Source organism: Spinacia oleracea, chromosome 2 (genome assembly GCF_020520425.1).
Source record: "Spinacia oleracea cultivar Varoflay chromosome 2, BTI_SOV_V1, whole genome shotgun sequence".
In the NCBI taxonomy this organism is placed as follows: Eukaryota; Viridiplantae; Streptophyta; class Magnoliopsida; order Caryophyllales; family Amaranthaceae; genus Spinacia; species Spinacia oleracea.
The window spans coordinates 7,175,749-7,247,837 of record NC_079488.1 but is presented as its reverse complement, the minus strand read 5'-3'; the positions used below and the strand labels follow the sequence as shown (position 1 = coordinate 7,247,837).

Below are 72,089 nucleotides of genomic sequence, written 5' to 3'. Positions count from 1 at the left end.
TTGCAAAAGTCATCATCCTTCGCCCATATCACCGAGTCTAACTCTCGGGGCACAATTGTAAGCATCTAAGGCTCCCGAAAGTCGACGCTAGTTGTCCCGAACTTCCTCGGGCTCGTGTAGTGGCCTAAATCACCATGAAACGGGTCTAAAAAGACCAATTTCTCACCAATTAATCCTGAAACTCAAGGCACACTCAATAACACAGATTAGTACTAAAAACGGCTCCTAAGAGCTCATTTGATGCATAGAAGTACTAAGGGACGTGGGTAAAACTCTATATAAAACACACATATCCGACTGCAAACCATAAATATGGGCGGTTCTCTCATACACATTATCTAAAGATGTAAAGGTTTCTCCATCTAATCTCAACTGTATCTCATCGGTCAACCCTGGCTCAAACCTCTGAGTCTTTATCTCCTCTCTGGCTACAACTTCGGGTGCAAACCTCGACAGCGCTATAAATTTGCTATAATATTCAGCGATGGTCATACACTCCATCCCAAGGTTTATGAATTCTTGCGCTTTTCGTTTTGTTAAAAGGAGGATAAAACTTTTCCCTCAATGCAACAACAAATGAGTCCCAATTAAATCCACCATAGATCGGCCTCATCTTTTAGGTAAAGGACAGTTTGGCCTACTTTCATGTTTTCAGGACAGTTTACCGCCCTAAATAGTTTTTCGAACTCCCTAATCCAATTTTCTAAGAAGGTCGGATCTGCTTGCCCCTTGAAGTATGGGGGCTTAACTTTCGCAAGCCTTTCAAACATGTCCCCTGCAGAATCGGGACGCTCAGTTCTTTCCTGGGTTAACCTTTCCGCCAAGAGGCTAATAACATCAGGTAGGTCATTATTGTTGGACATCCTAGAGCGCTGCCTGAAATTAATATACTCTAATTCAGGTTCAAAACTTTACTTAATAGTATCCTAGCAACGTAATATCACACCAACATCCAAAATTCACATAAAATAAACAATCATTTACGAATGTGCAACAGTTATTTACGAAGGCGATCCCCTCGATCATTTATGAATGACATTCACATCACGGACATTCAATTGAGGAACAAGGAACAAAGTTCAATCATCATAAATAATAAGGTAGAATAAAAGAAGAAAACATTCCCCTTGCGTCCCAAAATAAACTCTTGATCCTTTGGATAATCAATAATATAACTTTTATTCCTCAAAAGAGTGTTAATAATGAAGGAAATAATGCCCTTGGTCCAAGTATGCATATAATATTAAGTCTAATAAATGCGGTTCAGTATTAATTAACAAGTTAATAATTCAGTGAGATCAAGTGAGCTGAATGCCTAGCTAGAGGCCGCTTCAGTTCAAGTGGAATTAATTATATTAATCCACATCTTACTCTTGACTGAACCCGTAGGGTCACACAAATAGTACGTAAACGGATCAAGTATTTAATGGCATTAAATACTCCATCTATGGATATTCGGAATCGACGGATCTTGGTTCCAGTGGGAGCTGAGATCGTCAAAGGCAAGAAATGAATACTCCGGAAACGATGATATTGCCGGAAACGGAAATATGGATCGTATCGGAAATATAAATATTATCCAAGTCGTAGATGTTGCCGGAAACGGAAACATGGTACGTATCGGAAAATATTATCGGAAAATGGAAATATTGCCGGAATCGGAAATATTGCCGGAAACGGAATATTGTCAGAATCAGAAATATTATCGGAATCGGAAAATAATTCCGGAAACGGAAATATTAAATATTTGTTCGAGACGGAAATTAATTCCGGAATCGGAAATATTAAATATTATTCGTATCGGAAATAAATTTCGGAATCGGGAATTTAATCGGAAGTGCATCGTACGAATTAGCATCGGACGAGCTTGCTAGACGAAGGCCCAGCACGAAGCCAAGCCCGCGTCCAGCAAGCCAGCGCGCCACACGAACAGCCAAGGCCACGCCAGGCCCAGCGCAAGGCCAAGCCCAGCAGGCCGTGGCAGCGCGCGCAGCTGCGAGCAGTGCTGCTGCGCTCGCGTGGGCTTGTAGCTCACGTGGGCCGAGCGGCCGTGTGGGCTGTGCGCGGGCATGGACTGCATGCTTGTTGGTCATGCTCGTGTAGAGTTTGTGTTCACATACGAAACCTAAAGTGTATAGGATTTGTTTAATGATTAAATTCCTAATCCTAAAAGATAAATTAATTAAATAAGAGTTCTACTAGGATTCTAATTTAATTAATTCGTATCCTAGTAGGATTCGATTACTTATTCCATTGCCTATAAATATGAGTTAAGGGCTCATAATTTATACAGATAATTTCAAGTATTCAAACAATAAAAAGCTAAGATTTTTAAGTAGAAAAATCAGCCATATTCTTGCCCTATTAGCCGAAAATATATAGTACCTTAAGGGCGATTCTAGTTGGTCAATCTTAAGGCGGATCCGGACGTGTTGTGGACTATCTACGGAGGGACGACACTTGGAGTCCTAAAGACTTGTTCTTGTTCGGTTCGGGCGCAGCTAGGGAGGGCACGCTACAAAGTGTATGCATCTGAATTATGCTAAATGATTATGTGTAAATAATATGTTTCTTGGCCTTATGGTTTTTCCGCATGATTTATGTTTATTCATATGTATCATAACCTAACAGTGGTATCACGAGCCTCTTATTATTTTCATAATCTAAATTGCATAAACATGGTTAAATTTTACAAATTTGCAAAGAATTAAATGGGTGATTAATTTTCGTAATTAATTGCAAATTGCGTTTATTTAATTATATGTACGCAGTTTTTCGGCAGTTTCTTCGTTACTCATCCAAATCGAGTGATTTTTATGTCAATTCCGCATGTAAAAGGCATTCTAAAATTTTGACAAAAACAGTATTTTTCGGCCGAACCCAGAATTCCCAAATTCGAAGCCTAACTATGACTTTTGGAGGTTTTAGTTTTTCGAACGCAAAAGTTTGTAAATTTAAAATGTTAAATTAAGTATTTGCGATTCTTGTTGATAAATCTTGAGTTTTTTATTGACCTACTGTATATGTTTAATAATTATGAATGCCTAGACTTGTTAATTATACAACCTAATTTGTAATTATGATTAATTTGTTGAAATTCGAATAATTTAGAATTGATTTGTTTTTTATAATTAATTAATAATTTAATTAGGTATCCATGATTAAAATCCACCATAAAAATTATTAATTTATGTTAAATTTTTAATTTTTATGACCTAGATTTGAATCCATGTTAATCGGAAATTAATTGATTAATAAATTTTCGATTTTTCGCCCTAAAATTATGAAATTAATATGTTTTATTAATTTGTCATTAATTTTAAATTAAAATTTTTAAATTTTTATGAAAACGCCCATAAATGTTGCACGCACAAAGCAATGGAAGCTACGTGTTACCCTTAAGGGGTGTTGTATAGTGCGGGCACGAGACGACGAGCAAGGGAGCTCGTCGCCCGTGCGGTACGAATGCAGCGAGCAACGAGCGTGGCATGCGCAAGGCTGTGCGCCTAAGGGGCGTGTGCTACGCGTGTGGGCGATGGGGCAACGGGCGAGCAAGTGCAGCGAGAAAAGCAAGCACGCGTGGGCAGCGATGGATGCTGCGCCACACATGCGATGCCTCGCTCAGCAGCACGCCAAGGCAGTAGCCAAGGCAGCGACAAGCACAGCACAACGTGCACGCGGGCAGCGTTGGCTGGCCTTTCCAGCAAGCGTTGCCCAGCAGCGCGCCAAGGCGATGGGCGAGTGGGCTGCGCGCAAGCGTGGCTCGCTGGGCCTGACGCATTGGTGCGTTGTTGCTTGGGCTTTCCGGTACGATCAATCGAGTGACAAGGGGTTTGTTGCTTGTTGGGCTTGACGAGGTATGGGCGCAAGCCCATGGCCTTGTCTTGACCCGATCGGTTCGTTTTAATTTTAATTTGAATTTTTCAGTTCGGAAATAATTTTAATTAACGTTAAAATTAATAATTTAAATTGTTTTCTCGGGATTTAATTTTGATTATTATAATTATTATTAATTTTAATTTATACTAATTATTTTACTAAAATTAAACCTTGAATTAATTTAAATTAGTTTAATTCAACTGAAATAAATCAAATTAATGGATTCGATTATAATTTTATATGAGCTTTATATTTTAATTAAACTTGTATGTTTCCGGTTAGACTAGAAATACAATTTTATGTTTAAAATTAGTAAAGCATATAAAGTTATTGGTTTAAGTGGGAGAAATTTTAGTCATAAACTCTTGATTAGGTCTACAAATCCTTTAAGGTTAAACAACTTGATTAGAATTAATAAGGACTGAATAATTGGTAGATTATTGGTTCCCTTAATTAATTGCTGCAAATATTTATGTGATGCATACAATGTGTTTTAACTAACCAATTATGTGGGCCATTCATGATAATGAATGGATGAATGGTATATATTGTATATGTACTGTTTTGCAAGTTATGAAGTGACTAGTATGGCCCAAATAGGATAGAAAATATGGTCTGCGTACCATTAATTTGAATGTAATTGGTCTAAAGCACCAAATTTATTTTTCAATTCAAATATGGTCTGCGTACCATCAAATAGTTGTAATTAGTTTAATTATAGCTTATCCTATTTGAAGAAAATGGCGCCTCCCACGGTGAAATTCAAGACGGAGTTTCCAATCCATTTTCAAGACGGACTTTGAAGTTGAAGCTTCAAGATGAAGTCGGGCCATACTAGATCACATTTATCTTATGCATGCTTTAAGTTATTTATTGCTTTTAAATATGTCTTAAATATGCATGAGATCAAAGCTTGATTATGTTGCATGATTAAGGATTTTAGTTCACTTAAAATCTAACCAACATAGTAAGAGCCTTAAGTTCCAAACTTAAAAATTGAGTTAAAAGGTGCCATGCCAAAATAACACACACTTGGATATTCTTTACATCGATCTTAGTAATAGTTTTCCGCCATAGCGAGGTGTTACTTATCGATACTAAAGGGGTAAGGTACACAAATAATTGTGAGTACATGTTAGTTTTGGTGAAACTCAACGATATAAGTAAGGAGTCCTTTTATGTCGTGGAAAAATCGATAGGTTTACCTAATAAGTTCTTAGACGTACCTATCAACCAAGAGTAGTTTCTAGACTATTAGCAAAAGGCTTTTGCTTACCTAAAATGTTTTAGAATTGAGTCAAAATACATAATGTGCTTAATTCTTCAATGGTTTTAGGGTATTGGAATCATTTTATTCACACCTGCCGGAACAATAAATTCGAATAAAATGCTAATAACTTGTTTAAATTGCATGATTGCTTTAACTTTAAAGTTATTACTCATGATAAATGTTTAGACTTTGCATGCTTCAATGTATGTTTTAATTATTGTTTATAATTAAATATCTTGCACTGCAATAAATCCTTTTAGAAAGGTAACAGTAAATTTCCTCGATTGGTAGTGAATCCAAGAATGATTCACGGAAATGAGAGATGTGAGCTATTTAAAATGTACGTTTCTTTTAGCGACTTTTATGGTTGTTTTCGAGTATCAAAGTCGAATGGCAAACCGATTGGTGCTTGTTAATTCAAAATACAATGTAGTTTTGAGATCATAAAAGCATTGAGTCTAAACGCTCAGCCTTACCAATGGTTAACAACCTAATATCTTTGTCCATTTAATTCTCGAATGAGTCTAGTCCCTAGACATTCGAATAGATCGATGCTTAGAGAACTTTAGAAGCTTCTGGTAAGATCATCTAGTTGAAACAAAATATTCAACATAAATTAAATGGTAAGAACCTTGTTGGAGTGACATTGGACATGTCTAACAAAGTATAAAAGTCAACACTAAAGAATTCAATTCTTAAGACTATAAGAAAGGGTACAAGAAATAGGAAAACAAGGAACAAATGAAAGGAATTTACGATTCCGTTTCTACCTATAAGTTTATGTTTAAAGAGAAGTGACCTAGCAATCAAACTTCCTTGGTATCATATAACGCTTGAGGTTCTTACTTCGGTAATAACTCAAACAATGGAAGCTAGGCTACACTAATGGCCTACAAGTGGGAAATGAAGCATGGCAATGCTACATTAGTTGTAGGGTCATCTAGTTTGTTTTAAGTCCTTTCAAAGGCTGGAACTTAATGGCTATTTTGTTCCATAATCATCATACCTAAATTTTTGCTTCAAACACAGAAAGACTCACATTCAGAAGAACAAAAACAATGCTTGTTTGTTTGTTTGAATGAAATGGTCATTTACGGGTTGAGTCGATATGCTTGATTAAAAACAAACAACTCTTTAACAATAAAAACTTTACTAGGTTCAAATCAACCCCTTGATTTGAGTTCCACTAATCTTTGGCATTGTTTCTTAGACCATATCAACAAGTTAACATTCAAAAGCTCTATTTTGATGTATTTTTGAAAGTTCATTGATTTCTAGATCAATTTAAGACAACTAGTCTTACTTGTTGAAAGTAACAAAAGATATGAACTATTGTTAGAACACCTAGACAATAGAGTTCAAAGCTAAAGAAAGGTTTTATGACTTTATTATTTCACACAGATTTGAGTGAATATAGGTTTATTTACTCAATGTGATATAAGTTTGAATCTGTTTGGCTAGTTCAAAGATTCAGAAGCATAAATCCCACTTGGCAAGAAATCATAAAGATCTAGGTTAGATCATGTTGATGATTACTTAAGTCAAGAATGATCATCAATGATTGTGTGTAGTAAAATTCACAATCTAGCTCCACAAGATATGGCATATCTAAGTTGGAACGATCGAAGTCAATTAGTACTTGATTCGATCAATGATGGATCATAAAGACTTTTCCTATAATTTCTAAAACAAAATGCTCAACTACCACCAAATTCGTCAAAGCTATTGAAAAGTAATTTCAGATTATCTTTTCATAATATATCTGCAAAGTTCCTAAACTCAGTGGGAGCTTAGTGTTTGTTATTCAACAAACTAAGGCCCAAGTATAGATATATGTTTCATTGTGATTTATTCAAATGAGACACACGGGTATTGTTTCTACCACGAATGTTTAGAACACAATGTTTGTTTGCTCGAAATAATGTCCTTTTGGAGATTCGTTTCCAAAATGACAAGTGGGAGAAAATAGACCTCGAAAGGTCTTCGAGACGAACAATTCAACAAACATAAACGGACATTCCGGAGGCTTTTCGAAGTTCTTTAGAAAATTCGAACACGTATTCTTTAAGGACTTTAGAAGTGGCTTTAAAGAATAGACATCTCTTAGAAACTTTACAAATGCTTCAAGGAGAACAGAATATTCAAAGGACTTTCAAGTGGATGTTGATATTCTATTGTTTGATCGATGTTCTATACCCAAGTAGGCATAGAGTTAAGTCACTGAAACTATGAGATTCTTCTATTAGATAGTGAAGAAACATGGAGTTCAGGTCACTGAAGCTATGCGATTCTTCTATTAGATAGTGAAGAAACCTACAACTTGCAGTCAAACTATTATCATATAGATTAATGAGTTTGTGACCTGTAAGAAAGCTATGACGAAACCTAGATTCCTTAAAATGGTTAGAGGCCATATATAGACTCAAATGTTTTAAATCGTTAGAGGCCATAAAACATACTCAATGTTTTGATGACAAAATTGAAATTTTGTTGATTTGCCAGAATAGTTTCACACCTATTGATTGCAAGTTGGTTTTAAGGATAAAAACCATCAAACATGAAATTGTGTTCACACACAAAGCTAGATTAGTTTCTAAAGGTTACGAGCAAATTCACGGCGTGGATTGTGTTGAAACCTCATGCATAATCGTAATGCTCAAGTCTATAATTCAAGCAATGATTGCATATTGGTACATATGGCAATTGGATGACAAAACATCTTCCTCAATCAAATGTTGGAAGAAAACTATGTACATGGCATGTCATAGGATTTGTGGATCCAAATAATGCTTGAAATAAATGCTAGCTTATGAAATCTAAGTACAGATTTAAGCAAGCAATTGGGAATTGGAATTGTATTTTAGTGAAGCTAATAAGTATTTTAGTTTCATAAAATGTACATGATTCTTATAGATATATAAGAAGTTTAGTGGGAGTACGTAAAATTAATTGGTCCTATGTGTATCACACACATATCTCTCTATTGTGAAATAACATTCAAATGCTAATGACTTAGATTTGAAATTATTCATCAATGATGGACCAAGGCGAAACTTAGTACATACTGGGTATTAAGATCTATTTACAAAGATCTTATAATATTATTTTGGATTAAGTAATGGCATTTACTAAATCAAACACGAAAGACTCCATTGGAGACATTCGACCCATATGAATAAATCTAAGTAAAGAATGTTTGAGCTATGTATAAGCATTTACTAAGTTAAACATCAAAGGATCTAAGTGAGATTCTTAACCTATATTATATGTCAAAGAATTTAGCTGGGTTTAGTATCTACTGAAACTAGAATGAGCTAAAGTTACATGAATAGAATTCAATTGGGAATTATTCTGCAAAAGAATTTATCATGTATGATATGATATGAGGATCGCCAAAAACGTATCGTATGGCTTTAGGCATGACGAACATATACCAGTCTCTATTGATCTAAGTGAAGATCAACTAGATTGAGATCAAGAAAAACTTATGGTACTTGAAAAGGTACATAGGAATAGTTCTTGATTCAAGGAAATAAAGATATGCTAAATATTGATGCTACACGCATAAACACTGGCAAAGGATCAAGCAAGATTCCCTTGGAGTTAACCATTGGCAAGGACGAGCTATAGAGCATCGTGTTTTGAAAATGGCAACATGGGTTGGAGACCATGAGTTGTTGCGTGGGAAATTAAAATATTTATTTCTATGTTCCAAAGATACAGCTGGAAAGTCTTCCACATATCTGTGAACTGCTTGGATAAGTAAATCCAAACAAAGCATCACTAGCAACCTAAACAGTTGAAGTAAAAGTAATTATTGCCTAAGAAGCAATAAAACAGAGTTGTTTATATTAATGAGTTCTTCATTGAACTTGGGTGGATCACATGTCTGCTAACTTGATGGTTCTTCATTGCAAAATGCGTAGAAACCAATATTGAAGTAAGAGAGACTGGATCACATAATAAACATACTCAAAAGATCTTATCATCTATCTCGAAGAACATTCGATGAAAAGGATATTAAGATTGGCAAAGCATGATAACTAAACCTATGCAACAACTGAGAAGCAAACACTCACATTGTAGCACTGGAAATCAAGCATAGCTTTGAATTCCATGAACTGTTTTAAAGATGGGTTTGAGGCCCATGGTTGTAGAACATTGAGGTTGAACATTTATCATATATGAAATGTATTTTCATATTCCATTTAATCTTGGTTTAGTATTAAATGATGAGTCCCTTCAATTTGACAATATATTCAAGATAGACTGTCAGGACCAGTCCTGTGACTAAGAAATGTCTATCAAGTGAACTTGAATGTCAAAAGTTGAAAATGGTCCCTGGTCGGAGTTTTCTATAAAGATGGACGCATAGAAAACGTTAGACGACTAGAATGCAAGATGACTAGTAGTTCTGTTTCTTGAACTATGTGGACATGGCAATGTCATAATCATTTGCATAGATACTTACTTTGGGAAGACTAGTATCGGACAGACCTATGAAACTTTACTGTAAGAGATGAAAATCTATCATAAGTAAATTTCATTAAAATTATTAGACACTAAATCCTCAATACCTGGGTGATTTGAGATTACTTGTTTGAGAACTGGTTACTTTGACGTTGACCAACCGTCGCACCGTAAAAGGAGGCTATAAAGGCAACGCTCAGGTAATCACCTATCAAACGAAGTCTAATCTCAAAATCGCAAGATTGGGATTGTCCTCCCATAAATCGGGATGAGATGCTTAAAAGTTGTACAAGGCCACTCGGAGAGCTAGAAACTGTAAAATGCATGGCCGTGCTCGGATGAATCATAGGCTATGATTATCTGTTTATTTGATCAATTGAACTCTGAAACCGAGAAACACCTCTGGACATAATAAGGATGACAACTCTTACCTTATGTTCAAGAGCAAGCATCGAGCGACAAAGGAATTAGGAAGTGCACACTTGTCCCTAAGGACAAGTGGGAGACTGAAGGAAATAATGCCCTTGGTCCAAGTATGCATATAATATTAAGTCAAATAAATGCGGTTCAGTATTAATTAACAAGTTAATAATTCAGTGAGATCAAGTGAGCTGAATGCCTAGCTAGAGGCCGCTTCAGTTCAAGTGGAATTAATTATATTAATCCACAGCTTACTCTTGACTGAACCCGTAGGGTCACACAAATATTACGTAAACGGATCAAGTATTTAATGGCATTAAATACTCCATCTATGGATATTCGGAATCGACGGATCTTGGTTCCAGTGGGAGCTGAGATCGTCAAAGGCAAGAAATGAATACTCCAGAAACGATGATATTGCCGGAAACGGAAATATGGATCGTATCGGAAATATAAATATTATCCAAGTCGTAGATGTTGCCAGAAACGGAAACATGGTACGTATCGGAAAATATTATCGGAAATGGAAATATTGCCGGAATCGGAAATATTGCCGGAAACGGAAATATTGTCAGAATCGGAGATATTATCGGAATCGGAAAATAATTCCGGAAACGGAAATATTAAATATTTGTTCGAGACGGAAATTAATTCCGGAATCGGAAATATTAAATATTGTTCGTATCGGAAATAAATTCCGGAATCGGGAATTTAATCGGAAGCGCATCGTACGAATTAGCATCGGACGAGCTTGCTAGACGAAGGCCCAGCACGAAGCCAGGCCCGCGTCCAGCAAGCCAGCGCGCCACACGAACAGCCAAGGCCACGCCAGGCCCAGCGCAAGGCCAAGCCCAGCAGGCCGTGGCAGCGCGCGCAGCTGCGAGCAGTGCTGCTGCGCTCGCGTGGGCTTGTAGCTCACGTGGGCCGAGCGGCCGTGTGGGCTGAGCGCGGGCATGGACTGCACGCTTGTTGGTCATGCTCGTGTAGAGTTTGTGTTCACATACGAAACCTAAAGTGTATAGGACTTGTTTAATGATTAAATTCCTAATCCTAAAAGATAAATTAATTAAATAAGAGTTCTACTAGGATTCTAATTTAATTAATTCGTATCCTAGTAGGATTCGATTACTTATTCCATTGCCTATAAATATGAGTTAAGGGCTCATAATTTATACAGATAATTTCAGGTATTCAAACAATAAAAAGCTAAGATTTTTAAGTAGAAAAATCAGTCATATTCTTGCCCTATTAGCCGAAAATATATAGTACCTTAAGGGCGATTCTAGTTGGTCAATCTTAAGGCGGATCCAGACGTGCTGTGGACTATCTACGGAGGGACGACACTTGGAGTCCTAAAGACTTGTTCTTGTTCGGTTCGGGCGCAGCTAGGGAGGGAACGCTACAAAGTGTATGCATCTGAATTATGCTAAATGATTATGTGTAAATAATATGTTTCCTGGCCTTATGGTTTTTCCGCATGATTTATGTTTATTCATATGTATCATAACCTAACAAATAACAATAATAACGCACTTGTCCTCAAAATAACATAAAGGTTCTATGATATAAACATAAACTATTGTTGGCGAATTATGGAATTCTCAAACTGGAAACGAATACTTTAACTTTTATTGCTAACTCTATAAAGGTTTAGTACATCCTTAAAAAGAATAAATAATAATTAAACTTCTATTGCTTTAACTTTAAACTGGTGTAGCTTTGCTACTTATTCTTTAAAATATAAAAGAACTAACTAACTATTACAACTTCAAATATTTAAGGCATCTTGCCTATCGTTCTTTCCTTGGAAACTTGTTTTCAGTATTCATCGAACTCTTCTTCCGGGTCTGAGTCTTCTTCCATGCCTTCATCTTGATGAGGCTCACTTGACATATCACCATCAGCTTCAGGCTCCACATCTGAATCACTAGAGATCTCAATGGTAGGCTCATGGACCTCTGGTTAGGGTTTTCTGCCTCAATCCCTACATTCCCATTCTCAACGGCTACATCACTTCCTTCTAGATCGTTGTTTACACCAACTCCCATAGGCTCCTCAATAAATGCGTCCCAAGCATGACTCCCTGTGTCTTTACCCTCCTTGAAACTACTTTCTACTGCTTCAATAATGGTGGTCATAATCTCTGATTCGTATCTTCACCTACCATTCCTATTCCCATACTTGGCCAAATTTGGTGTTCCATCCTCAAAATGCATGTCTTTAAACCTATCTTTGAGCTCTAGGTATGGCGTTTTGTTAGGTAAGCAATGAACGATAGTGGATGCTATGGTGTCTTCCCTCATTAAGATAGGTTGGTTTTGTATCCTAGCAAAATATTCACATCCAAACACGACTTTCTTTACAAATAGACGAGGTGTTTCTTCGTCAATATTCTCAAGGGATCCTATGTTTGTGTACTTGGAAAGAAACATTTTATTCCTGAAAGTGACAACTTAAGGTCTTACTAACGATTTCCCAACCAAAGCATAATCAGAATTCAATAAAACCATAAGTTTGGTGAAATCAAACAATTTCTATGCACATTTAAATGCAACACTTAAACACTTAACGCATGCACATAGAAATTAACTTCTTATGCTAGCAATTAACTACTAATGCACATATAATTCTATCCTATATGCCCTTTCCTATATTACCCATCTCTCGTAATAAATCAAAATAAGTAAAACATTGAAACACTTAGAATAAAACAAGAACGATTAATAAGAAAGAAATTTTTATTAAACGAATAAATAGAATAAGAATTTTTATTTTATTTTTATATATTTTGAATATATTTAATTTAAATTCGAAAAGAAAAAGAACGTACTTAATTCACATAAACGAAAAGTTTCGAATAGTAAGAAATATTCGAACTTAAATAAGAAATATTAATACACTTTCAAACAAAATAATGAATTTGGTCCCCCAAAAAAAAGTATGCATTTTTTAACGATATAATGAGTAAGAGCTCAATTCTCGGAAATTCGTTTTAGGAAACTAGCTACTTAGCTAGTTTAGGCGCCCAAAAATTATTGAAGTAAAACCATAAGCTTCTAGATACCACTTTGTAACACACTGACAATTCTCTCTTTTCTAAAATAACCTTTAAATATAAAACGTAGAGAATTATCAAGGCATTATCGCCCGTGTGAAAATGTATCGGCTTATTCAGAATTTTGCAGCGGAAAACTTAAAAATAACTTTAGGTTTATAAATAATCAATTACAGATTTAATCCCAAAAACCAATCAACGAAAATAAGGAAATGTAAATAGTACGACAAGTTTAAAGTCCAAATTAACAAACCCAAGTCACTTAGCAAAACAAAATAAATACAAGCTCTCTAATCCCGATCCCAATGATGCATCATCTTCAAACCTGTAGATGGACAACGCTTATTGATTCTTAGAGACTGCTCACCAAAATGGGTCATCACAGGATCAATAAGGCATAGCCATGATCAACACATAGAAACAAAGCACGTAATCCGCAAAGCTGAGTACTACATACTAAAACAATAGTAATCCTAACATGATGCTATTAAACGAACAACCCTAACATGATACTAATAAAACATAAGTATGGATAAACAAAACATATTGACTTGAAGACTATATTTGACTGAACTAAACCCTTGTATCATTAACATTATCTTAATTGAAATAGTCAATGGACCGAGTTGCTACTAGAAGTCTTCATTAAGGAAGACGAGGTACGGGCGCGACTGCGTAACCCCAATGACCTGCGATATCGAGGACCTTTTGAATAAAAAAGAACCGGTGATCAATCCGACCCCAGAAAAAGCCATAGGCGACCCATGACCCCAACTCCTGATTGTCCGTCACTTCAGACATGCACAGTCTAAAGCTATTGCTACTCAGTTTCACTTTACATGATTTACAGATTAATACTATGTTATGACTCAACAATCACATAAGTCATACAATCAACAATTAATCACAAATGTTTTTATCTTGGAATTAAGTAAGTGATCACAAAGGTATATTATAATTAATTCAACCTTTCCTTTAATAATGATCAACCCCTCTATATGCGTATAAGGTTTCAACTTACTAAAAAGGTCCTCGGCCCTCATAAAGTAGTGAAAAACTAAAAGGGAACAACGATCAATCGATCTGAATCAATGTATATAAAATAATGTAGTGTTCCCAACCAACATGTTTGCATCAATCATCCATACTAACATGTTATAATTCTCATAACGAAATATATGTTCAACATGTTCATTCCACAATATTAAACATGTAAATTTCAACATAATCAAGTTCATCGACAAATTCAACATGACTTCAATAATAACACACAACTCCAAGCACACAGGTATGTACGTACCTTGTGTAAAAAAATTGATAGGCTACTATAACAACCTCAAAGGTCGCCTACAAAGAATTCTCCACCTAAAAACAACCAATATAGATTCATATCAACTCACATTGAATTTTCAGCAACATTAGGGTGCTTCAAACCCTTCCTAAACATAATTAGAACATTCCCTAGTGACAACACTTAGCTACTAAACCTCCTAGCATAGTGATTACTACACTAATGATCACCAATTATCATAAACTTCAATAAAGCATCCTTTTTTAAAAATTCCAGCAATATAAAATAGTTTAAAACTTCACCAAACCATAATAAATATGCTTAAAATCATAAAAACAATAACTTTAATAATTCATAAACATCATACTATGATTTTCTAACTATTAAAGCATTAAAATTCATTCTTTAAATAATTCAAATCCTCATTTGACAAAATTATATAATCTGAAAATTAATAACTTTATTATGTAGTACATATAATTTGAAATCTATATTTAAACCATAAAATATATAAATATACTTCTAGACAACATAAATTAAATTGACAAAACATAATTAAAACCCTAACTTAAACATGATTACCACATGTGAAATAAACTAATTTATAATATCATCATATAATATGAATTCTAAATATACATCATCAAAACTAATAATACTAATCATGAAAATATTAATTAATTTATTAAAACATAAATAACAATTTAAATAAATTGAAGGTTGAGAAATAACCAAAAAGAAAAAGAAGGAGGTGGGGCCGACGGCAGTGGCGGTGCGGCAGCAGGCGGGTGGTAGTCGGCTGGGCGACGGGGCTGGAGGCGCAGGTGGCTGCGCTGGGTGGTGGTTGTATGCGCGGTGGTGGTGGCGAGATAGGAAGAAGAGATGAAGGTGATGCGAGCGTGGAGGAGAAAGGGAATGGCTAGTTGCGGATGGGCGGTGAGGCGCGACAAGGGGTGGCGCAGCAAGGGTTGTGGTACGGTTGGGCTGACGTGCACTGGTGGTGGTCGTTGGTGATGTCGACGTGCAAGGGAAGTAAAGCAAAGAGGAAGCAGAGATGTACCGTGAAAGAGAAAGGAGAAGAAAAGAAAATAACGTATGTGAGTTGTGGGTTTGAGGGGAGGGAGAATTAGTTGTGTGGGTAAACTTTTGGGTTTAGGGATTTATTTGGGATTGGGTATTTTAGTTGGGCTAGGATTAGGATTGAGCTTTAATGTTTGAATCCAAAACCAAATAGGATTGTTTTCCAATTTCGAACGTGTTTTCGTAATTCAAATTCTTTTCAACATCAAGTTCTAAAATTATTTTAATTTCATAAATCGTTGAAATCTTTAAAACGTATAAAAAATAAATATTTGTTAATTACATATTTATTTCTAAAATTCGTAAATTCTATTTAAATATAATTAACTATTCGTTAAAATATATTATGGTTGTGGGTCGGGCGGCCGGAAGCTTGACCCTGCACGAAAAAGTCTGGCCCAACCCGAGCACGAAAAAAGCCCGGCCCGGCACGGGCACGAAGTCGTGGGTCGGTCCTCGGCCTTAATTTTTTGGAAAATCTCGACAAGGCATGACACGACTCCACCCCACACGACAAAGCACGTAAAATTTTGTAAAATTAGCCTGAGGCACGACGGGTCGGGCCGGACCGACACGAAAGCCCGTGGGCTTGTGACGGGCCTGGGCCTTGTTTTGAACTTTTCGGCCCAACCCGACTCGGCCCGTCACGATACAACGCGGGCCTTGATTGGGCCCGATCCAGTTAGGACCACGACCCGTGGGCTCGGCATGAAGCCCACCATCTTTAGGTGGGAGGTGGGGTGGGTTTATGAAATCTATACCTCTATACCTAGCTAATATTTAAAAACTATAACCACAACGCCACAATTGACACATAACCACAACGTACTCCACAAGTGACACATGTCTTACTCAAATACTATCCCCTTTAATTATTAAAAAAAACATGAAAACTTAGCAGACTTTCATCTCCCCCGTTTTCCCTAATACCGCTTCATCTTCTCATTACTGATTCATACTCCATAATTTCTTTAATTCCTCCAATTTCATAAAGTTAAATTCAACGTTCCAACTTCCAAGCACGTATTAAATTGCCACATTAAACGTTGCATTCAACTTCTATTAGTTTGCAAATTAAATTCCTCATAAAAAGTTTAATACCTTCTTTAATAATTTCAGCAGTTACTCATTCTTCCATCAACCAATTATCAGGGTTTCTTCTTTATATTATCAATCGTCGATTCTCGATTTCTTACAAAAGTAATTTCTGCAATTTTGAGATTTTTATATTGGTTGAAGTTTAAGCAATTTTGGCGACTTCTGCAATAATAATTGGTTGAAGAATGGGAATTCCTACTACCACTTACTGTATTTTATAAGGTGAATAAATTCAAATGCATGTCTAATTGTGATATTATTTCGGCAACTTTGCTAATACATTGTGTCTTCATCTTTTCTTTTATGAATCTTATAGTGAATTCCTTTTTCCTTTTTTTCCTGGATAATTTACTCTCTGTGTTTTTTTACTTTTACTTTTTAAAAGTATTTAATTTGGGATATAGGTCCTTGGATGTGTTGGATTTGTGAAGTTCCCAGGAAAATATGACCTCATTTCTCTTCTTTGTTTATTGAGTTTGTAGAAATTGTATACTCTTGCTATTACATCTAATCAAGAAGGAAAATTTAAAAGTGTATATTGGTGCGATATCGGGAATGGTTGTCCCGTTAGCGACATTTTAAAAGACTTGAACTTAAAATAAAATATGAGGTGTATTGGTACCTATGCTCTAGAGTTTATGAGGTGCAAGATATAGAGATCTGGACACGAGTTAATTTCACCACAAGACCTCGCAAAGGAAGGCTTGGAATAATATTAAAGGGTTGTTTGATGGTGATGGCGATTGGCAAACAGGGGAGGATAATTTAGAGGATATTGTAACAAAATTTTATATGCAATTATTTACCTCTATTGTTCCATGATGATTTGCAGGAAGTGCTAAAGCATGTCACAAAAGTTATTTCCCCTGAAGTTAATGTTGAGCTTCAACGTACATTTTCAAAGGTGAGATATATTCGGCCCTATAAGTCTACAACTAAATGCACCTTTGCAATTTGTAAAGCACCCGATCCAAACGGTATGCACGCAATATTTTATCAACGTTTTGGCATATAGTAGAGCTGTTGGGGATGATGTTACGACTTATGTAGCAAATCCATTTACTGAGATACTTGCTGACATATTGTTGTTTTAAATCTGCATTCCTTTTGCCATTGAGCATTTCAAACTCAGAACAACTATTAAGTCTCTTCGGTATTGGTTTACTGCTGTTGGTTGGGCACTTGACTTGACATATTTTTTTACTTCCCAAACCTGATTATATAGTTGTTCAGGACAATAGTAATGACAACAAAAAATATAGGAGTGCGTAAATAATTTAGATTTTTTTTAAAAAATAATTAGGCATAAAAGTACCGAACCGTCACGTAATTACAAAGAAGCTTGATCAAGAAACTAAGTAAAAGAGGCTTATTATTTAGGTTCCTTTTATGGGATTGACCCTCCTTCACCACAAATTTTTTTAATAATTTAAGCTCCAAAGAAAAGATTTTTCCTCTATCTTCTGTAGTACAAATGTCAAATTGAGTGTAATGTTTCTTTTTTTTCTTATTCAAATAGGGATAAGGATACGAACGCCAATTGATACACAAAAATATCACGTATTTTGTTGTCATCAAAGAGAAAATGAACAAAATAAACCACAATGTGACTAGCCCGGCCCGTTCTATGACCGGGCTCAAAAGCTAGTTATTTGTGTTAATAGAATGGTGGTCATAGAGTAAATTAGATGTATTATTTAATTAGATGGTGGGGTTGATAAGTTACTAAAAATGACAAGTGTATCTCTTAAATAAATACGGCCAGAAAAGACAAGTATATCCCTTAAATAAATACGGAGGAAGTAGTATATAGTTGACTTCTTATCCTTAATTTTAACACAATTATATGAATAATATCATTAATATATTGTTTCTTAATACTTTATTATATTTACTATAAATATATATTTTTAAAATTTTAATATAAACGAGCTTGAACGAGCTTTTAAACGAAAAACGAACACGAACGAGCTTGGAAACGAACATGAACGAGTTGCTCGGGAGCCTAAGCGAGCCGAACACCAGGTTGTTCGAGCTGGTATCATTATTAAAACGAGCTTAAATTTTTTGTTCAAGCTCGTTTATTTACTAATGAACGAGTTTTGACCGAGCTTTGACCGAGCTTGTTCACGAGGGTATCGACTCATTGACATCCCTAATCTAATATACATATATAAAGGAGGCATATTTGCTGAATTATTAGAGCGCCACCTAGGATTACTAATGGTTTCGGCCAATGAAAAATAAGATTTCTAATTTATTTTTGAATTAAAAAAATCGAGTGCCACGTAGATAATTAATTAGGTGCCACGTAGATATTTAAATTAATTAATTAATTACTAATATATACAATTCCATCCAAAATCAAACGCCCTAATAATTAAAAAATAAATCTAAAATAAAATTCATCCAAAATCAAACACTAATCTAAAATAAAATTCAATCTAAAATCAAACATTAATCCAATATTAGAGCGCCACGTGGGAAATCTAATGGTTTCGGCCAATGAAAAATAAGACTTCAAAATTATTTTTGAATTAAAAAGTCGAATGCCACGTAAATATTTTTATTAAATAATTATTAATATTTCTTATATACAATTTCATCCAAAATCAAACACTATAATAATTAAAAAATAAATCTAAAATGAAATTCAATCCAAAATAAAAAAAAAAATCAATTTAATCTAATATATAAAATATAGCAGTTGATATATATATATAGGAGTTTTATTTTAACTTAAAAATTTAATAGAAACCGTGCATCGCACGGGCTAAAATCTAGTTTTATTTAAAAGATAGTCAAATAATACTTTTTGAATAATCGTGCATGCACGGGACATAATCTAATTACTAATTAAATCAGACCAGAAAAAATCAGATCAAATTAGACCAGAAAAAACTAAAAACACTCATAAAAAGTAATCGATCATACCAAATCAAAAATTAGATAAATTACACCAGATCAGGTGAATAGAACAACATCTCAATATATCCAAAGCTAACCCCACCCCTTCCTAATTCCTCCCTCCACCAAAACTTTCACGAATCATAACCCTAACCCAAACCGGCTACTTTTGTGTAAGACCGTCTTACCGAAAAGATTACTTTAACAGCTTAACTAATTGGTTCCATTGTTTAACTAATTGGTTCCATTGCATAACTAATTAGTTCCAATGCATAACTAATTATATTCCGTGGTTAACCGTATGACACTAAAGTGTTCTTTTGTGTAATAAAATCTTATGTAAACACTTAGCGAGTTAAGTAAGTAATACAACTATTATTACTTAACCATTTTTCTCTCTCACTCTTTGATTGATTGATTGATTGATTGTTCATCACATACTACTACTATGCTCATTTTCCATTCTATCATCATCAATTTTAGGGTTTGTCATCTCCCCAATTTCAATTCCCATTTTCGTTGAATTCAATTTCTTCCCCTTTTATATTCTCCTCCGTTTAATATTCTTCAACTTCCGTCCATATTCCCCCAATTTGAATTAGGGTTTGTTCGTTGAATTTTAATGGAGCCTCGTGTTGGTAACAAGTATCGTCTTGGTCGTAAGATCGGGAGCGGTTCTTTTGGAGAGATCTATCTTGGTTTGCTTTTTCTCAAACGAACTTTTTTTATAATTTTAATTATTCTAATTCGATTCTTATTTTTTGATAATCTTTTTTTGGTTGTTTTTAGGTACTAATATTCAGACTAATGAAGAAGTGGCAATTAAGCTTGTAAGTTTCTGATTATCTAGCTCGTTTTAAATAAATAAATTATATTTGTTTAATTGTTTTATCGCGTTTATCAAATTGTCACTGTTAAATTATTCTTCATTTGCAATTTGGATGGTTTGATTTATTAGCATATTTAATTGGAATTAAGATTCTGGGATTTGCGGGAAAAATGTTTTTAGTATGAATTGGGAATAGAAGCTTGTTTTTCAAAGATTGCGTTAGTTTCGGGGTGATGATTGATTTTGGAGTTAGAGTAGGTTACTTGTTTGCGATACTCGTGTTTGTAGTGGTGTTAATGGTAACTGTAGTGATGCTATTTTGAAAGTTGAAATTGAATTTATTTTGGGTTATGGGAGAAGGAATTATTTGATTTGTAGTCTTCTGGTAAATATCAGTAGCTTCTTTTTGGTATGAAGGAATTATTATTATGGTAATGATTTTTCGGGTGTGTCCTACTTCAATGCTTGAGGATAACTGGCATTTCTTTGCTTAGAAACATGACGATTTCAACCTTGTGGAACTACTTCCATGTTCTGGTGGCGAATGTTTGGTATTACCCTCTTTGTTTATCCAAGAGTTAGTTTGGATATGTTTTGTCCCCGTTGGATTCGTACGGGACTTCTCTTTTTGTTTTTGAGCTTTTGATTGTGACTTGATTTGTTTTGCTTATAGAGCTATATGTCATAGCACTTTTTTTTCCTAGTCTTTAACAGTGTATAGACCATAGTGTGAATTCCACTGTGAAATGAAGTGTAGGATACAAGGATTTTAGCCTTTCTTTTATTCTTTTTCGATATAAAGAGCAAGACATCTAATCAACAAACATCAATATTTGAAACTTTGGCCTCAGGGCTTTGGTTCATGAGCAAGTATATATGGAGGCGAGTTAAGGAAGAAGAAATATGTGAATGAACAGTATAAACAACCAAAAGGGATTACAAGTAGAAGTTTTCTTTAGTTTCTTTGGTTTATGTTTGGCAATCATCAAATTGGGTTTCAAAGAAGTGCTGACACATCTCATATGGCACACATATTATTGCCAGTTTAGAAATAGGATCCAATCTCAAAGCACCACAATATTAAATATAATAAGTAAATAAACAACTAAAGTGTCAAGAGCTTGTCTAGTAGTTTTTTTTTTTAACATACAAATACCATAGGCAAGCTGCCAAAAAGGAGTAGATGCGGTCTGTATGGAGGAAGAGTGAAAAGGGTCAACAAGATGATTTGGATAGAAATTAGGAGTATGATCCATGCTCAGTTATTTTTATAATGAGCTTATTCTTGTAGCTTTAGTGCCTTACTGTGCAGCATGTGAAAGAACAGAATCATTTAGTTGGAGATTTATTAAAAAGATAGAGAACAGGAAAAGCATTGATTAGAAAATAACATCTTTGTCTCCTTAATATTCGTATGAATACCATCACCACTCATGGACTAGTCTCTACACTTCCCAGTCGTTATCTTTGATCCCTTCCTGTGCATATTTCTCGCCACAATGACCCACCCATCAATAGGCATCAATTATGTTACTTTGAGGATCACATCCCATTGATTCATTGACAACGACCCTTTTGGTTTCATTCTCTTTCTTCAAGAACTGATGTCTCATATTTTTTAGGCTAAGAAAGATTCATTAAAAGTAAATGCAAATATACATCCTTAAGAGGAGCAGGAAATGGAAGATAAATGATTTTTTTCTTTAAAATTGTGATACATAGGATTCAGAAGAGTAATGCAAAGCTTCAGGAATATGTGATACCAAGGTCCTTTAGCGAGGGACTCCGTTGGCCAGAGCTCTTGTCAGGTAGCCATCTGTGATTGAAGTGAGAGGTGAGGGGGGGGGGGGGGGATTAAGATAAGTCATCCAATCTTGACCCGCTTTTTTGGAGATTTCTGGGCTCAAAACATATTTTTTAGGCTAAGAAAGATTCATTGAAAGTAAATGCAAATATACATCCTTAAGAGGAGCAGGAAATGGAAGATAAATGATTTTTTCTTTAAAATTGTGATACATAGAATTCAGAAGAGTAATGCAAAGCTTCAGGAATATGTGCTGCCAAGGTCCTTTAGCGAGGGACTCCGTTGGCCAGAGCTCTTGTGAGGTAGCCATCTGTAATTGAAGTGAGAGGTGAGGGGGGGGGGGGATTAAGATAAGTCATCCAATCTTGACCCGCTTTTTTGGAGATTTCTGGGCTCAAAACATACAATGGTATCTCATGCAAATTGAGAAACATTTTGTCAGATAGTGTTTCAGAGTTTTAAAGAGCCTGGATTCCTGGAATGTTTCAAAAGCCACCCAATGAGTTGTGGTGATTCATGTCCGTTCTTTGGCGCTTCAGCGTCTAATATGTTCTGGAACTGCCAAAACTCCTGCTGCTACGATCCTCCATGCATCATAGACACCTGATGTTGAGCTACTTGGATCACAAAGCATTTATGCATATGCAGGGAACAACTTCCTTACAAGTTTAGTTTGGTTATGAAATTATTTATGTGAAGAGAACAATTTGTTGGGTATTGTGGACATGGTTCGACACTTCAACATTTGCGTTGATGTAGATGGCCGTGTAATTATGTGAAGGTCCATGTGTGGGGAATGATGCTTCTTGTAAAGAGCGTCCTAAAGAAGATTCCCAACACGTCCAGGTGGTCATGCCACATCCCTACATCGAGAAGATGTCGAGATTTGGAGTGTGATACACGGCCGTGTGGTAAAGGGTAAATGGTTGTGTGGTCCTGCTTTCTCCCAAAATGCGGTTTTGCTGATTTGAATTAGGAAGTTAATTGTACCTTAATATAAATAGCATTTTGAGCCATCCAAGAACATAGTTCCAAGGTCAGTGAGGTTAGAGAACGGAGAATGCTAAGAGAGACTTTGTGTGTTTGAGTGGTAAACACGGTTTAGGCTTAGACTGAAAGATCTTATGAGCCTTGTAATCATCGTGTGTTCATTTGTTGGTTCTTTACTTCTTTGTTATAAGACTTATGGTACCTATCTGTTATTTCCGCTTTATTGTTTTGTTCATTGCACATTTTGTGAGCCCCTAATCTTAGAATAGTTTGCCAAGAGTTTAAGCTTGTAAAAAGGGTATTATTTGGTTGGATGCTTCTACACTATTGATTCTCTGCTCACCAGCAGATTTAGTAGTAGTTTGACTTGTTAGTTGATTGTTGGATGTAATGAACTAGGTTTGTTGAAGGTCACAATAGGTAGTGCAAGTAATATTGATGTTAGTATCCTTAGGAAGAAGACAAATTAGCCAATTATGTAGTTGGAGTAGAGATGCTATAAGTAAGGGCACACTAGGTTTGGAGGAGGCTTGTTGAGAATTTGGTAAGCTTAGGCTTTGGAGAAAGGTGACCTGAAGTCACTAAACCTTGGAGATTGGTGGCCTCAAGTCACAACTTTTTGTATCTCATTTTGTGTCATCCATCTATCAAGCAAATTATTACATTTTCTGTCATTAATTTTCTGTTTCTTTACATTGGCTGGTATGAGTAGATACATTTTCTTGAAATTGGATAGGCTATTTAATCATTTAAATGCTTTTCACATATGCCATAAGCATATAACTGATACAAGTGGCTACATTTTTTTGTAATATGATTAAATTGCTTAGAATATGTTCATAAATATTAGGCACGGGGTTCAGAGAGGGGTTGTATATGCTAGTCGTTATCTAAGTTGTGTTATGCTTTGGTACAAGGAATGAGTATGGGAACATATTTCGCTAACTAGTAGCATTAAAAGTGTACCATGTACCAAATCACAGTGGTTTGTTGATGGATTAGAAAATTAGGTAACACTGCTCTGTAGTATATGGTATTACGGTGTAACTGAAGTAAGTCGTTTTATGTTCCTCGATGTTTATATTCAGGACACTATGTGCATATGTTATAACAAGTATATTCCATCGTCTGTAGTTGGAATCTAGTGCTATGCTATGCCTCCTTCCTCGCTTGTAGGGTCTGGCTCACTAATATGACAATATGTTGGCCTTTTGGTTGAGGTTCCTATTTCGGAAATTGGTCAAATACTCAAATTTGTAAGCTTAAGGTGTAGATCCAGTCCTCTTAATTAGTTGAATTGTTGTAGGAGTGGACAGGGGGAAAGAAGCCAATTGTTGGTGAAAATAGAACTGGTATTGGTAGGATATAGGCTGTAGCGGTTAAAGAAGAAATGGAGATATTGGCCGGAGAGTGCGCCAGAGATAGTAGTGGCGGCCAGCAAAAGTTGTTGGGATGAATGAAGCATAGGTTGCTGTAGGATTTTAGGATGGAGCATTTGAACCTTATTCATTTGAAACAAGATAAAAATGGTAGCCAATGGGCTTAGGTAAGATTTGTTTTCCCCCTCTGTACCAAACAAAGTGAGTTAGCTTATTATCTATTTCCACGTGAACATGTCCCATCATTTATCCTGCCTTTTTTCTTTCCTTTTTGCTGTGTGGCTTGGTTGTGTTGTGTGTGAAGTCACTGAAGTGACGTGTGTGAAGTCACTGAAGTGATCTATTTGTGTTGTAAAGGTCCATGATCCTTCTTATTTTCACATCTAATTGGTGTTTTGTTGTTTCTAGGAAAATGTTAAGACAAAACATCCTCAATTGCTCTATGAGTCAAAGCTATACAGGATTCTGCAGGGGGGAAGTAATGGATTTACGACATTTTATTTGTGATATGATGAAATTTATATACGAAGTAGTTCCTTTTTACCTTAGTGTACTCTACTTTTATGATGTTTATTCCCTGTTTCTACCTTTTGCAGCTGGAGTTATGAATGTGAGATGGTTTGGTGTAGAGGGGGATTACAATGTTCTTGTTATGGATTTACTTGGGCCTAGTCTTGAAGATCTATTTAACTTCTGCAGCAGGAAATTTTCATTGAAGACCGTTCTCATGCTTGCAGATCAAATGGTATCTTTATCTGTCTAGAATTTGACTTGATTTGCAATCATTATATTCTATTGTTTTCATATTAATGTTGGTTCCATCATTCAGATTAATCGGATTGAGTTTGTTCACTCAAAATCCTTCTTGCATCGTGATATAAAGCCAGACAACTTCCTCATGGGCTTGGGCAGGCGAGCAAATCAGGTACCTGCTCCAAATTCTGCTTGTCTTTATTTGGAGATTTACTTGGCAAATTGATTTCAGCTTGCTTTTATTTTTGTCTTTCAATAAACTTCTCTCTTATGTGGATTCTTTTGGTTACCTTTTTAACTTTGATGCACATGTGAAAATTTATTAGGGTGGTGTAGGGGACTAGAGGGTTAGAAAAGCTGCATTATTTTGATATTTTTAAATATTAAATTGATACAGCACAGTGAAGTTTGTTTCAAGACATCCATAAAAGGTAAGCGTGAAATTATTTTTAGGATGGGGGAGCACTGGAGTATCTTATTTGGACAGGTGAAAACTGATTGTATGCACTTCCTAGATAAGCTATACTTCAAAAAGAAAATAACCCATACTTTATTTGAAAGGCTTTTGTGGAAAAGATAAATCTTTTTGGAAACACTCCTATTAATGAAATTTCTGTAAATGTGTTTCCAGGTCTACGTTATTGACTTCGGCTTAGCAAAGAAGTACAGAGATACAAGTACTCATCAGCATATTCCTTACAGGTCAGATGATATTTTTGGAGTTGAATGATGCTTCTGTTTAGTGTTTACTGATTCAATCGCTAGGAACCCCCAGAATCATTTTTGTAAAAGCAGCATTAGGCCATTGTTATATCTACTGCAACGCCCATCTTGTTGAGAACTTGAGATTGATGCTTTTAATTTATTACTATTAATTATGTTATCCTTATTAAGAGGTGCCTTGTTTCACCCTTCACTTCTCTGGTTTCTGAATCGACATCAATTATCAAATTAAGTGACGGGTCTTGAGTTTTGCCACTTTGGTCCATATTCCCAAAGAACTTACTCTTGTTCAATGAATCCCGAGATCTGCTTTTTTTTTATGCCGAGTTTTATCCCAATATGGGTGTTTCTCTTTTGTTGGAGGTTAGCTGATCTTTGTATCTGCTTTCATGTCCAGATGAGCATTGATTTTTTCCTTCCTCTTTTGATTGCTTTCTTTGTAATTCAATGGAATTACTAGAATGTTACTTACGTTCACTTGTCTGTCTTCTGATGTCATGTCACCGCTTCCTTGTACGCTGATCTTTTTAGTTGTTGACTCGGTGGATTATAACCTTCACATGGCGTCTCTTAATACTCTCCAGCAAAGGGAGGAAGTGGCCAAGATAAAGAGAGGGAGAGGGGGAGAGAGAAGATAGAAAGAAAGCGCAAAGAGAGAAAGTAAAGACTAGTAACTCTTACTCTCAATAAAAGCTCAATGAAATGAAACCATTAACCCTGTGCATGAGTCCCACCTGTTGTGGCCTTTGGCAGTTTGAGTTTTGACTATACAAAACTTATCATTGCACTTGCAGATGCTATTTTGGTCAGTCTTTGGATTAGAACTTTAGAAGTCTGTCTATTCTACCTGATGTTATATACACCCTCTTTCCCACTTTAAAGACAGCACCCCAGGACCAAAAATCAGTAGTGACAATACAACATACAATGAAATGCTATGGAATCTGAAATTGACTTCAAGTACCAGTTTGACAGATCATTTGGCAAGACTGCTACTCAGAAATTATAATGAGTAATTGAAAAAGGGGATCTTTTTGCTCATGTCATTTTTTTGGAAATTGCAGAGACAACAAAAACTTGACGGGAACTGCAAGATATGCGAGCATGAACACTCATCTAGGAATAGGTATTAAGTTATGGGCTGCTTTTGGGTGCATTGTGATTTTGTGTCTCTCCGGAATATATCACAAAATGTAACTTGATTTGGTGTTGTCTAGAACAAAGCAGGAGGGATGATTTAGAGTCTCTTGGATATGTGCTGATGTACTTCCTAAGAGGCAGGTAATTGTCGTTACCCGTTACTGCTGTTTATGTCAGATTCATCCAAAAACTCATGTTTCTGAGGACCGTCGTTCAGTCTTCCTTGGCAGGGACTAAAGGCTGGGACTAAGAAACAAAAGTATGAGAAAATTAGTGAGAAAAAGGTCTCCACATCGATTGAGGTATGATCATTCAGTTTCTGTGGATAGAAACATTATTTGTTATGTCCTAGTTTCTCATATTATTACTGGAACTATTACTTATTGCCAGGCCCTATGTCGTGGTTATCCGACCGAGTTCGCGTCATACTTCCATTACTGCCGCTCATTACGATTTGATGATAAACCAGACTATGCGTACCTGAAAAGAATATTTCGAGACCTTTTCATTCGTGAAGGTGTGTCACATTCTATATTTTATATGTTTTCAGAACCTCGTGTTAGTTTCTCTTGCCTACTCGTGTTCATCCTTCTACCAGAATTAATTTTCTATTGCGTCGTTGTCAATTCATCCTATTTTCTGTTTTTAAGAAGTGTGATTTCAATGTAGGTTTTCAATTTGATTACGTGTTTGACTGGACTATTCTAAAATATCAGCAATCACAGTTAGCAACTCCTCCTGCTCGTATTGCGGTAAGTGTTTGTCTGTACATAGCTATTTTCATTGTTGACTACTAGTCTGCTACTCTATTTGTTTATCTACGTGTTTCCTCATTTTTTAATATGCGTGCTAGGGTGCTGGTACTGGTGCTGGACCTAGTGCAGGAGTACCTGCTCCTCCAATTGCTAGTGCTGAAAGAAATTTAGGTCTGTAATTTTTTTTTTCTTGTTGCTTTGCTCTCGACGAATATTTTCCCAATTAGTTATGGGTTAGATAAATAAGAAAGAGGGACTTTGGGCTATATAAGTAGAGACATGGAATAGCTGAATATGGCCAGTATCCCATATTTTTATGATTTATTATATTGATAAATTATAAGAAAAATTAATTCAACTTTTTCAGGTGAAGAAGAAGGCCGGGCAGGTGGTTTATCAACTGGAGATAGTTCTCGACGGAGAATAATGTCGGGACCACTTATGAATTCTGGAAGTCTATTGAAGCAAAAGAGTCCACTTGCAACTGATCCAACAGTTAGTAGCAAAGATCCTATGGTATGTTCCGTGTGTTCTGGTTTGGATAGAATGTTCAATATATATTTAACACTATTGGGATGTATCTGATAAAAATACAGTGCAGTCAGTCTTGGTAAGCTGGCGTAAAGTTTAGGCAATAGACAACATGGGTGAATAACTGAAACAACAAATTGCTGGGGAAGGTGGGAGCAAATATTTGCTTTGAGTTTACAGTTAGCTATAATTCACACTGTCTTTTCTTTTGGTGTTTTAAAGCTGCTCCTGCATGCCTTTATCTTAAAATCCTCCGGGGCGTGGAAATTTGTGTGGGGGGGGGGGGGGGGGGGGGGGGTCAAAATAATCTCAGACCTAGTTGAAATCTTATCTCGCCACAGTATCAATCATCTTTTATCGTATCCTCTTCTTTTTCTAAAGTGACAGATGATTAATGCGTACGAAAATTGGCTCGAATATGAGACCATCAAGATGTAAGACAGAAGTCTTACCCATCTTAGCCAACTAGTTGATATTATCTTTACTCCACGTAAATGTATAACTTGGAAACATGAATGTGTACTACGAAGTACTATGATTTTTACTTTCAGTAGATACTGATGGCAAGACATTTTAATCTGATACCAAATATTTTTGAAGGAGAGAAAATAGTTCAAAATAACCATTGTTCATGCCAAAATCAAATATAGTATTGAAAGTAGAAACCCGTGGCTACACGCTTTGTTACCATTTAAATTATGCTCAAACCATTGTCATTGATTGCCTCAATCTTATGACTGACCTTCTACTCAACTCTCTGCGACTGAATTTTGATTTTGTAATTTAATTGTTTCCTTGTGGTATACTAGCATTCAAATTTTGATATCCTCTTGATTATTTTTTTTGTTGGCTTGTATTTTTAGTTGTCAAGCTCAAATCTGACGGGGCGGTCCAGTGGTTTGTTAAAGCGAGGTGCTATTCCCAGTAGCCGCGAAGCAGTTACAGGTGGGAATGACTCTGATCCTTCCCGTTCTCGTACAGCAGAGGCAAGCCCAGGAACAGTGCAGAGGTTTTCAAGTGGCCAAAGAAGTTCACCAGTTGAACCCTCAGATGCAAAGCAGCAGCAATCCTCTGGTAGGATTACCAGCATTAAAAACTATGAGTCCACACTCAAAGGCATAGAGAGTCTGCATTTTGATGATGAAAGAGTTCATTAAATAATATTAACTCTCACCTCACACCACATTTATGTAATGATGATAATAAAATTGATATAATTGTGTGATTACACTAGTGATGGATCCCTGTAGTTTTTGGAGTTTTAAGTGACTGAGCATTGCTGAAGGAAGTATTGCAGACTCGGAGTTGGAACCATTCACATCCAGAGTGGAAGCGAAGAGCAGTTAGCACTCTTATGCTGTGAAAGCGAGGTAACGTTTCTTATATACAGGCTCTTCTCTATTTGTGTGTACATCTGTGCCTATTTGCTGACAGATTCACTCGTACCCTTTCTGGGATTTGCCGGTGGTACATGATTGTAAAACTGTTACACTTTATTAATGTTTCATATTGCAGATTACATAATGGGGTTTACATATCATGTGTCTGGACATTTGTTCGGTTTTACTATTTGTCTTCTTTTTTTGACTGCTCTCTTCCATTTTCCACTCTTGGGGTTAGAATCTGCTCTCTTCTTTTTTGTTTGTTGGGGGGAGGTAGGTTGTGGATTTTGCAAGGGGCTGGAGCAATGTAGGCCTGGCTTTGGGGCGGTCCAACCGGGACCTACAGCGCTGGGGCCACAAATTTTTGGGGCCCAAAAGAAATTTTGCTAGTTGAACCTCGATAATGTTATATGTGATATATTTTCAGTTGCTTTATTAAAACAATAAATGCACTTGTCCTAGTTGGTAGGGAGGTATGTATTGGGATGTGACACCCGAGTTGGATTCCAGCCCCATGTAATTTTTCCTTTTTTTTTTTGGTACGATGAACAGAATCACTCATTTTTATCTCTATCAAACCTTTCAATTCATTTTCTTAAAACCAACCCACATAAAACATTACATCATAACATTAATTTGGCTCTATATTTTTTAATACACAAAACAATATTAATACTATAGTAATTATGCATTATACCTTAAATAATTGTCCTCTAAAATTTTATAGGGCCTAATATCGAATTTAGCACAGGGCCTTCAAATTGCCAGAGACGGCCCTGGAGCAATGATCTTGTGTTATCTTGTGGTTGGGTTTCTTAAAATCGGTGTTACATTTCTTACGGTCAGAACTGTAGAAGTTTGACTACTTTGGTTCATCACATGACTATTGTAGCTAAACATTCACATTATTGTGGTGTGCCCTGCCTCTGTTAAATGCAAGTATGCTCAAACATGTGAACTTTTTAATTGGGGTATGCCGCACCTCACTCGTTAGTCGTTAGAGCAAGATCAAGGGATATTGTCTTAAGACTTTCTTCAAGTGTCATGTCAGCATTCTATTAATATTAACACTCATTAGTCGTTACAAAGGGTATTGACTATTGACTATTGACTATTGAGTGATTTAAAGAGTCAAGGTTTTGATGTGTGTCTTGGTCAAAGGACTAATGGGATTTGGGAATGTGATAATTAGCAAAATGGGGGAGAGTTATAATGTTGGTTCCTTACAAGAAGGGACTCAGAGCAATGCGTAAATACTATGTGCTCTTGTAAATAATCCACTTTTAAGTGTTTTCTTGATTGCCAAATTTTAGTTACACAAATTCTTATTTACAAAGGGTGTACAATAAATATTGTACACTGAAGTAAAAGTTAACTCAAAATGTTTAAAAGTTAAACTTATATATGTAAAAGTTATCTATTTTTTTAGTGATAAATTTTTCATTTCAGTAAAATCATATTTCTCCAAAACCACTAATAATGTATAAAATTAATCATTTAATCATTTCTATCAATTGTTTGTTACTAATATAAAAGTTAATCAAAACTGGGTTAAAGTTACGAAAAAATGGGTAAAAGTTATCTTGGTGTACAATAAATTTATTGTACACCTTGTGCGCGCAAAACCTTTTGCCCAAATTCTTATTTATAATGGGTGTACAATAAATATTGTACACCGGAGTAAAAGTTGACTCAAAATGCTCAAAAGTTACATTTATATATGTAGAAGTTACTTATTTTTTAATGATAAATTTTTCATTTGAATAAAAATTATTTCTTAAAAATCACTAATAATGTATAAATTAATCATTTAACCCTTTAAAATGTTTATCTATCAACTTTTTAATTTTATAATATAAAAGTTATAGAAAAATAGGTTAAAGTTACAAAAAATTGCATAAAAGTTATCTTGGTGTACAATAAATTTATTGTACACCTTGTGCGCGCAAGACCTTTTGTTACAACTTTATACTTCAATGAGTTTTGTGCTGAGGATTGCTAAACGTCAAGTGGTTTGTGACCAATTGGACACAAGTCACCTTATTACAACCACTTTTAGTATCAACACAAAATATATCAGTACGATAAGGCAAATGACTCCTATTGTACTTTGTAGCAGTGTATTTGTATATCTAACACCGCACTAGTTTCAGTCTCAATACCAAATTGATGGGTATCAATAAGAGTCACTTGCGTCCATTTTGGACACAAGTCGCTTGAGAAGTTCCTCGTTTTGAGAATAGCCTTTGTCTGATTTTTGTTACATTTTTGAATTATTTACAATATATTTGAACGGTATTACAATTTAACATGAATTTGAAACTGCTAGTCTCCTATCATATGTCCGACGCTTACATTTAACTGTAACACATCTAAGACGTACTCAGGTGTGCACTTTAATATTGTCCCCTTACATGTGCAGATCATGTGAGGAGGACCACCAATGAACAAAAGAAATACATTCGAGTTACAGTGCACCTAATATTTTTTATCTAATTGAGTGAAGTGATATAGTTTAACAGCTGTCCAAAAAAAAAAATACTCCCTCCGTCCCGGAATACTCGACCCGTTTTGATCGGCACAAAGTTTAAGGGACTTGAATTGACTTATTTAATTTAATAGGTAGTAGTTGATAGTGGGGTATTATTTTAATGTAGTTAGTGGGAGGTGGGTTAAGAGGTGGGGTTGGGGGAGAGTAGGGGTTGAATTTTTAATTATTTTTTGTATGGAGTAGGGGTAGGTGGGTTAATAGGGGTGGAGTGAGAAATAATATAATATTGTTAGAGTATTTCCATTTTTAGAAACAGGTCAAGTATTAAGGGACGGTCCGATAAGGAAAACAGGTCAAGTATTCCGGAACGGAGGGAGTATAGTTTAACAGAGTGATGAGACATATAGTTTAACAGTCGTACGGTCGTTTACCAAAATTTTTAATAAGAACATTTAAGCTACTTTACAACATTGACAAATGAGTGATCTATATTGCATCACCCTTGTACGGGGTATGTAAGGAAGGTGTTCCTTGGCTTATATTTACTCCGATTTTTAATACTCGCAACGTTTGTGATTTCTACACTATTTACATATTATAATTTGACTATTGTTGGTGATTTATACATAAGATAAAATATAGTCATGTGGGATCTCGCTAGATTCGTCTAATGTGTAATTTCAAAATATTAACTTTTTATAATGTTTTCTTAAAGAGAATTAGAGATATTAATGATCAAAATTGTGCATTGACATACGTGAAAGTGACAAACATTGCGAGTAAAAATAAACGGAGGAAGTATGATGTTTACTCTATTTTACTAATTGCATCATTTTTCTTTTTTGAAAATTGCATATTAGTTGCACCTTATCCGAACACAATTTGTCCGAACTTGTTTTAATTAAATTACTCCTAAGTTTTTGTGAATGGAACTTATATTTTCTAAAATAAGTGAAAATATAATTTACTTAACCGCATCCGGCAATAAAGTTTAATTACTAACATAAAGTATACTATGTATGGACTATGGAGTAATGGAATTGAAAATAGTAGTGTTCCTACTTACCATAATTTTCATCGAGGTTAATCCAAACTAGATGGAAGTTCATAAAATGTCATAAAGAAATAATGTATGTTATGGTAAGTAACTACTAAAAGTAATTGCATCGAATAAGCATGTTCAGTTAAGGTGTGATTTATTTATCTGATTTTTTTTAATCTAAAATTTAATAACGTGTTTCACCTTATTAGCACTTATTTAGTCTTACACTTATCAACCCTCCTCTAAACTTTGTAGTTCTGAACAAATGGAAATAAGTTGAATAAAATTGACTAATTTTGAAAACAATTTATTAGTTTATTTTTTAAAAAAAAAATACATAAAGTAGCATTTTAGTGTTGAGGTGATAATGCTATATTGTTTGCATTTGCAATCTTTCTCTGTAGGAGGGGACATCCATGTTTGGAAGATTTTTTTAAGCAGTCTGCAAAAGTGGCAATGCATTATTTTGATCCAAATCTTATCAGTTACAACTCACTGGCAAATAATCATTTATACCAGATTGTAATCAATTTCTTGCTTTTGTTTTATTTATGCCTGTCCATACTCCACGCCGTTACGCATGCTAAACACCAAGCAACGCTTGACCTAGTGATAAAAACTTGGTTATGGTTATTCGATCAAATCTCCATTAGAGTTCTTTAAAGTTGAGGATTTTTCTTATAATTTTTCCTCACTTTCAATGAGTCTAACTTATAAAACTGACTGAATATATCTGTATAAGTTGAACTTCTACTGTAAAGAAGTATATGCAACCCGAACACGATAAGAGTCATGAGTTTGCAACAGGGGCGGAGTCAATATAGAAAGAATGGGGTTAATTGACCCCACTTAAATTGTGAAAAAGATTTTCTTCAAATTTTGTTATAAAATTAATTATTTGAGCTCACTAAAATCTGTAATTTCTATTTTGCACCCATTAAATATTTTTTTCTAGATCCGCCACTGGTTTGCAAGATGCATTGAACTTGGTAGTTTGAAATGCGATACTTGTTACGAAAATAGGTATAGTAATATAGTATGCTCAAATAGATTACTCATTATCGCAGTCTTTGGAGAATACTGAAATTAACATTGTACTTTCAATGGACTCCATATTAAACTATTTTGTCAACGTCGCCATATTGGTGTTCCAACAGTGAAACAATTTGTCAATGCCGCCAAATTAGGTCTATTGAGTGTTGAATGAGCATAGAATTCCCTTACAAATTGCGAAATTCAAAACTTTATTTTGTTCATCTTATTCTTATTGTTTATTAGAATTATTTTTATAAAAAAGGAAAATTAATTCATTAATAAAGAATCATACGATATCTACATGAGAAATATAAATCTAACAAGTACATGACAATTGAACCAATTAAAAAGAGGTTTCCTTCATTAAAACTACGGTCGATGAATGAATCTTGTATTGTAGAATACTAGAACGTCTCCCGTATATAAGGCTGGAATATGCAGCCTTTTCAGAGAGAGAGAGTCTAACGATTTGTTGTAGCCGCGAGGATGACTTCCACTTGATTCATCTGAATGTACTCGAAAAATTGATATCGGATGCGATTCCGCATAAAACTTTACCAACGAACCAATTCTACATAAATTCACTGAATGACAACCCAAATATACTAATACTACTAACTCCACGGTAGGGAGACTAACGAACAAGGACGAACTCCGCCCATATATATGGTGAAAATTTATTGAATTTAGGAGATAATAACTGAATTAAATAAAGGAAAAAGGGTCAGAAATAGTCTAATCTCTGAAGAAATTAGACTATTTTCGGCCTATGGCGGCCAAGAAAATAAACCCTAAAAAATAAGAGAGGGAGAGAGGATGGGAGAGCGGCGGTTAATCACCTATCCAGTTACATTTATTGCTTATTAGATTAGCATACTAGAATTCAGACCAGATCAGACCTAATCAGACATACTAGAAAAATCAAACCAAATCATACCTATTCAGACATATGTTACAGTCACCTTGAGTGTGACTGCTTTGATCAATATCTTTGATCAATTTCTTTCTGATCAAGTCAAGAAAGAACTAAGAAGAAGGAAAGAATAGAAGATAAGAAATAAGAAGAGAGAGAACCAGAGAGAGAGAGATAGGAATTAGGATTTTATTTTTGTTATTTGATAACTGATCACAATCAGCTAAACAGTACTTATACAATGCAATATCGAATTTATACAATACAATGCCATGTCATCAAGTTTGTTATAACAGCTAACAAACTCTTAACTAACTAACTGACTAAAGTCAACATTTTGCAACCATTGACTTAGTGTATTATCATTTGTGGCTTAACATTTCTTCCCCCTTTGAAAAATAACTTGTCCCAAGTTCAAGGTAGTTGAAAATCAGGAAACTGAAGCACAAATTCAGAAGCTATTTCCCATGTGCTTTCATGTACAGGTCGTCTATCCATTTCACCAAATATTGCAGCTGATCTTGTCCTTGCTTATTGACCACCCTACTGTCTAAAACAGCCAAAGGTTGACTTTTAGCTCGAAGATCTTGACCTTGGAACCAGTTGGGAATATGAGTTGCAATAGGCAAAGTACCATGGAAAACTTTCAATTGAGAAACATGAAAGACATTGTGAATTTTTGCATCACTTGGTAACTGAAGCTTGTAAGCCACTTTTCCCACCACTGCAATGATCTGAAATGGACCATAAAACTTGTGAGACAATTTCTGATTACCCCTGCGCTGGATTGAAGTTTGTCTGTAGGGTTGTAGCTTAAGCCACACCCAATCCCCAACTGAAAACACTCTGTCACTTCTGTGTTTGGCAGCTTGTAACTTCATCTTATCCTGTGCTCTTAAAAGATGAAACTTCAGTAGAGAAACCATAGATTCTCTCCTTTCCATGCTCCTGTCCACCTCCCAATTAGCAGAATCTCCTTGTAAATAAGGCAAGTGTAAGGGGGGTGGTTGTCCATACACAACTTCATAAGGTGTGAGTTGAGTGGCTGAGTGGAAATGGGTATTATACCACCATTCAGCCAATGGTAGCCAAGCATTCCAGTCTTTAGGACTGTCAGCACACATACATCTTAGATAGGTTTCCAAGCACCTATTGATCACCTCCGTTTGCCCATCTGTCTCTGGATGATAGGAAGATGAGAGCAAAAATGTAGTGCCATGTAAGCTAAACAAACCTTGTCAGAATTGGCTGAGGAAAATAGCATCTCTGTCACTCACAATAGTTCTTGGCCAACCATGCAATTTGAACACATGATCTAGGTAAGACTGAGCCACTTGAACTGCAGTAAAAGGGTGAGAAAGAGACATGAAATGGCTGTACTTGCTTAACCTGTCCACTACAACAAAGATAACTTCTTTGCCTCCTGATTTAGGCAATCCAGTGATAAAATCCATGGAAATGTCAACCCACACTGCCTCTGGAATAGGTAAAGGTTGAAGCAACCCTGGATATGCAGCAGTGTCATACTTTGCTGCTTGACAAACTTTACAAGATTTTACAAATTGCCTCACATCTTTTGTCAACCCTTTCCAGTAGAACAAGTTCTTAACCCTTCTCACTGTGAGATCTCTGCCAGAGTGTCCACTCTCAGGTTCTGAGTGCAACCAAATAATGATTCTAGATCTTAAGTTAGCATCAGGCCCAACTACCAGTTTGTGTTTTCTTCTTAATAACCCATCCACCAAGGTAAAATTATCCACTGCAAGTGCACCAGGTTGCTGCAGTTGTGTGAGTGTAGTTAGCAGGCTGGCATCCAATGAATAACTGGCCTTTATTAGTTCAGTTAAGTCAGAAGAAACCACTGAAATTGCCATACACAGAATAGAAGAACCTTGGACCCTAGATAATGCATCTGCAGCTACATTCTCTTTTCTACTTTTGTACTGAATTTCATAATCAAACCCCATTAACTTTGAAAGCCAGAACTGTTGGAAAGGAGTTGATACTTTCTGTTGTAAAATCCATTTCAAACTTTTTTGGTCTGTTTTAATTATGAAATGTGTGCTCATCAAGTATTGCTCCCACTTCTGAACTGCAAAAACAATTGCCAGCAGTTCCTTCTCATACACAGAGAGCTTTTGCCATTTGGAGCCCAATGTTCTGCTGATATAAGCCAAAGGGTGATATTCTTGCATCAAAACAACCCCAATACCCTTACATGAAGCATCTTTTTCCACAACAAAGACTTTAGAGAAGTTAGGGACTGCCAAAACTGGAGAAGAAATAAGAGCTTTTTTGAGAAGAACAAAAGCTTGTTGTGCTTGATCACTCCGCTGAAATGCCCCCTTTTTAAGCAACTCAGTCAAAGGCTTACATATAAGAGAATAATTCTGCACAAATTTTCTGTAATAACCTGTTAAGCCCAAAAAACTTCTTAACTCCTTAACATTTGATGGAACAGGCCAACTTTCCACTGCAGAAATTTTCTGTGGATCAGTTTCAACTCCCTTAGATGAAATATAATGTCCTAAATATTCCACCCTTTCCATGGCAAAACTGCATTTACTAGCTTTAGCAAACATCATATTGTGTCTCATGAGTTCAAACACCTGACCTAGGTGTTGCCAATGATCCTCTATAGTTTTGTTGTACACCAATATATCATCAAAGAACACCAATACACTCTTTCTCAAGAGTGGTTTAAACACACTGTACATCCATCCTTGAAAAGATGCTGGGGCATTTGTAAGGCCAAATGGCATAACCAGAAACTCAAAGTGACCAGCATGAGTTTTAAAAGCTGTTTTGTGTACATCATCATCATGCACCCTGAGTTGATGATAACCAGCTCTTAAGTCAAGCTTGCTAAACACAGTAGCACCTGCTAGTTCATCAATTAACTCATCAATAATAGGAATAGGGAATTTATTCTTAATGGTCTTGCTATTCAACTCCCTGTAATCCACACAAAGCCTCCATGTACCATCTTTTTTCCCAACCAGAACCACAGGAGATGCAAAAGGGCTAGCATTGTTCTGTATTATACCTCTGTCCAGCATTTCTTGCACCAATTGCTCAATAATATCCCTTTGTTTGAGTGGATACCTATATGGTCTAATATTCACTGGCCTTGCAATTGGTTCAAGTGGAATGGTATGGTCAAATACACCCCTATGAGGTGGTAACAACTCAGGATCAGCAAAGATATCTTTGTATCTGTCTTTCAATGACTGCAGCTCACTTGACACAGGTGTTAACAAGGAATTATCTAATTTCACTTCATTGAATGATATATCCCTAACCTGTAGCAAACACAATTGGACTGCATTCTCTATAAGTTTCTCTTTAGGTGGACCCTCAAGCAACCTGACTTTCTGTGGATGTACTCCTTTTAGAGTAAACTGATCACCTTCTTGATCAAACACCATTTTCAACTCTTTAAAATCCCAACATATTGGTCCAAGTGTAGCCAACCACTGGACACCTAAGACCATATCACAACCTCCTAAATCAATCAGCATGACATCAGTCACAAACAATTTTCCTTGCATCTCCCAACTAAACCCTTTACAAACATATTGACACTTGAGATGATTGCCATCAGCTACTGTAACATGCTGAGCTGGAATGCTCTCAATGGAACACCCCATTTTTCTAGCTAAATTCAAATCCAGAAAGTTGTGAGTACTTCCTGAATCCACTAAGATATGAAACACTCTAGACCCCTTCAATCCTTTTACTCTCATGGTTTGAAAGTTTTGGTTTCCTGACAGTGTATTCAGTGACAGAACTGGTTCATTCACATCCTCATCTTCATCTGTTTCAGCTTCTAGATCACTATTGCTATCTGCTTTATCCTCACTACTGCCAGCAATCTCCACAGTAAATAGCTGTGGTTCCTTGAATTGACATTTATGATTCCTATCATAATGTTGATCACAGTAGTAACAAAGGCCTTTTGCTATTTTCTCAGCCCTCACATCAGCAGGTACATGTCTAAAATTTCTGTTTGGTCTATTGTGAAACTTAGTGATGGGAAGTGGAATAGGTTTTGTAGATGGAGTGGGTAACAAGGCTGGTTTACTGGCATTCAAAGGGACAGCTTGTATGGCTTTGTAATTTTGTGAGTATGAATGTGTTTTGGCTGGTTTTTGGTTTAAAGCTAGATTCTGTTCTTCTTGTAATCTTGCAAACTCCACAGCCTCAGCTATAGTATTGGGTTTGAAAGCTTTCACAAAGGGTTTCACTACTGGATCAAGACCCCCAATAAAGCTATCTAATATGAACTCTTCAGGCAAATTATGATGGGTTTGTAGTACACCAGATTTCAAATCTTCAAACTCATCCAGATATGTCTCAATTGAATTAGTTTATGTCAACTTGTTAAACTTTTCTACAGAATTGGTACCCCTAGTATCTTTAAATCTAGCAGTCAAGTCAAGACAAAATTCATGTCATTCCACATGTCCTCTAGCAGACAAATAACTACTAACCCAACTCTCAGCCTTATCAGTCATGTTTAAATCAGCAATTTTACACAAGCTAAAGTACTTGCTACATTTCCTAATCCAGATTCTGCAATTAGTACCATCAAATTTAGGAAATGACAACTTTGGATTATACCCTAAAGATTTCTGTAATGAATTAGTTTCATGATTACCTCCACTCCTAGAACCTGTAGGAGTTGAATCCTTCCATTGATTCTTCATTTCCATCATCACAGCTAGCATATCATCAATCTTTCTTGATTGATCCAGAATCTGTGCAGATTGTGTTTCCACCCTTACAGACTGCTCATGTAACCTTTCCTCAAGCTGCTTCAAGTGATCCTCCATCACTTTTCGAGTTGCAGGCGCCAGTTTAAGGAATTACTCAACAATCAATTTCAACCAAATTGATCAATTTCTAATTGCTAATGCGAAAATTTCTTTTTTCTAGAATTGATTTCCCAGGGTCTAATCTGAAGATCATCAAAGATTGTTTGATGTCAATAGTTGCTCTGATACCAATGTTACAGTCACCTTGAGTGTGACTTCTTTGATCAATATCTTTGATCAATTTCTTTCTGATCAAGTCAAGAAAGAACTAAGAAGAAGGAAAGAATAGAAGATAAGAAAGAAGAAGAGAGAGAAGAATGAGAGTACGAGAGAATCAGAGAGAGAGAGATAGGAATTAGGATTTTATTTTTGTTATTTGATAACTGATCACAATCAGCTAAACAGTACTTATACAATGCAATATCGAATTTATACAATACAATGCCATGTCATCAAGTTTGTTATAACAGCTAACAAACTCTTAACTAACTAACTGACTAAAGTCAACATTTTGCAACCATTGACTTAGTGTATTATCATTTGTGCCTTAACAACATACTAGAAAAATCAAACAAGATCAGATCAGATCAGAAATTAGAAAAATCAACCCATATCAGGTAAATAAAACAAGGCCTAATTCTTTGATACATGTGGCCTTATCCATCAGCTTTATAGTTACAAGTTACAACTGATGTTTAACTTATTACTCCCTCCGTCCTAAAATTTTAGTCTTGTTTTCTATTTCGGACGTCTATATTTATAGTATTGTTTCCTTATTTGGACATTACTTTTCCCATGCCATACACATATTCCACTTTCCCACTTTTCCATACATATTTTCCATTTTTTACACTTTCTCATACACTATATTTTATTTTTCTTAAAACCCGAATTTTTAGTCAAACAAGACTATAATTTTAAAACAGATAGAGTAAATAATATACTCCGTAGTAAACTTTGAACCAATTGTAAGATTATTGTAAGGCAATAGAACTAGAAAAGTAGAAAGCCATGTACAGTTAGAGCTGCTTCTCTATCGCATCCCCGAATAACTAGATCCGACTTTATAACTTATCAATGTCGATTACTCGATTTTGGGTTATGGTCAATAAAGTTCAACTCAATATCCTTATCCCCAAATATGAACTCTAGAAAAAATAAACATGCATAAAATAAACATAGAATCAAACGAAAAAGTTGAAAATAAGTCACTTTCAACCTCAAAGAGCATCATATCATTAAAAAAATAAGCTTTTTAGGTCACTCGAGCACCAAAGTTGAACCAAAAAAGTATTTCTTTTAGGAAAGGATATCAATTGTTCCTAAGAATTGCAGCATCCACAAGAATAAAAAATGGGACACCTTCTGACTTTGTTAGGAGTAAAGATTTGCAAATTTCACGCTTTCCATATCTAACAAAAATCACAATTATTTTCCTTTTTAGCTTGAGAGAATAAAGTTAAATACTCCCCAGTCCTTTAATACTCGCACCGATTTGATCGGTGCGAAGTTTAAGATACTTAAATGGACTTATTTTTTTAGTGTAGAGAGAGCCACAAAGGGCAAGACGACAACTGATGTAGACGGGATCGATCCCAGGTCTTGGGTACCACCCCTTCAAGACTTTACCAACTAAGATAGTTGGCATCTACACTTAAATGGACTTATTAATTTAATGTGTGTTAGTTTATAGTGGGATAAATTTGTAATATAGTTAGTGAGAAATGTGTAAAAGGTGAGGAGTGGTGAATAAGGGGTGTGAATTTTTAAATGATCTTTTATAGAGAGTAGGGGTGTAGGTGGGTTAGTAGGTAAGTGTGAGAAATAATATAATATTGGTAAAAAAAAATCATTTATATAAGTGGTGCAAGTATTAAGGGACGATCCGAAAAGAAAAACGGTGCTAGTATTGGGAGTACTACAAAGTACTTCATATTTGCTCGTTGTTACCCTCGAATGTGGCTGCATTCTACAACATGATCCTTGTAGTGTGTTAAGTATAGCTAAGGGAGTGGCAATGCCATACGCGAAAAGGAAGAGACTCAGATCACCCTACAATATGGGGTCAAATAGCCAAGGAGGTTAGACAACGACTCTACGCTAAACCATGCTTTCAACCCATAATGAACGGCCTTCAGAGGAGGATGTTAGAATCTAATCTTCCTTGTACTTTTCTTATCTTTGATTTTCCTTATCTAAGTTTCCTAGGACTTTTCTTTCAAGTTTCTAGGCTTTAGATAAGATTATTGTGTTTCTGTCTATTCAGTGTTCACCAAAAGTTTTTAGCTAATTCAAAATAAATCTCTACGAGAGGTATTAGCAACACTCGGAACCTTCATGGCTACATTCTACAACTTTATTTTTATTTTTTTAAAACATTTTTCAAACTAAAATGTTGTCACTCAACCTGAACAAGTGAACATGTATAGCCTTAGTAACAAACAGTACAAGGTTGCATTCTACAATATGATCCTTGTCAGAGTGTCAAACTCTGCTACTTTTAACACAATTTTGATGTTTTCAACCTAAATTGAAGTGAGACCTAAAGATCGATACGAAAATTCTAGTGAATTCTGAGTACATTGCAATTTGCACAATTCAACAAGTGCAAACAATTACACAACAAAACAACATCATGACATTTTTAGAAACAAACCATACCAAGATTCAATCAAGTAACAGACACCCACAATTTGGATGCCAGTTTAGTATGTTTCAAAGACAAACATTGAATACAGAATGTGTTTAATTTTCTTATTTTCACACCTTAATTTAGCACAAACCAGGCTTAAACATGCAAAATCAACTCAAAATATCAACAAAAATCACATCTAACCCCAAAAGAACAAATACCCATCTCACTAATTCTACAATCAACGTATTTCTAAAACAATACAACAAAAATTAACCAGAATAAAATCAATTAAGTGATCATCTACACTTTAAAATATGTCAAATCTGAACTCATCTTATTCATTAAAAACATACCAATTACATTACACTCTAAATAACAACGAAGAACAATTCCATAAGATTTAAGATTAAGATAAAAGAAAAACACATTCAAAATAAGATTACAATTGTTTTTTCCAAAGAAAATTAATAAAAAAAAAACTATATTAATTAAATATAAATTAAAAAGAAATCACCAACCCTGGACCATATTAGAGTACCTACCTTTAATCCATCTAAAACTCTTGGAAAAAGACCTCTTGATTTTGCCTTCAACACTGTAAGACTTATAACTTGCAACCCTTTTCTTCCTCTGCATTTCTGGGTCACTAAAACACCAACCAGCTTTTGATGATGATGCATTATTTACACTTTTACCCTTTTTCAACTCTCTTGGAATTTCCTGTGTATTTGTTGTTGCATGTGATGCACTGTAACATCTAAATTCTTGAAACCCACCATTATTTGATGAATTTGAGGAAGTTAAATTTGTGGGTTTTTCTATAATCCCATTATTGTTATTATTACTTCCATTTTCACCATAAAAAATCTCCATTTCCATTCTGCCATCTGCATATGACTTAGATCTGTAATAATCACCCATTTTTCTACAAACCCACCAAAAATTTTCAAATTTTTTTGGAAATTTTCCCACTTTTTTTTATCGGAATTTGATTTTGGGAGAAAAGAAAAGAAGTTACTCAATTAGGGGGTTTTGATTTGTTTGTTTGTACCCTTGGATTCTTCTTGGGAAATCCAAGTGGGAAAGTGTGAGTATTTTGTTTTGTTTTATTTTATTACATGTTTTTTATTCTGTTTTTCAACAATTTGTTGCGGGGTTTCGGAGATTTATTAAAGTTCGAAGTGGGATTTATTTGATAGAAAAGTGGAATTAATTTAATGGAATGATTTTAAATTAACGGGGGAAAATAGTGATTTATTTTAATTTCAATAATGAGGGTGCGAAGATGAGTGGTAAGGAAGGGCCGAGGGGGAGAGATGAGGTCGGCGGTTAATCTAATGGTCAATATGAATGGGCAAGGGCAGCCCATGTTTGTATAATGACACGTCATTGAAAGTCAAAGGTGAAATAGATATATCCGGGTACATCCAACTCTGACTGTATCCCGCAAAAAATGACGTATTTGTATTTTTGTTCTTTCTTGTTATACGTTGTTTTTTAATTACATCATAAAATTGATCATAATTGTTGTATTGTTTGTTTTTTCTTCTGAAATTTTATGTTTTTTTTATATTGTTTGTTCTTTTTTGTTGAATTATTTGTTCTTTTTTGTTTATTTATTTTATTCATAATAATCATCTGGTTAATGTTCATAATGAAATTAAGATCTTCGTTGATCTTTTATGTTTTTAAAAGCGCATGTATTTTTTGTTCTTTCTTTTTGTATTGTTTTTTTATTTTTTATTTTTTTAAATTCATCATAAAATTGTTCATGATTGATGTATTTTTTATTCTTTCTTCTGAAATTTTATGTTCTTGTTTTATATTATTTGTCCGTTTTTGTTGAATTGTTTGTTATTTCTTGTTTATTTGTTTGTTCATGATAATCATGTGGTTAATGTTCATAATGAAATTGTTCATACTTTTTGTTTTATTTGTTCATACCTTTTGTATTCTTTGTTATTTCTTTGTTCTATTACTGAGCATCTTATAAACCTTTGTATCTTTATAACCTATTTGTTTTCTTTGCATTCTCATCACTTTCAAATTAGTAAATATTCATTTTTAATTAGTTGTGAGTATCATATCAAATTACTTATTATTTTCATTTCAATCTACAACGATGAGAAAATTGAAACCGTGAAAGTCAAATATTGTGTCCAAATTACACTTCATACACACATTAAAAAATATAAGAACTCGAGACTACATCAAAAGCAAGATGAACAACAGGAACAATAACTGACCAATATCTTGTAATTCAAGTACAAACTTACATAGGCAATGCCTAAAATATTTAATTTTTTGTAAAATATGTTATTTGACATGTTTTAATTGCTCAATATATGTAAATTATGTTCAAAGTACTAACATATTAAGGCAATAACTAAGTACATTTTAAAATTAGTAACTAAACATTTCACAATCAGTAGGTTAATATTCATTTCTAAATTGGTTGAATAAAAGGATTGCCAAATAGATAAATGTTCATATTCGAATGATAGATAAATGTTCATTTCCAAATAAATAAATAAATGTTCATTTTCAAAATAGAAAATGTTCATTTCCACAATAGTAAATGATCATTGCCAAAAATAAATAAATGTTCATTTTCGAATTTGTAAATGTTCGCTTTGGATGGGGGTACAACCAACTCTGGCTGTACCCGGGTACAATAAAAAATTTGCGAAATAGATACAAAGGCCTTTTTCTCGAAGAAAGAGAGGGCCTTTTTGGTTAGGAACTGTTAGCCATTCATTATTAGCTGATTTGACTACCTGTTAACTGTTTGTATTAGCTGGTTTGACTAGCTGCTTAAATTACTAGTTTTTTTTTTTTATAAGAATCTTGTGTTACTAGTTAGTGTAAAAATATTCGATAAATTAGTTATTAGTTGTTTAATGCGTGAGATGACCATTAAAAATACTTTATTGTTGGATATCTTGTTTCTTATTAGGATTAGACAATAGTTTATTACGTTAATGGCTTCTCTTTATTTTTAAATAAGCCTAGAATAAATAAAACAAAATTTTCCTTTTAAAAAAATAATTAAAAAAATAAAAAAATTATTCTTAATTTGAAAATTTAATTACATAATTTATTGATATGCAAATAGAGAAATATAAGTAATGATATTACAAACATGGTTGCAATAGTTTTATTTAAGTACTTCAACGTAATAATATAAATTTTATTACATCAAGTAACAAGTAGTAAATGGGGTAAAAGAAATAATGAAAAACAGTGGGGTTATAATTTGCCTTGGCCCGCAAAGCCCGTTATTTTTGGCCCAAAACAGGGGTTTAGGAAAACAAAATCTGCCCGAAGCTTCGCTCGACCCGCCTTTTGACCAGGTCTACCAAGAACTATTAAGGCCTCAACATCATATAACAGGAAAATGCTAATACAAGAGTTGGTAACCTCCAAAAAACCAAAACTTTCTACTTTAGGCTCACCCTTTTAACCTGACATGAGTGACATCTAGAGTTACGATACTCGTGTTAAATACTAGGGCTCTGTTTGGTTGGGTGTAGTGTAAAATAATTTTCATGGAAATTAAAATTTCAAAATTAATTTTCCATTGTTTGGTTCTATGTAAAAATGATCAAAAGAAAGGAAGATGAAAGAAAAAATAAGTAGGTAGTGAGAGGAGTGCATGAGAGAGAAGGAAAAAGTAAGGTAAGGAAAACAGTTTTCCCTTTCATTTTGAAGGGAAAAAAAAATTCCATCATTGTGAGAGCAATTTACTCCTAAGAAAAATGGGTTTCACTCCTTCCACAAACCAAGCAATTTAAAATTTGAAATAGAAGAAAAATATTTTACACCCTACCAAACAGAGCCTAAGTTATTGACCAGAAAATGAAACCCACATCACCTGCTCCGCTGCTTGGGTGGAGAATGGAGCAAAACGTTTTGTACTACTAACTAAGATCAGTTTAATATGTAAAAACTCAACTTACGAAAAAAGGAACTGAACACATTCCTAACTCAGGCTTAAGCCACATTAAAGACCACAATCATCACCGACAAAAATTATATTGTGAGCACCCAAGATAAACTGGAGCAATGTAAAGCATTCCAGATTCTTACATGATATCTTCAGATAAAGATGAATTAGATTGATCAATTAGCACCAAATTCTGAAACGAAACAGAAACGAAATTACATCATGTACAATTTTTCCCAGAAACCTAATTCAATAATCCATCATCTATGTTTCTGTATTAGCAAGGGTGCGTGCATGCATCTCCGTGTCAAAATTGCTCAAACAGAAAAACGAAGTCATGAAATACGACTCACTTGGCATGAGGTATTAGACGAGGAACAACATCGATCTACACAGCGGTCTTGAAATGGAACGGTAGTCAATCTCCACATTGTAGCATGAGCGGGATACGAGTCTATTCTTCTATTCGCTTTTACGTAATAAATTAGATTGCCTTTTCCTTAAAAGTTGCAAAAACTTCATGATGATTTGCCTATGCGGTTCATCAGGTCATGATAATAAAGGAGAACACACATCGGTTGACCAAATATACTGAAAATGAACCAGAAGATCATGTTTCCAACCTGATATTCATAATAAACATAAAAGGTAAGAGTTAATATGCCGTGGGGCAGAAGAAATCATCCTTTACATACGGATGAGAATACATTTATGTGAAAACACTAATAAAAGTTCATAGTGTTTAATAAATACCCAAAATTGATGAGAGTAACAAACACTTTAATTTTTTTTTTTTCTTTTTCTTTTTGCGATGCAACACTTTCATTATCACGATTGTCAAAGCATAATTTCAACCATTAACTAGTTTTTACATCCGGATGACACCCCGGGTTACTGCTAGGCCTGGTCTTGACATTTTGAAGGCCCTAGGCAAAATAAGAGACTAGGGCCCCTTCTAAAATATAATTTTTATATTTTAAAAACTATATATGTAAAAAAAAAAGTCTACTTAAAGCAATATAGTTGATAATTTAGTAAAACATTTTTTCACCAAATGAAAGAAAACTATGCATCAAAATTTTCATTTAGTCCACTATATTATCGAGATCAAATCAACATTAATATATCTCCTCCCAAAATTTCAGAAGTGAATTCCAAATTACCTCTTCAATATATTAATAAAAGAACTCAATTTTATTTTACGCTTCATTTCTCGTACTCCGTAATCCATAAGTATATGATAATTGCTTAATTTTATCTTCATTAAATGCTTGAAATTCAAAATTTTAGACTATGTATACTCATACTCATACTCTTATAATTTCAAATTTAATAAAAAAAAGACCATAGTCTCATAGTACATCAAGCAAGTATTTTTTAAACCCAAATTATGTATATACCAGATTTCAAGTTAATAACCACTTGCTAACAAGAAATAAAAAGTGTGAAAGTCTAAAGAGTTTTTTCTTTTTCTAAAGAAAGATTCTGCTAAAAAGGAGGCTAAGTCTCGAACTTGCGTTTCCGCACAAACCATGGATTTCCCATTGCCTTTTACCACTGGCCCAGTGAGACTGATAATCTATTATTGGCGCTAATTAATACTAGTACTATTGTAATACTGCAGATTAAATTTTGGACCCCCCTACACCCTGGGCCCTAGGCGGTTGCACCCCCCGCCTATGCTTAGGGCCGGGGCTGGTTACTGCATTAGTAACAACATTATTCTTATTTGAGAATGTTATTAATCAATTATCTTTTTATTACTTTATTAGTATTTTTTTACAATGATAACATGTAACACGTACGATAGCTCAATGGTAAACACTTCATTGTTTAAGCGTGAGGTCGTGGATTCAAGTCTTATACATGCTCCATTTCTAAAATTTTAAATATGTGAAGTTTACATGAAATGAAGTACTCAAACAAATAAAGTGTTATCTAAACCGTGGTACGCAAAAAGGGTACAAGAACATAATTCGCCACATTCCCACGGGTCGTAGGAGGGGTTAGCAAATTAGTTAACACTGAACAACCTATTAGACGTTGCACTAAAAAACATGCTTCATAGATCACTAACAAAATGTTACCCACTCCCTTGCAGATTGAAAACTAGGGAAGTGAGAGAGACATACCATTGAGCTCTGGAACTTCCTCTGCAGGAAATTTGTAAGTAAAACCAAAGGAACCTGGTTTAAAAACAACATGCATCCTATCAGCAAACAGCATGCAAATTTCTTCACAAAAGTAGATAAGAAGGCAAGGAGCTATATAGTAGTCCTCCAAAGAAAGGGAAAATCAGATAGGAAAGAGCAGATACACCTTTGACAGCCAATTTTACCTGAAACATAATCCCGAGAAAAGCCCAAAGTTTGAACATATGACAAGGGACAGCTATGCATAGCTGTGAAAACAAAATAGATTTCATTAACGAAGAGAAGTATAACAACATAAACCACCAAGATATAAACATGTCCTTCATACAAAAGAACTGAAAGAGCAGTAAATCAAATTATCACACTGAAACAAAATTGTAATATCAAGACAATTGATTTCTCAAGTTAGAATTATTTACGCATAACCCAGCACTCGAAGTAATGGGTATATGTTTATTCACATGCATTGAAGAAATTAAAGGATGCGGAAGATAAACCCCAATCTGTAGCATTAGAATCTAAGCTTGGATGGCACTAGTTCGTCGCAAATCGATGTTTATGGAAACGTCCATCACAAATTTTCCAACGCCACAATAATGATTCAATTTCTTATACCTTTCTCACATTTAGACAACTACCTCGATATGCAGAAAGCCAATGACATATTATTATCCTATTACTCTATTAGATAATGAGTACTAATAATATACAGAAATATCATATGATTTCCTTCCATTTACTCAGGATCCAGTACTAAAAACAAACACCAATATTCAGGAGATCCGACAAATTCGCAAGCCATGCAAAATCCAATTCGCAAGCCATGCAAAATCTGGTAACTTTTCCAACTGACATTTCAACAATTTGTTCAGAGAGTTAAATCTTGCTCTACAAAGAGAAACCTCATTAAATATAAGTTCCATAGCTATTTCTAGGATTTAGAACCCCTCATCATCATCATCAAGACAAATTTCAGAAGCTGAAGATCAAGCAGAAACTGATGTACTCATGTACAGAGTTGAGAGTTGTATTTTGTAATAAGAGCATGCCAACAATGCCAATCATTATGATGAAGAAACAATTAGTGTTACACCATATTACAAAAAGAGAAACTAATACAGCAGGACTCTAAAAAGTGAGTTTCTGAGATACCTCATGAAATATGGCAGATATGAGGAAGGCAATCAATACAGCAACTCCCTGAAAAAAGAAGATTTCAAGTTAAGAAGAAAATGATAAATAACAAAACATGTCGAAATAATTTAATTGCAACCCTAAGACGGTCTGATAAGTGATACGAAGGTATTTTTCCTTCCACCGGTGTTAGTTTAGATAAAAAGACTCAATCTTTGGATTATGATGAAAAAGATCAATATATCAATCGTGGATTACAGAATAAAGGGACACAAGGGAGCCCTCTCAAAGCCATTCAGGTTCATGGAGGGAAGACTTGCAAATTTGCAATATACCAAGGAAGTATCAGCTGGACACCAACAATAGTAAAGGGGTATGTAGTGAGCCAAAATAACATACAAAAATATTTATATAAATATAAGTGACAACACCTTTGGTATTCCGTTGCGCAAGCATGGGAAGTAAACATGGCGAACCATCCATTTATGCACAGGCTGTGGAGGAAAATAATGACAAGATTAAATTAATATGTACACAAACATCGCAGTTACAAAGTAGATCTAAGTGATCTAACACCACATGTTGTTACATCTAAATAATACTTCAGAGAATTACACAATATCCAAACTCAACAAACAAACAATTTAAGAACTTGAAAATGATAGAAGCTCCAATAAGAAGTACTGAGTATTTGCTTGGCAGTGTGTCAAAGCAGTCAAATTTCCCCATGTTTCACTTAGTATCTGTATTATTGAAGAATAAAGATACCCTAATATCATCCTTATCATTACCCCATTGCCTCAAAGAGGCTCCCGCAAGAAGCAGGGTAAGGGGGGGTAGGACGTACACAACCTTACCCCTGCAATTGCAGAGAGGTTGTTTCCAATTGACCCAAATGCGATAACGGGACGACCCCGGGATGACCACGGGACGACCATCTTCTATTTCATGGAAAGGAAGCGAAGAGGTTTTAAGAGCCATTTTGATTTAGTCCATTACATTCCCACAACCAAAAGAACAAATGAATCTTTGGCTCCATCGGAAATGGACATAAAGATACCCTAATATTACAAAAAAAAAAAAACAGTAGTCACCAAGATGAACAACAGGAACAATAACTGCCCATTCCTTCAAGTAAACAAAACGACCTTAAAAGTTGAAACCTTTACGTGGGCAGGCTCTACAGTAGAGTTACCTAATACACCAGTTAACCCCCGCAAATTTTCGTATTGGGCACATGTGTACTTGTACTGGAACACTTTTGGGCTAACTTAACATAATCGGGTAGCGAATTGCGTCCGCTTACTCGTTATGCGTATTAGGTAACATTGGTCGCTCTACCCTCAAAATCCATTGATTTCTTTTATGCAACCACCAATTGTATATTCTCCATATTCTTACTGCTTTCACGCATTTTCCTTACAACTGATGCTAACACTCTGCCAAGGTACAAGGTATGGAGATAAGTGAGGCAGTTAGGTAAGGAAAAATTGATTACTCCTTTCTCTCTCAAAGTTCCTCAGTTGGTCAGTCCTCTTCCCCTTTCTTCTCATCTCTTTTTTACTTCTATTCTTCTATTGCTCCTATATTACTCAACTCAATCTTCTTAACCAACCCAATAACAATCAAGTAATCATCAACTGAAACTGGATTGATTTTTATAAGTCATTCTTCTCAAATTTACTTACCTACCAACCCAATAATAATCAAAACGACAAGACCTAAACTAGATTCGAGGATATTGATTTAGTTAAATGTCCTATAAATGAGCATAAAATCAGGTACGAAAATCTCAAGGTAACATACCATATTCCACATCCTCCAATACTGAGGGAAGCCATCAATTTCCCGAGCACATAGAACAGAAACACGGGAGACAAAATCATCAGCAACAACTTGCGACATTAACAAGTAAAAGCTCAAAATTAATCTTATTAAAAGATGTCTACCTCTTCAAATGATCTTGCATTCCACCAATCCTTGTAAAACTCACGGTCACCGAATGTCAGAAGCTCTGCCAATATGTTTAACCTGAAATTGAAAGACAAATACAAAATTAAAAACTAAAAATCATATATAAAAATGGTAAAATGACAGTCTGTCAAGATAAATCACGGCCAAGCAAAAAATATATATACGAAGTATATATCTCTACTGTGTTTGAAGTGGCAGATGAAAATGTTGCATGTAGTTCAGTAGTTGGATCAACATCAAGTCTTAGATGTCCAAACTTATATTGAAGTACTGAGTACTTAACATTGGTACTTGATGTGTTATAAAGGGTTTTTGTAACATAGTTCCTCTTCTACTTGGGGAAAGCAACTCTAGCACACAATTTCTAGTTATTTTATTTTATTGGAAGGTAACTGCATATTTAAGCGGAAGACTCGGAGAACACTAAAGAGAAAATAACAAAGATAGCATGGTGTTCAAACTTCACACTACCTATGGTGGAGCATAAATCTAACCGGAGAAGCTAACTTCACATGGAATGCTTGATATATCTAACAAAGTACTTAATTAACATATGTGGGCATGAGAAAATAGCTTGTGAAGAGCATGAGGTCAAAACCAACTAAGTGAACAAGCAGATGAATACATTGAAACACAAGTTCATGCTTGTTCCATGTGTAAAATTTCAATAAAACATGGTTTCTAAAATCAGCTACTACATTTCTGTCTCTCAGTATACTAAACCGATATTTCTCACATTGTTAAGAACCACTAAGTAAATCAGTACAGAGATAGTAAGGCGGATATAAAATTCACGCTATCTCAACCACAATCCTTTACATAACACCACAACAAAGTAGCATAACTGTTACTGTTATTTTACCCAGAGCCACAATATAATACGTTTTTACTATGCTTTGCAACAAAAGCAGAATTTGATAGGAACTAGGAGGGAAATGAAGTCAATGGGTTTGATTTTTAAATCAAGTCAAAGCCATAAAGGGGGTTGTGGAAGGCGGGGGGGGGGGGGGGGACCATGAATTCCTTAACCGAGTTTCCTTCACATAAATGCAAGATAACTTGGAGACTAAGTAAATAAATGAGGAAATGAACTCACCAAAGATGGAAAAAGCAATAGAACATGCATAGCCACACGTACAAATTTGGAACTGAGAGCTTCAAAACCCTTTCGATTGCATACAATAAGTTTGCTTTCAGAGGATGCTGTGAATTTTGTACAATTGGATTGATATACTACAAAAATTCCAACCAGAAAAAAGTGTCTAAGATAATGTCTGAGATAGGAAAACGGGGAAAAGATGACAGCTTAATAGATGTAAGGACAAACTTGTTCAACGATGAATCCCATAACTCCCGTAAATATCACCAATTTTAATACTTGTCGAGCGACCCATCCTTTGCGAATGTATGCAGTTCTAGGATAGCTTGGCTGCAAAATAGAACGTGGAACCCAGAAGACATAAGCACAACTTGTAGATGGTTAAAAAAACATGCCCTATAATGGCACTGAAAAAGTTCCAAAAATATACAGAATCACAGAACTAATAATCTGGACTCGTTAGCATCAGCGTAGATAAATATTGCAGTAGGATAAGGGCACAGAATATACACAAAAGAAATTTTCAGACATGAACGACATAAATATACAGTCAAAAAATGCACTGTTACAGGATGTGAAGCGACAGCATCACATGCAACCTACTCTACAACTAACGACATATCTTCAAAGTAAGGTTCACGAGTACCTAACCCTTTATAGAAATAGCCAAAAACACTTGGATAACTTTTCAGATGCGCAGAAATCTGTAAGAGCTAATACAACTCGGAAAATATGATATGGGATATACTTCGTGTATGAATGTCTTGTTTCTATTTCCCGTAAGTATGTCATACCAGAAACATGGATAGATATTCAGAGACAAGTTTGTTCAAAGCCAAGTCGGTTGATCCATATTAGTAAAAGCTAATAAACTCAAAATTTTATGTAAGTCAATTATACGTTCAAGCAAACACGTGTCAATCAGAGTCCTTTGTCCTTTCCCAGCCAAATTTCATTGGTATGGAAGAATAAATCCCCCCAACCCATCATCAGCAACAAAACATTCCCAATACCTAGTGCTTCAGCCTTGAGCAGGGTAAAGGAGGTTGCTTATGCACAGCATAACCCCTGTGATAACAGATAAATCTGTTTCTAGCTGACCCATAATCTTATATGCACACAATTTAACGAGACATTTCAACGTAGTCCAATAAAATTCACAAGTCAAAGAGACAAAGACCAACAATTTAGTTCACTGAAAATGCACATAAAAAATGATAATGGAAAAAGGATTTCAAACTGAAAGATTGATTTGAAGATCGCATATGACAACTTTAAAAGAAAATTATAAGCAAGTGACAGCTATTCCTCTCCAAAATGCAATCAATGGTCAACTGCCTTCCTGCTCACTCGCTTCACTTGAAAAATTTACTACTTAATTTGGGATACAGAAGTTAAAAAAGAAAAAGTTGAAAGGAATGAACATAGAAAGGTTGAAAATAGATGGAACAGATACTTCAAAATATAATTGCTTCAAGATTCTAGTAGAGGTGGATATAGGAAAACCATCAAAAACCACAAGCATCATCTTAGACCAAAGTGAGTAAAAGTTCCAAGCACCTGGTAACATAGTGTTGGAGCAACCATGAAGTACACCAGACTCTCAATGCTGACATCATAAGGGAGTTCCACATTTAGTTCATCCTCCTGAAACCAAACTAAAAATCCAATAAGGAAAAGCATAGATAATGGAATATATCACAAACAAGATACATTTGTTTTAGAAGGCAATTCATACCAGAAAGACACTAGATAGTTACACCACAAAAAAGAGAAAATAGGACAATAATAATAATAATAAGATAAAAGATGATAACATTTCCATTACCTTAATAGATGCTTTGGCAATTGCTCTCATATCATAGTTTGTATGTGCATATGATACCAACTTTAACCACGAGGTGCAAGCAAAAAGCATCAGCGTGACACCAGAAAGAACAGCAGAATCAAACCTGCAAAGATAGTGGATGATCCACACACAAGACAACAACAGATAAAATAATAAGTTGTGCACATAACAACGCAAGTCATAACTGACTATGACATCTAACTGTGAAAGAAAAATTCATCATTTTATGCTTTGACAATGAGCAATTTTTTATATTAAAACAAAAAAGAAACAGACAGAGAAGATTATGACGATAGGAAACATGTATACAATACATAGAGGTTTCAGGAAACCAACCTGAGTATTACAAAAACTGGATATAGGATGGTAATCATGGCAATCAGTATATGGAGCAGGACAACAACCTACACAATCATTCAGATAGTTAGTACATAAAACATATTCCAGAACGTTTTAGACAATATCAGCTCAAAGGAAAATAGCATAGAGGAAGCATCTAAATATCTCGTATAAAGGACTGCAAACATCTGAGAAATATAAGATGACAAATCAAGCGGAACGGCTTTCCAGCAAAAAGGTAAGATATATGGGAATGCTATAAGAAAGAGAGCCCAAAACCATAGTTAGCAACTGGATGACAGTTAGTTGCATTTTAGATCACCTACCGGATCAGAAATACGCCTTCTTCGTGCCAACTTTTCTACCAGGAAAGCAGTGAATGGGAAAATTGGGAGTGAAAGACTGTAGTTTAAAAAGACAGCAATTTAGGATTAGCGTCCATGCATACAACAGATGACTTGTCGGTAAAACGTATTGATCCTAAAAGATTATTACCAGCACATAAATAGAGGCCAATCTCTAAATGACTTTGAGCTAAACCAGAAACCAGCTCGTATAAGCAATCCATACTGCAAATATTTGCATGTCAGTAAAACATCAATTTTTAACCTACAGGGCTGAATAAAACTTGGCTAATAATTGAAAGGGCTAAACAAAAACAAACGAAGTTTGATGGTACAAACCTTCATGAGATTTTCAATGATAAGCCGGCTGTTTACAGCAACAAGTACCACTACACAAAGGTTGAAGAGACCAGCGTGACTCTGCAGCAAACAATTGATTTTAACGGTTAAGTTAAGAAGACTATAACATGAACATAATAATTAGCATAGATAGTTGTAAGGAAATATCTAGCATTTGAAAGATTGATCAAGCTAGTGGCAATTGTTCCAAGCACATCGACATCTTTATCAAAATCTCAATTATAATTTATTTGGGGCAAACAGAATTTCTAGACAACCATACAACAACAACAACAACAACAACAAAGCCTTAGTTCCAAAATATTGTGGCTCTGATATGAAATTGATCGTTTCAACTAAACAAAACCAATACCAGTTACCGCGCCATTAATTAAATGCCTGTAGTGAGGCTCCTGACCAGGACAAGGTTCAGAAAGGTCAGGACTCTCAGGAGGTCATAGCCTTACACTACTTTACTCTTACCCTTACAACTACAGAGAAATTACTACCTTTTAACCCAAAACCAACTGATAAACCAACAAAATCTGAACAACTGAACAAGAAATTTCATATAACAACCATGTAACGCTCTTTCCCTGTGCGTAACACTTTCCAAGTCATAGTTTTTTTGTTTTTGTTTTTTTTGGTAAGGAAAGAAAACCCGTTCGGGGAGGGCCAACCGGCCAACCTAAGTCATCCTTCCGGATCATAATTTTCCAAGTCATAGTAATGTTAAGAAAACTGGATCAGGATCACAGATTAAGGCAACACTACAGAGGACTCTAAACGATAAGGGTAAATAAGCTTAAGGGCTGGTTTAGGTCGAAACGAAATATTAAGATGGGAGGGAAAGACTGAAAGAGGGACATTCTTTTGTTTTCCTTCTTTCCAGGGATCAACTTTCGGATAAGAAGAAACAATCAAATAGAGATCTTCGCACATGAATCACAATTAGCAAGTTGATTCAAAAGCCGGCTCATTACCATTTCCATTGACATATTGTACACTGATAACCAAGTCACTGTTTATTCACATTGATGATAGTTATTGCCGGGTGAACAAAGGACTAACCAATTGACTGGGAAAGACTGGTGATTCTAGAGAATCTAGACTAAACTGATCCTCTTTCTCTCTACCAGATCAGTGAACCAGCTGATTCCATTTGGTCTTATTTTCAACATCAAATGTTACTTCATTTAAAAAGAAAAGGCATATTGGGAAAGTTTTTCGAAAAGCAGCTTTAAAGCGCATATGCACTGAATGCTACACCTTCAACCACTCGGCCATCTCTCCAACACAATGATTATGACTCAGAAACCGAAGAAATAGCGAGTCATTCTTATAGTTTATATTTTTAAGTATGACTAAGACTAGCGCAACAATACTATAACTAATAATATAACGAATAGTAATAGGGTATTTTTTCTAAAAAATATTTCCTCGTTAGGATTTAATATACGAGCCACCTACCATATGCAGAGGTTCTTGGTATTCCAGGTAAGGGAACACTAAAAACTGCAGATGCAGAACAGACGTCTGTCTTCTAGAAAAGGCATCCTAATGCAGAAGCAGAAGTAAGGAAAAGGGAATCCAACATGCCATCTTTTTCCCAAACTGGAATAACTAGACCAATATTCTCTATTGGTACCATAAGTCGCAAAAGGAGCACATGTCTGTTGAGGAGAAAATAAAACTTACAGAAAACAAGGGCAGTACGAGGTAATGAGAGGTCATGATTATTAAGTTCACAAATTTCACATCCATTTACTTCATTTCTAAATCTTTCAGCCAGTGTCACCTAAATCATGGTATGATTCAGTATGCCGGAAGGGTACAAGAACATACCTAGTTTGTTAATACCATGTCATGTACAGATCCGCGTGTTTTGGGTTTGGTTTGGAGGAATCTGCTTTCAGTTGGTCACAGAAAATGTTTTGGTATGTGTTGTGTTCTAGCTCCAGAATTTAAGAAACCTCAATCTTTATGTATGCCTCAATCAGGTAAAATTGCTTATCCGTACTACTTCGAAAGGCACCATGTTCACTAAACTCTTCAAGAACAGCTAAACCTTCCGTACTACTTCGTAAGTTCGTATTACTTAGTTTCTGAAACGTTAAGCTTTGGCAACTAGAAAGATAACATCATGATGTTTGCTTCCGTACCTCCTAACCGCGATTTTAACATTATAATCTCCAAAGCTAAAAATAACTCTAGGTGCATGTTTCATACATAAAAGTTTGAACTTCAATTCTTCTTCACTAACAAATTGTTCAAATTCATTTAACAATTAAAAGAAAATACTGCAATTCAACTCACTAAAAATGTCAAAGTTATATAGGAAGTACTTTTTACAAGAGTATAAGCTAAAACATCAATAACAAACACGAAATTCAAGAATTACAATAATAATAATTATTATAAAGAAAAAAAAAAGGCAAACCTGTCTGAAAATGGCGTCGGAGCTAAGAGGACTCTCCTTAACCTTCCGATGAGCCGGAGAAGACGGCCGATACGAGTACTTAACCGCAGTATCAAAGTCCTGTACTCTACCGCCATTGACGACCTTTCCTTCATCTTCACCACCACTAACATGCTCGGAAACAATCCGATCACCGTTACTACTGTCGCCATCAACAATTCGATCAACATCTTCGCCATTCGAAACCTTCTTCGAATCTTCCATATCTTCCACCACTGAAGACGAAGAAGTAGAAGCTCTGACACTCGAACCACCAGTTCCAGTCCCTCGCCTGCGAACGGATTCTCCGTAATCATTCGTCGTCGCCGACGACGTCATCGCCGCCGCAACAATCGTCTCTGGCGAATCCGAGATCGCCATGGAAAAAGAGGTCGGACAACAATTTCTACAGAATTCTCATGCAAAGCAAAGCGAGAATCAAAAATCTTCAACAGAAATCACAAAAACGATGTCGAATCTTCAAAATAAATTAAAAATGAGATGAAAATGGAGGAAAATTCTGGAAATTTAGAGTTGAAGTTTGTTAAATATTTTTGTGACGAATTGATTATTAGTAGTATGAAAAATTGTTGAAAATGATTCGAATTAAAGTGTGTAGGTTGCAAATTGGGGAGATTTGAAAGAGAAATTGATACTTTTGATCTTTAAATTGAATTGAATTGCCTGTTTGGATAGTTGCTGTTTTGTTTCCAAATGGTAAGAGAGAGGAAAATTGATGGAATAAGATTGAGAGGTGAGGATGGTCTTGAAATTGGAACACGAGTTGGAGTCTGACTGTGACAGAATTGCAAAATTTAATTGAAAGTAACGTTAGCTCTTCCCACGTATGGGTCGGTGCACCGTGGACATACTTCGCATGATGCGGTTTAAGTGCCCGCTAAGCGGCAATGGGATCGACTCGCGAGTGGAGGACTCTTACGAGTACACAGATGGCCAGATGGGTTTGGTTAGATGGTCGACTGACAGTTATCCGATGAAACAGTTCCGATATAAATTTGACTCGATATGATCTGAATTTGTTAAAATCTGAATGAGTTCGTGTTATATGTGACTCGAATCTTCCTTGAAGGTTGTTATAGTGGAAGAACTGACTTCAAATGAACATATGTCATGGTCTACCGATTAAATTGAGTTGATTCAAGTTGGAGGTGAAAGCTTGGTTCAATAGGTTCAATAGCTCCAACGCATGGTCATAATCTCATTTTGGATGAGAAACGAGGGAGGTATGACTATTTTACAAGAAAATATCCTAAAGCGGGGAGGTTCGGCCGAACCTTTTTAGGTTTGACCATACCTGCTGAAAGTTCGGCCGAATCCTTTGATGCTTCGACCGAACAAGAAAAGAGTCAGTAGCTTGGAGATTTTGAAGGTTCGGCCGAACTTGTTTAAAATTCGACCAAACATGTTGGAAGTTCGGCCAAACCCTTTGATGGTTCGACCGAACAAGAAAAGAGTCAGTGGCTTGGAGATTCTGGAGGTTGGGCCTAACTTTGGGTAGGTTCGGCCAAACTTGTTATAGCTTCGACCGAACTTTGCGGGTGAACTGTTTTATTCTCCGCAAGCTTCAATCAACGTGGTCTTTTCTTGTCTCTTAGATTGTTTTGATGTCTAACACTATAAATACCAAATGTAATGAGATTTTCAGTATCAAGAGAGAGAAACACAAGTGAGGTTGAAACCCTAGATCTAAGCATACATATAATTCTATATTCTTCGCCTTTGATAATTCCTCTTTGTAATTATTTCTCCATTGAAGAGTAATACAAGCTCCAAACCCTCCCCAATGGTGGATGTAGCTCATTTAAGAGTCAACCACCTTAAATATTTGTGTATATTTTAGTTTCTTCATTTGTTTCTTCTCATTATTTTCAACATCAAATTGTCATACAAATCAACATTCAAGCCTAAAAGGTCCTTCATTCATAACAACTCGTTTACAACCTAGCGTGTTCCACCCGACTCGACTATAGACCGAACCGGTCATAACCCTATCCAATATGAACTCGTACTTAATCAACCCGAACCGAACCGACCTGTTAATTTTCTAACCCGGGCCAATCCATATCCATTAGCCAGATGAACCCATTTCAACCCGAAGCGATGAACCCGAACCGATGAACCCGAACCGAACTTGATCCGTTTGTCTGAACTGACACCCTTAAGTACCACGCATCATGCAATTCAATTGATATCGAGTCACAGAGTGTGCGTTACTTTTTGCGTTATTTTCACCGAATGGACCTGCTTTAACTTATCTCACTTGAACTTATCTAAACTTGGTGTGATAGGACTTGATTAAAATGTATTGAGTCAGGTTGCAAGAGAGTAAACTCGAGAGAGTGAATTAGAATTTATTAAAGCTAATTGGAACTTAATAACTTCAAATAACCTAATTGTAACTTATCTAAAATTATTGGATATATAAAACTTATTTTTGTAGACGAGGAGAACACTGAAGAATTGTTCAATATGATAAGTTTTGTTTGATTATTAATTTTCTTTTAATTTACCTTTTAATGTTAATTCTGCAATGGGGGGAGCAATATGGTTCAGAAAATGATTGTTCTTTATTCCTTGTTCTTGTGCTTTAGAATGTTTTTATTTTTATTTTTACATGAGCTCTTTAGAAAGTTAATTAATATACCTATAAAATTTGAATTTCTTATTCCAAATTTTAGATGATTAATGGTAATGGTCTTCCCAATAGGTGATTTGTCTTTACTTTTTGTCTAATACAGTAAAATTACATGTGAGTTTCGATACTTCCTCTGCCCCTTTTAGATTGGATCATAGAGAAAACATCATTTTATTAAGGCCATGTTTAACAATTAGATGTTGTTATCTGTTTGTATTAAATGGTTTGATTAAACTGGTTGAATTAGATGTTGGTGTGCAATATCTGGTAAATTATTTGGTAATGGGTAGTTGTTACTTGTTAGTTTTTTTTAATGTAAAATGAAGATTAATTAAGGACAATGATATAGAACAATGTAGGTTTCTAAGGGTTTTGATTTTAGATAATATTAGGACAAAAGGCATTTTACACCCTATTATTCAAACCTTTTATGCAAAACTCATATATTGAGCTTTTTCAAACACTCCCGCTAGTTTTTTGAAATGGTTAAACCTTTAATTCACCTCAAAAAACTCTTTTTTTTCTCCAAAGTTCTCATAACTAAACACCCTTAAGACTTGTGTGTAATTTGTGAACATGAGTTGAAAAACTGGGTCAATAAAAAGAGACGTAAAAAGAGAATAAGTGGAAAACATATCAAAAGAGATATGATATAAACTCAAAGAAATATCCCAAAATGGTCGGAAAAATAAAAAAGGAACATTGATTGAAATTGGATTTGGGTACTTGTTTTGTCTAATTTGATTGAAATTGGTACATAAAAATTCAATATTTGTTACTCATTTCGTTTCTTTCTAAAATGCATCACGTGACGTACTTTTACATCCCCATCATACGTTAATTTTGACTAGTTAATTAACCTTTTCTCCCTAATAATAAGTTGACCAAAGTTTCAAACTCTTACTCCCTCCGTCCCATAATATAGTGCCTGTTTTCCTAAAATGGTGTCCCTAAATGATGTGCCTATTTCTATTTTAAACCATTAATTTTTACTTTGAAAATTGTACTTTTTGACTTTTATTAACCCATGTGCTTGATTTTTGTCCTTTTTAGGCCTATTTATTATGTACACACCTTTAATCTATAATTTATCTCTCCATTTTTGCCAACTAACATGTACTTTATCTTGAAAGTACAAATCATTATTGTTTTTATTATCAATGTTATCCTTTACCTTAATAACCGTGATTTTGGTCAAACGGGCACTATATTATGGGACGGAGGGAGTATTAAATTACGAACTACGGAGTAAATCCTAATTTCTGGTGCGTTCGTCACATTTTTATCGTAATATTGTGGTTAGGTGATACCAACGTAAAGTACAAATATAACCTAAACTTTTATGTAAGATCGATTAACGGTTAGACCATTTTTGGTACTAATTAAATTAGTGTAAAATATAACTAAAAATAATAATATCTAATATCTCTATTATATAAGCCAGCTTCTCTATTATATAAGCCAGCTCCTGAGGGTATTTACGTAAATTAACTTTTCGTGTCCCCCGTCAAAATGTCTAAAACACCCTTTACTCTTTCCTGTCAAACCCTTCTCAGATCACTCTCACTCCTTCATCCGCCGCTTCATGGTCTTATCTTCGGTCCTCTCTCCTCTAAGAAAAGTAAAGAATCATGTATTTCTCTCTCCTTTTTTGATCGATCTTTCTGCATTTCTCAAGAGTTTTAATCATTCACGTCCGATTCTATGCAACTCTCAAACTACTCGTCGTCTTCTTCATCTTCTCCATCGTCCATGCTTCGACGATTCTGATTCACGAGATGTGGTCGGCAAATCTTACGGTTGTTCGACACCTCTGCTGCCATCACGTCTACAAAATGTTGCTACATCCACCGCCGATTCAGTGGTGGTATTTTTCTCTCTCCTTCTCTCTCTAACTTTTTAGGGTTTATTTGTTCTTGAAATTCAGCATTAACTTGATTGATTTTTCCTTAGCAAACAATTAATTTAATTCTATCTTTCAAAGTTGTATTCAGCAATTAGGTTATTTTTTGAGAAAATTCATTTACGAATTTTCAAATTGGGGTTTTGATTTTTGAGCTAAACAATGATCAAATTAGAGTTTTTAAATTGCATCTATTAGATGACAAATTTATTAGCTTGAATTTGAAAATTATTATTTTTTGTTTGGCATCAATCAATTATTTTGGAATCGCATGAGGCTAGGGTTTTTGAAAAATTCGGCGCTGATTTTCTAATTTTTGGCATCTATTTTGTTTCTTTGGTTCGATTAGTTCATTCTTTGAATGGGAAATTGGAAAAAAAAAACATTGGTGATAATTTTGAGATAAGACATGTTTATTGAATGAATGTGGGAAAATCCGTGGTTTATTTTCAGCTTTGGTTAGTCGATGAATTGACTGCAATATAGTTTAAGTAGTCTTGAATTACGAAGTTTTCAACATTTGTTCTTTGGCTGAGTGTGTGTGTTTTCAGGTACTTGCAGAGGTTCCTGCTGTGGAGAAACAACGGTGGGTCCTAAACGATTTCGAAATCGGAAAGCCTCTCGGTCGAGGAAAGTTTGGCCATGTCTACTTGGCTAGAGAGAAGAGAGTATGCCATTTTAACTTATTCTTATTTTTGTGTTACTGTTTGTTCAATTGGGAAATTTAATTGTATTGTTTATCTGGTGATGTCGTTGGAACAATAAATAATCTTAAAATTGTAGGCTAATGTTAAAATGGAAGCTATTCAGGGAAAAGGAGGATTAATACTCCGTAACACAGTAGCTTTTTAGCTTTTATTATGTTAAGTTAAAATTGATAGAAATTTAACCAATGACCTTAAAATCCAACATTAAACGACAAAGATGGGGAGGGGCATTTCAGTATACTGTGATAATACATGGATTTGATCTTATTTTAGTGATGGGATATGTTTATTCCTGTAGTGCTGCTGATTGGAAGTTTGGAGCAGAGCAGTTTGTTAAAATGCTCCCTAATAAGGTACATGTTCATTGTAAGGATGTTTCTCGCTTTTGTTATTTTTGTTTTATGCTATTTTGTTGTAGTAGATATATGTAGTTGTTTTAATATGGCAAGACGCGCTTTCAATTTGATATGTTGAAGGATGTCTATTTCAAATTTCCGAATTTCCTAATGCCCTTTTGGTTTTTGATTGGTAATTGTATGTTTGTAACTGAATGGACTTTTGATTTTTGATAGTTTTGTTGTTGATGCTGAATTTGTAAAGAAGAATTCATGGCCTGAACTTGCTCTATTGTTTCCACTTCTCATCAGGTAAATTTGCTCTATTATTTCCACTTCTTGGTTCTCTAATTTTACACGAGTACTTTTTTTATCGAGGTTATTACGATTGTGATCACGATGTTCTGTATTTGCTGCTTTGGATGAAATTCTAATACAATTTTCATATTCAATTGATCAATTGAAATTTTGAAATGAAATATTTAAGATTTTAAGCAAAGGGTGAGAACTTTTTCCCCTAATTAACTACTCCGTTTGTTCAATTCTTATCATTAGTTACCATGACTATAAACTGGGCTTTGAATCATTAGTTACAATTACCATGATTCTTATCATTAGTTATCAATCTCTACAGATGCGCAATGAAGGCTTTGAATCAGAAAGTTAACCTAATCGGCATTATCACCAAGTACGGAGCTCCTACTCACATCCTTGAATTTCTTTTGATAGAAAGCAGAGTTTTTTTGGCTGTTTTTGTTGCTTGGTTTTTTTTGGGACTAAGGCTGTTGGGTTATGATACATATGACAATTCATAAATCATGCGGAAAAACCATAAAGCCAGGAAAACATATTATTTACACATAATCATTTAGCATAGTTTAGATGCATACTCTTTGTTGCGTGCCTTCCCTAGCTGCGCCCGAACCGAACAAGAACAAGTCTTTAGGACTCCAAGTGTCGTCCCTCCGTAGATAGTCCACAGCACGTCCGGATCCGCCTTAAGATTGACCAACTAGAATCGCCCTTAAGGTGCTACTTATTTTCGGCTAAATGGGCAAGAGTTATGGCTGATTTTTCTGCTTAAAAATCCTAGCTTTGAATACTTGAAAACTTGTATGTAAATTTATGACCCTAGGCATATATTTATAGAACCTTGGAAAGGATTTCGAATCCTGTTAGAATACTAATTAATTAATTAGAATCCTATTAGAACTCTAAATAATTAATTTAATCTTTTAGGATTAGGATTTAATCTATGCACGAATTCCGTTAGCTTTAGGATTCGTATAGCACGTACACACGCACCGCACGAGCATCGCACGCCCATGCGCAAGCCTTGCGGCCCACGCTGTGCGCACGGCGCACAGGCCCCCTGCCCGCAGCCCATTTGTGCGCGCGCGCCAGCCTTGGCTGGGACTGGCCTTGCGCTGGGCCTGGTCGAGGCATTGGCGTGTTGTTGGATGCGTGTGGCTTGCTGGGCGATGGCCTGGCTTCGTGCTGGGCCCTCGTCCGGCAGGCCTCGTCTGATGCTTATTCGTACGATACGCTTCCGATTAAATTCCCGGTTCCGGAATTCATTTCCGATACGAACAATATTTAACATTTCCGATTCCGGAATCAATTTCCGTTTCGAACAAATATTTAATATTTCCGTTTCCGGAATTATTTTCCGATTCCGATAATATTTCCGATTCTGACAATATTTCCGTTTCCGGCAATATTTCCGATTCCGGCAATATTTCCATTTCCGATAATATTTTCCGATACGTACCATGTTTCCGTTTCCGGCAACATCTACGACTTGGATAATATTTATATTTCCGATACGATCCATATTTCCGTTTCCGGCAATATCATCGTTTCCGGAGTATTCATTTCTTGCCTGTGACGATCTCAGCTCCCACTGAAACCAAGATCCGTCGATTCCGAATATCCATAGATGGAGTATTTAATGCCATTACATACTTGATCCGTTTACGTACTATTTGTGTGACCCTACGGGTTCAGTCAAGAGTAAGCTGTGGATTAATATCATTAATTCCACTTGAACTGAAGCGGCCTCTAGCTAGGCATTCAGCTCACTTGATCTCACTGAATTATTAACTTGTTAATTAATACTGAACCGCATTTATTAGACTTAACATTGAATGCATACTTGGACCAAGGGCATTATTTCCTTCAGTCTCCCACTTGTCCTTAGGGACAAGTGTGCATTTCCTAATTCCTTTGTCGCTCGATGCTTGCTCTTGAACATAAGGTAAGAGTTGTCATCCTTATTATGTCCAGAGGTGTTCCTCGGTTTCAGAGTTCAACTGATCAAATAAACAGATAATCATAGCCTATGATTCATCCGAGCACGGCCATGCATTTCACAGTTTCTAGCTCTCCGAGTGGCCTTGTACAACTTTTAAGCATCTCATCCCGATTTATGGGAGGACAATCCCAATCTTGCGATCTTGAGATTAGACTTCGTTTGATAGGTGATTACCTGAGCGTTGCCTTTATAGCCTCCTTTTACGGTGCGACGGTTGGTCAACGTCAAAGCAACCAGTTCTCAAACAAGTAATCTCAAATCACTCAGGTATTGAGGATTTAGTGTCTAATAATTTTAATGAAATTTACTTATGACAGATTTTCATCTCTTACAGTAAAGTTTCATAGGTCTTGTCCGATACTAGTCTTCCCAAAGTAAGTATCTATGCAAATGATTATGACATTGCCATGTCCACATAGTTCAAGAAACAGAACTACTAGTCATCTTGCATTCTAATCGTCTAACGTTTTCTATGCGTCCAATGTTATAGAAAACTCCGACTAGGGACCATTTTCAACCTTTGACATTCAAGTTCACTTGATAGACATTTCTTAGTCACAGGACTGGTCCTGACAGTCTATCTTGAATATATTGTCAAATTGAAGGGACTCATCATTTAATAAACCACAAATTAAATGGAAAAATGAATTCTTTTCATTTATTGTGAATGATTAACCAATAATGTTTTACAAAGATTTAAACTCTAAAACTTTAAAACATTAAACAGGGATATCAAAGCCATTCTCCAATATGCTTGATTCCCATAGCTGCAGTGTGCGAGTTGTGCTTCGCCTGCGGCAGAGGTTTAGTTAATGGATCTCATATGTTGTCATTAGTTCCAATCTTGTTTATCTCGACTTCTTTTCTTTCAACGAACTCTTGTAGAAGGTGAAATCTACGAAGTACATGCTTGACTCTCTGGTGGTGTCTAGGCTCCTTTGCCTGTGCAATAGCTCCGTTATTATCACAATACAGGGCTATTGGTCCTTTAATGGAGGGGACTACACCAAGTTCACATATGAACTTCCTTAGCCATATAGCTTCCTTTGCTGCTTCATGTGCAGCAATGTACTCCGCTTCAGTTGTAGAATCCGCAATGGTGCTTTGCTTAGCACTTTTCCAGCTTACTGCACCCCCGTTGAGGTAGAAGACAAACCCAGACTGTGATCTGAAATCATCTTTGTCGGTTTGGAAACTTGCGTCCGTATAGCCTTTAACAATTAATTCATCATCTCCACCATAGACCAGGAAGTCATCTTTGTGCCTTTTCAGGTACTTCAGAATATTCTTGGCAGCAGTCCAATGTGCCTCTCCTGGGTCTGACTGGTATCTGCTCGTAGCACTGAGTGCGTACGCAACATCCGGGCGTGTACATATCATAGCATACATTATTGAACCAATCAATGATGCATATGGAATCCCATTCATTCGTCTACGCTCATCAAGTGTTTTTGGGCACTGAGTCTTGCTTAGAGTTATTCCATGAGACATGGGTAGGTAGCCTCGCTTGGAGTCCGCCATCTTGAACCTATCAAGCACCTTATTGATATAAGTGCTTTGACTAAGTCCAATCATCCTTTTAGATCTATCTCTGTAAATCTTGATGCCCAATATGTACTGTGCTTCTCCTAGATCTTTCATCGAAAAACATTTCCCAAGCCAAATCTTGACAGAGTTCAACATAGGAATGTCATTTCCGATAAGTAATATGTCGTCGACATATAATACTAGGAAAGCAATTTTGCTCCCACTGACCTTCTTGTATACACAAGATTCGTCTGCGTTCTTGATGAAACCAAAGTCACTGACTGCTTCATCAAAACGTATATTCCAGCTCCTGGATGCCTGCTTCAATCCGTAGATTGACTTCTTTAGCTTGCATACCTTTTTAGCATTCTTTGGATCCTCAAAACCTTCAGGCTGTGTCATAAACACAGTTTCTGTTAAAACGCCGTTTAAGAAAGCAGTTTTGACATCCATCTGCCATATTTCGTAATCGTAATATGCAGCGATTGCTAACATTATCCGAATCGACTTTAGCATTGCAACTGGTGAAAAGGTTTCATTGTAATCCACACCGTGGACTTGCCTGTAACCTTTTGCAACCAATCTAGCTTTGAAAACTTCAAGTTTCCCATCCTTGTCCTTTTTCAGTTTGAAAACCCATTTGCTTCCAATGGCTTGGTAGCCATCTGGCAAATCGACCAAATCCCATACTTGGTTTTCAGACATGGAGTCTAATTCAGATTGCATGGCTTCCTGCCATTGCTTGGAGCTAGGGCTCGTCATAGCTTGTTTGTAAGTCGCAGGTTCATCACTTTCAAGTAATAGAACGTCATAGCTCTCGTTCGTCAAAATACCTAAGTACCTTTCCGGTTGAGATCTATATCTTTGCGATCTACGCGGGGTAACATTTCTAGATTGACCATGATTCTCACCAGATTCTTCTAAAGATCTCTGAGTTTCATCCTGAATGTCATCTTGAGCATTCTCTAGAGTTTGTTGTTCGACTCGAATTTCTTCGAGGTCTACTTTTCTCCCACTTGTCATTTTGGAAATGTGATCTTTCTCCAAAAAGACACCATCTCGAGCAACAAACACCTTGTTCTCAGATGTATTGTAGAAGTAATACCCCTTTGTTTCCTTTGGATAGCCCACAAGGATACATTTGTCAGATTTTGGATGAAGTTTGTCTGAAATTAATCGTTTGACGTATACTTCACATCCCCAAATCTTAAGAAAAGACACATTTGGAGGCTTTCCAAACCATAATTCATATGGAGTCTTTTCGACAGCTTTAGACGGAGCTCTATTTATAGTGAGTGCAGCTGTATTTAGTGCATGTCCCCAAAATTCTAATGGAAGTTTGGCCTGACCCATCATTGACCTGACCATGTCTAGCAAGGTTCTGTTCCTCCGTTCCGACACACCGTTCCATTGTGGCGTTCCAGGAGGAGTCAATTCTGATAGAATTCCACATTCTTTCAGATGGTCATCAAATTCATAGCTCAGATATTCACCGCCTCTATCAGACCGCAGTGCCTTAATCTTCTTGCCTAATTGATTCTCTACTTCACTCTGAAATTCCTTGAATTTGTCAAAGGATTCAGACTTATGCTTCATTAGGTAGACATAACCATATCTACTGAAGTCATCAGTGAAAGTGATAAAGTAGCTGAAACCACCTCTAGCATTTGTACTCATTGGTCCACATACATCTGTATGGATTAAACCCAATAGTTCATTTGCTCTTTCTCCAACTTTAGAGAAAGGTTGCTTTGTCATTTTTCCAAGTAAACATGATTCGCATTTACCATAATCCTCTAAGTCAAATGGTTCTAGAATTCCTTCCTTTTGAAGTCTTTCTAAGCGTTTCAAGTTTATATGGCCTAATCGACAATGCCACAGATAGGTGAGATCTGAATCATCCTTTTTGGCCTCTTTGGTATTTATGTTATATACTTGTTTGTCGTGATCTAATAAATAAAGTCCATTGACTAATCTAGCAGATCCATAAAACATCTCTTTAAAATAAAACGAACAACTATTGTCTTTTATTAAAAAGGAAAATCCCTTAGCATCTAAGCAAGAAACTGAAATGATGTTTTTAGTAAGACTTGGAACATGGAAACACTCTTCCAGTTCCAAAACTAGCCCGGAGGGCAACGACAAATAATAAGTTCCTACAGCTAATGCAGCAATCCGTGCTCCATTTCCCACTCGTAGGTCGACTTCACCCTTGCTTAACTTTCTACTTCTTCTTAGTCCCTGTGGATTGGAACATAAGTGTGAGCCACAACCTGTATCTAATACCCAAGAAGTTGAATTAGCAAGTATACAGTCTATAACGAAAATACCTGAAGATGGAACGACTGTTCCGTTCTTCTGATCTTCCTTTAGCTTCAAGCAATCTCTCTTCCAATGCCCCTTCTTCTTGCAGTAGAAGCATTCGGATTCAGAAGTGGGTTGACTGACCTTCCTCTTTACAGATTTGGCGCCAGTTTGCTTAGTTGGGCTGGCCTTGTTGCCACCTTTCTTAGCATTCCTCTTCTTTCCAGATTTCTTGAACTTGCCCCCACGCACCATAAGCACATCCTGCTTATCACTTTTGAGCGTCTTTTCAGCGGTCTTCAGCATACCGTGAAGCTCAGTGAGCGTTTTGTCCAGACTATTCATACTGTAGTTCAGTTTGAACTGATCATACCCGTTATGAAGAGAATGGAGGATGGTGTCTATAGCCATTTCCTGAGAAAATTGCTGATCCAGCCGACTCATATTCTCAATGAGTCCAATCATTTTGAGAACATGTGGACTTACGGGCTCGCCTTTCTTAAGCTTGGTCTCAAGAATTTGCCTATGAGTCTCGAATCTTTCGACTCGAGCCAGATCTTGGAACATGTTCTTCAACTCACTGATGATTGTGAAAGCATCTGAGTTGATGAACGTTTTCTCCAGATCTGCACTCATGGTGGCGAGCATTAGACATTTCACATCCTTGTTGGCATCAATCCAACGATTGAGGGCTGCCTGAGTGACCCCGTCGCCTGTGGCTTCGGGCATCGCCTCTTCTAGGACATACTCCTTTCCTTCCTGCATAAGAACTATTTGCAAGTTCCTTTGCCAGTCAAGGAAGTTTTTCCCGTTCAACTTCTCCTTTTCGAGAATTGATCGAATGTTGAATGAATTGTTGTTTGCCATATTTAAAACTACAATTGAAAAGAATAAACAAATAAATAACCATTCACAGTTTCTCTTAATAAACTTAAATTCTAGCATTCATGCATAATTCAATGTTTATTAAGCATTTTATTCAAGTTATGTGTTCCGGCAGGTGTGAATAAAATGATTCCAAGATCCTAAAATCATTGAAGAACTAAGCACAGTTTGTCGACTTAATCCTAAAACATCTTAGGTAAGCAAAAGCCTTTTGCTAATAGTCTAGAAACTATTCTTGGTTGATAGGTACGTCTAAGAACTTATTAGGTAAACCTATCGATTTTGCCACGACATAAAAGGACTCCTTACTTATATCGTTGAGTTTCACCAAAACTAACATGTACTCACAATTATTTGTGTACCTTGCCCCTTTAGGACCAATAAGTAACACCTCGCTGAGCGAAAACTATTACTAGATTGATGTAAAGGATATCCAAGCAAGTGTATATTTTGGCATGGCACCTTTTAACTCAATTTTTAAGTTTGGAACTTAAGGCTCTTACTATGTTGGTTAGATTTTAAGTGAACTAAAATCCTTAATCATGAAACATAATCAAGCTTTTGATCTCATGCATTTTAAGACATATTTAAAAACAATAAATAACTTAAAAACATGCATAAGATAAATGTGATCTAGTATGGCCCGACTTCATCTTGAAGCTTTAACTTCAAAGTCCGTCTTGAAAATCTCCGTGGGAGGCACCATTTTCTTCAAATAGAATAAGCTATAATTAAAACTAATTACAACTATTTGATGGTACGCAGACCATATTTGAATTGAAAAACGACTTTGGTACTTTAGACCAATTACATTCAAATTAATGGTACGCAGACCATATTTTCTATCCTATTTGGGCCATACTAGTCACTTCATAACCTGCAAAACAGTACATATACAATATATACCATTCACCCATTCATTATCATGAATGACCCACATAGCTGGTTAGTAAAACACATTATGCATCACATAAACATTTGCAGCAATTAATCAAGGGCACCAATAATCTACAAATTATTCAGTCCTTATTAATTCTAATCAAGTTGTTTTAACCTTAAGGATTTGTAGACCTAATCAAGAGTATATGACTAAAAAGAGCTCCCACTTAAACCAATAAATTCATATGCTTTACT

General features: G+C 35.6%; 3 protein-coding genes across 4 annotated transcripts; 1 reads left to right on the top strand and 2 right to left on the bottom strand.

Moving 5' to 3' along the window:
• The first annotated feature begins 19,812 nt into the window (after positions 1-19,812).
• On the top strand, positions 19,813-29,909 carry LOC110797729 (casein kinase 1-like protein 2). 2 transcript variants are annotated; one of them, XM_022002844.2, is made up of 15 exons: positions 19,813-19,954; positions 20,073-20,168; positions 20,260-20,300; positions 24,881-24,950; positions 25,069-25,217; positions 25,302-25,397; positions 25,857-25,927; positions 27,013-27,074; positions 27,166-27,229; positions 27,306-27,390; positions 27,479-27,605; positions 27,758-27,840; positions 27,942-28,014; positions 28,211-28,359; positions 29,238-29,909. In XM_022002844.2, exons 2-15 carry the CDS (start codon positions 20,093-20,095, stop codon positions 29,529-29,531), a joined length of 1,440 nt encoding a protein of 479 aa, XP_021858536.1. In that variant the 5' UTR covers positions 19,813-19,954; positions 20,073-20,092; the 3' UTR covers positions 29,532-29,909. The 2 variants fall into 2 exon arrangements, with proteins under 2 accessions (XP_021858536.1, XP_021858535.1); XM_022002843.2 differs by having other exon boundaries at positions 19,833-20,168.
• Positions 29,910-43,004: 13,095 nt separating this feature from the next.
• Positions 43,005-43,981, bottom strand: LOC110797724 (uncharacterized). Its single transcript, XM_022002837.2, has one exon. It carries the CDS (start codon positions 43,608-43,610, stop codon positions 43,200-43,202), a length of 411 nt encoding a protein of 136 aa, XP_021858529.1. The 5' UTR covers positions 43,611-43,981; the 3' UTR covers positions 43,005-43,199.
• Positions 43,982-46,705: 2,724 nt separating this feature from the next.
• Positions 46,706-59,114, bottom strand: LOC110797728 (diacylglycerol O-acyltransferase 1A). The gene is made up of 16 exons (XM_022002842.2): positions 58,307-59,114; positions 55,867-55,947; positions 55,679-55,752; positions 55,510-55,585; positions 55,181-55,248; positions 54,824-54,947; positions 54,556-54,642; positions 53,224-53,325; positions 52,993-53,129; positions 51,872-51,953; positions 51,729-51,749; positions 50,354-50,416; positions 49,941-49,988; positions 48,974-49,036; positions 48,768-48,821; positions 46,706-47,258 (listed from the first exon to the last, which is right to left on the bottom strand). The coding sequence occupies exons 1-16, from the start codon at positions 58,703-58,705 to the stop codon at positions 47,154-47,156; spliced, it is 1,584 nt and encodes a 527-aa protein (XP_021858534.1). The 5' UTR covers positions 58,706-59,114; the 3' UTR covers positions 46,706-47,153.
• Between the last annotated feature and the right edge of the window lie 12,975 nt (positions 59,115-72,089).

Coding starts and splice junctions, on each gene's coding strand:
- LOC110797728 (XM_022002842.2), bottom strand. CDS start 58,705: ATGGCGATCTCGGATTCGCCAGAGACGATTGTTGCGGCGGCGATGACG. Junction 53,326..54,555: donor CTCCAACACTATGTTACCAG/GTGCTTGGAACT, acceptor TCTATTTTGCAG/CCAAGCTATCCTAGAACTGC. Junction 48,822..48,973: donor TTCTCGGGATTATGTTTCAG/GTAAAATTGGCT, acceptor TTTTTAAACCAG/GTTCCTTTGGTTTTACTTAC.
- LOC110797724 (XM_022002837.2), bottom strand. CDS start 43,610: ATGGGTGATTATTACAGATCTAAGTCATATGCAGATGGCAGAATGGAA.
- LOC110797729 (XM_022002844.2), top strand. CDS start 20,093: ATGGAGCCTCGTGTTGGTAACAAGTATCGTCTTGGTCGTAAGATCGGG. Junction 24,951..25,068: donor CAGGATTCTGCAGGGGGGAA/GTAATGGATTTA, acceptor TACCTTTTGCAG/CTGGAGTTATGAATGTGAGA. Junction 27,606..27,757: donor AGACCTTTTCATTCGTGAAG/GTGTGTCACATT, acceptor ATTTCAATGTAG/GTTTTCAATTTGATTACGTG.